This window comes from Aplidium turbinatum, chromosome 11 (genome assembly GCF_918807975.1).
Source record: "Aplidium turbinatum chromosome 11, kaAplTurb1.1, whole genome shotgun sequence".
Taxonomy (NCBI): domain Eukaryota; kingdom Metazoa; phylum Chordata; class Ascidiacea; order Aplousobranchia; family Polyclinidae; genus Aplidium; species Aplidium turbinatum.
The window spans coordinates 13,698,708-13,770,796 of record NC_137482.1 but is presented as its reverse complement, the minus strand read 5'-3'; the positions used below and the strand labels follow the sequence as shown (position 1 = coordinate 13,770,796).

The 72,089-nt window shown below is 37.2% G+C and overlaps 4 protein-coding genes across 4 annotated transcripts; 2 read left to right on the top strand and 2 right to left on the bottom strand.

The window, feature by feature from the left end:
• The first annotated feature begins 6,711 nt into the window (after nt 1-6,711).
• On the top strand, nt 6,712-9,265 carry LOC145780087 (uncharacterized). Its single transcript, XM_082591799.1, has 3 exons — nt 6,712-6,835; nt 8,316-8,471; nt 8,836-9,265. Exons 1-3 carry the CDS (start codon nt 6,771-6,773, stop codon nt 9,080-9,082), a joined length of 468 nt encoding a protein of 155 aa, XP_082447925.1. The 5' UTR covers nt 6,712-6,770; the 3' UTR covers nt 9,083-9,265.
• Nucleotides 9,266-28,331: 19,066 nt separating this feature from the next.
• On the top strand, nt 28,332-32,211 carry LOC145779915 (ubiquitin-like FUBI-ribosomal protein eS30 fusion protein). Its single transcript, XM_082591588.1, has 5 exons — nt 28,332-28,435; nt 30,427-30,560; nt 31,131-31,233; nt 31,848-31,903; nt 32,041-32,211. Exons 2-5 carry the CDS (start codon nt 30,444-30,446, stop codon nt 32,164-32,166), a joined length of 402 nt encoding a protein of 133 aa, XP_082447714.1. The 5' UTR covers nt 28,332-28,435; nt 30,427-30,443; the 3' UTR covers nt 32,167-32,211.
• Nucleotides 32,212-37,122: 4,911 nt separating this feature from the next.
• LOC145779284 (phosphatidylinositol 3,4,5-trisphosphate 3-phosphatase and dual-specificity protein phosphatase PTEN-like) lies at nt 37,123-49,824 on the bottom strand. Its single transcript, XM_082590826.1, has 12 exons — nt 49,639-49,824; nt 49,320-49,404; nt 45,415-45,459; nt 44,622-44,665; nt 44,293-44,423; nt 43,782-43,889; nt 42,871-43,006; nt 42,152-42,312; nt 41,760-41,838; nt 41,494-41,555; nt 38,754-38,864; nt 37,123-38,599 (listed from the first exon to the last, which is right to left on the bottom strand). The coding sequence occupies exons 1-12, from the start codon at nt 49,712-49,714 to the stop codon at nt 38,354-38,356; spliced, it is 1,284 nt and encodes a 427-aa protein (XP_082446952.1). The 5' UTR covers nt 49,715-49,824; the 3' UTR covers nt 37,123-38,353.
• A 5,999-nt stretch (nt 49,825-55,823) lies between these two features.
• LOC145779870 (uncharacterized) lies at nt 55,824-64,795 on the bottom strand. Its single transcript, XM_082591539.1, has 9 exons — nt 64,637-64,795; nt 64,296-64,452; nt 63,976-64,156; nt 63,483-63,655; nt 62,951-63,053; nt 59,162-59,252; nt 58,842-58,948; nt 58,548-58,718; nt 55,824-56,883 (listed from the first exon to the last, which is right to left on the bottom strand). Exons 1-9 carry the CDS (start codon nt 64,778-64,780, stop codon nt 56,403-56,405), a joined length of 1,608 nt encoding a protein of 535 aa, XP_082447665.1. The 5' UTR covers nt 64,781-64,795; the 3' UTR covers nt 55,824-56,402.
• Between the last annotated feature and the right edge of the window lie 7,294 nt (nt 64,796-72,089).

Below are 72,089 nucleotides of genomic sequence, written 5' to 3'. Positions count from 1 at the left end.
TTGAAACTGTTTATCAGTGACAGGTTTTTTGATAATGACGTATTTTTAAATTTTACGGTTATCAAGATAAAATTCTTTTCCTTCATCCGCGATTAGTTTTTTTTAAAAACTCTTTTATCTGTCCTTCTTACAATTGCAGATAAGCAAACTTTTGTAACAAATACTGGCGGACGATCCATGCTGTAATGAGGCTGTCAAAAAGGCTGCCAAAAAAACACAAATGATTGTTGTGTTTTTGTTGCCATCGGCCAAACAAGCAACGAAAAATGGTTGCCTTAAGGCAAAACGTTTTTTTTTTAAATTTTGATGAAATAGCTGACGTGTGATAAACAATGTCTTTCATATGCAGCTTTGCATACCATATAAAGCGGTGGCTCCCAACCTTTGTTACCCCTTTCAAAGCGTCATCAATCTGATGGATTCTTAAGCTTTCAATTGCAACTCTGAGCAAATTTTCAGCAAAATTGTGATAAAATTTATAGCCTAAGCTTGAATACTTCTTTCCGACAATCAATGTGTTTATGGACCCATTTAAATTTTACAGAACCATAAAGGGTCCAAGTAGCCCAGCATAGAAGGCATTAATTTAAAGGATTGCTTAAAAACCAGAAAACGAGATAAAAAGTAACTTTCTATTATTGGTATGTTGCTAATGTTGGTATTCAATTCTGAGTTACGGACATTTTTCGTTCTAAATTCTTGTTTCAAATAATTGTAAAATTTGGATAAATTGAAGCAGGGCTAAATGCTTGAAATATTTTATGTTTCTTCTACAAAATGTTAGCCTACATCACACTTTCAAGTAGAATTTATTTAACCTCCATAGAAGTAACAAAATTAAAGTTCGCTAACAAAGCTCATTTTTTTCTGATGTGACATTCAGTTCGGCTGATCACAAAAACTTAACGGGAACAAATTGCATTAATTTTAATTTATGCAACATCAAAATGAAAAGATAAATAAAACATAGTAACTTTAGCGGGTTTAACATACTTTATTTCACACAAAATATAACATAATTAAAATAAAATAAACTCAAACGTTTTCGACATGTACGTGTGTCCTCATCAGGAACTAAATCTGCAAGACATAAAATGAAAAATCGTAAGATAAATTTGACTATGCACTGTAACTGTAACGACACTCTGGACTGAAAGCACAAACTGAACAAATGATACGAGAATGATTGCGAGTAAATTATGCGGTGGGAAACAGATCACATGAGGTGTAGACTACAGGCATTGGACAAAACAATTAGAACACACACAAAAGGAACGATGAGCCACAGGCGAATAACTGCCGGTTGAGAGATGGATTGTTACGTTTAATTCTTAAGGATTCCATGATCATAGTCTGAAAATCAGATCTGCCTCGAGAAATCAAAATGAAAAGCTTTGTTACGTTGTGGTCATAGGCTATTATTATTGGTTGTTGCTGTATGTGTGTGATGGGTTTTGTTTTTATGAATGTACAGTGTACACTATATACAAACAAGTTTGCGCTTATACTAAAGCTTATGTTGGTTAGTTTGTTGGTTTGAATCTTTATCCTCGGACAGAGAAAGCCTTTGGAAGGTTTTCCTGACACTTTTGCAGCCTTGTAAGCTAAAAGCTTTGCATTACTGACGCAGGCCCGATTACCGAGATTAAAACAGTGAAGCTTCCGCTCCTTTAGGTACAGCTGGATGGAAAGCAGTCCATGCAATGCGTTGCTCAAGCACACACTCCGAGAGCAGAAACAGCGCGGCTTGATCTTAGCCCACCGTTTCTTTGTGCATATAATTCGGCGTTTAACCAAACTTGCTATCATGACGGACGAATTGTAAATATATTCAACAGATATCACGTATTTTATGACATATCAGATATTTTTACTATAAGAAAAATCATAGAAAAAAGATAATTGAACAGCTAGTATGGTAAATTTCACACATTACTCTATTACCCTGCATGAAACACATTATTGGCCGTATAAACTGAGTTTAGATGAAAAAATTTGCATTTGAGAAAAAAAATGTTTGTAAATATGTAATTAACTAGGCTACAATGAAAAGCAAACATGGTCTTACAAAATAAGCAGTTCATACATTTATTACTTCATGCTACTGCATAATAATTTTTTTTGATATGCAATGCCGTTTGTTCGCCACTTGTAGTTGATGGATGTAAAAATGTTGGATAGCTTGGCATAATAATAGAGCTGCCAACTTTAACTCGCAAAAAATCGACCGAGTGCGAATTCACCAACTCAGTAGGCCTATTATTATAAGTTACTTTCAAAAATGTCTTTAAACTGCTATGTTTATAACCAGTCTAAATTTTCCAGTACAAATATGAAAATGATTCATTGGCGGCATGTTTTTCTGAGTACTCTGCGTAACTTTCTTTGTTAAGCTTGATGTCATACCCCAACATGATGACGGCTATCCCTCGTCTTCTAGGATGATGGTCTTCGCAATTAAACGCTAACCATGCGTTCTTAAATAGCTAATGAGTCCAATCCTCGCTTTAAAAGTTCGGTTATATTTGGGACATTTAAGATCCTTTGGGAGAGTTGGTCGTGACAGTAATTGCCGTTCTTTTTTTTTGCATTATTTTTCTTTTAACCTTTAAGATTTGCTTTTTCAAATGTGGCAACACCAACATAGTATCCTACGAGACATCAGCTTTAAAATAGATTTTTTTCTTGGATTTGCGACAAATTTTGGAAAAACAGTCTATTTCTTGTGTGTGCGAGTGTGTATACTTTTTATGCCTAACGATTCATGCCAACAACCCCGTTAGCTTAGTGGTTAAGCGCCCGGCTCAATATCACGAGGCGTTGGTTCTGCTCTCGGGGTGTGCGTTTGAGCAACGCATTTCAGGACTGCTCTCCATTCAGCGGCACCTAGTGAATGGAATAATTTTCCGACAACAACGCTTCAACAATCGGAAAACTTCACTCTACCAATCTCGGTAACCGGCCCTGCGTCAAGAGCCTCTACAAGTCTACAAGTATGCAAAACTACCAGAAATAACCTATCAAGGCTTTGTCAGTCCGAGGATAAAGATTCAAAAACCAAACCATCCTGTGACTTTTGACGTTTGCTTTTGTTTCACGGTGTTATTAAGCTACAATATCATGGTGGCCGTTACGGTTTTATTCTTAATTTTAACAAAACGTCGACGATCACTGTATTCTAGTCCACAACTGTATAACTGTTTATTCTCAATTTCACTAGTTGTTTTATTAAAGCTGCGTGCCTGTCTCTGCACATCTGTGGCCTATGTATAAACATCTAACTAAATTTATAACTTAGGTATGTTGAGGTGACTGACAAGATGACAGCTTATCGTCTTTCGCAACCATCTTGATTGTGCCATAATCTAACCTACTGTTACACAACGTTTAGTTTTAAATAATTTTCCACTCTGTTTGTTGGATAGAGATCTTTATAAAGGTCTCCATGGTTTGCTACATGGCGCTATCAATACAAATAAACTGACTTGATTTACAATTGATGTGTGTAAACTCACATTTTGTGGGATGACATGCAGTAGTTGACATCGACAAAAAATTATCGAACTTGAACTTGCAAAAATAGAACAAGAAAAACAAGATCTTGTAACTACCTTTTGAACACAAACTAATTAAGTTCAATCCACGATACGATCTAAGTTAGTAATTCTAATAAAACTCAAACTAGTTAACAGGGCTTTTATATTATAATAATGTGCACGAGAGCTGAAATGATCTTTCACGTTACATCGCAGTCGTCTGCGGGAAAGATGAAAGCACAAAAACTTATGTAAAAATTCCTTGAAAGTATTCAGATAAATATTTGGTTGGTTCTCCAAACGTGCATTGTTTAGTGCAACCGTCGTTTACAATCAAAAAGTGGTACAAATAACTGTGAAGTGAAGCGTGAAATTGCAATTAAAAGTTCCGTGATGAAAAAAGATTAGCGATTTGTTTTGCTGATCCTTTGCAGATAAACAAAAATGACAAACTCTATCCTGTTGAACCGTGATATTAAACTACCTACTTCAATTGAGCATCACCAGTTTACCAAAAAGTAGGACATGAAAGTTTATTGTAGGCCTAACTTTTTTATGGAATGCTCACCTTACCATGCATAAGAGGAAGCAAAAATTACACATAATTGACAGTATTCTGTTTCGACCACACGCATGGTAAGTTACAGTTCTTCTTCGAAGTTGTTGTGTTTCCGAAGTAGCCCATATCAATACCGTGTGCTGCCTAACAAGGCAAGCACCCCATTCACAGATAAGGTATTTTGATCGACGATTGTGGTATAGCCCAGTCAAACAACAAAATTTGTAAAAGATTAAACAGCCCGCCAGAACATAAGCCCTTCTCCTTTTCAAGGAAAACTTTTGTTGTCATTACAAATTGGTGGTCGTTGAACAAGTCAAATGTTACATGATGTTGCAAAGATACCTTCAACCTGTAATCAGCACATCGTTCAAACAAAATCTGATTTTGAAACAAATAACAAAATTTTGGTCACGTTGCAAATATCTATTCAATTGCTTACTAATTTTTCTTGTAAAACGCAATATGTAAAATAAAATTATTTGCTTTTATTTTTAAACTGAAAAAACTTGTTTCCTTTGCATTGCTTCCGCATCTGGTGACGTTGGGTATTTAAGATGTAGTCACAATCTTTACTACAAAAAAATACATAAAAGTTAAAATTTTAACTGACTTCCAATACTTGGTGTTGTTAAGTTTTGTAACATTTTCAATAACACGCAAAATGGGTCGAAGTATGTTTTTGTGATTTTTATGAATCAGGAACACGCTCCACCAGTTTTTTTTTGATAGCATATGTTATTATCCCGCTAAACTCTGTTAACGCAATAAGCAATGCAATGAAGAATAAAAGATAGGTGTGCCGAATCAAACAATTTATCAACCAGACAACATATTTCACAACCTTGGCTCTGCGTTTAAATGATAATATTCTTTTTTGTTGTTGAGAGGCTGGAATTTCAATAAAATTTTTGATGAAACAATAATCAATCAAATCACTCATTTTGCGAATAACATTTCTCATTTTGATTCGGTAGCTTTCACAACTGTTGCGATTGTTCTAGGAATTTTAAGTCATGGCGGTCATTTAACTTCAATTTATTGTGTGCTTGAAGTAAATTGGTAAACCTGAGATAAAACAGACATAAATTTCGTAAGCTAGACAATTGACTAAAACTCTCAAAGTTGTGTAGGCCTACATTTAGAAATTAAGTACTAGCAAAGATATTGTAAAGTATTTTTGTGCCAATATTCTGTTGATCACGCATTGCTCAGCTTGTAGAAACAAAATGGCTCCTCAAAGAAATTAAAAATTTTACAAAATGACTTCTTAAAATTATGAATTCTCTTTATCAGCTATTTTACTTTCATTTAAGTTCTGCAAGTATAGGCTCAATGACGTTCTGCAAAATATGTTTTATCAACAACAATAAAACATTTCTTTTTATACGGTTCTTCGATGCTGCATTAAGATTAATTTTAAGACGTGTGATATTTTTTAGATTTTTATAAATGTTCTAAAAAATGAACCATAGAGAAATAAAACAAAGTAACTTCAGCGGGATTAACATGATGTGTTACATTTACAAATTTAACATAATTAAAATAAACTCAAAAGTTTTCGACACGTACATGTGTCCTCATCAGGAATTACATATTGCAATATAAATAAAATAAAAATTGTAAGGTAAATTTGACTTTGCATTATAACTGTAACTGTACACTAACGACACTCCAGACTGAAAAGCACAAACTGAACGAGTGACACAGGAATGATTACAAGTAAATTATACGGTGGAAACAGATCACATGAGGTGTAAACTACAGGCATTTGACAAACAATTAGAACACACACGAGAGGAACGATGAGCCACAGGCGAATAACTGCCGGTTGAGAGACGGATTATTACGTTTGATTCTTAAGGCTTCCATGATCTTAGTCTGAAATTCAGATCTGCCTCGAGAGATGATTTTAAATTGGTCGATCGAGACATTGTCAGTGCACGTTTCACAACAGGCGATGTTCTTTTTAATTGCACTTTTGGTTGGTTTGGGTTTAAGTGTTCCCCGACCCTTGTCAACAAATGTCTGGTTGACATACCAATGTATGTCTGGTTTGCGTCACGCAAACAACTAAATTTATACACAACATTCGAAGAAAGAGCAAAGGGGGTAGGCGACTTCAGTTGAAAATATTGGTGCACTTTAAACGTTTTATATACAGGATGAATGTCACATGAAAATTTCTTTTTTATAAGTTTAGCTAGGTTTTTGGCAGAAACCAAAACTCTCTACCAAAGCTTTATCATTCTAAAAAATGCATGAATACAATAAAAAATTTAAAAATTAAATAGTAAAGCTATTTTAAACACAGTTCAAAATCACCAAAATCGCATGTGATATAGAGTATTTCAATTTTTTCTGGCAAATCTCAACATTATTCATCTGTAGCCTACCATCGTAAACCCAACTTCGATCAAGTAATATTTGACAAATTTAGTGGCAATTGGTGTTTTTTAGTGTTTCATTTGTCTAACACAGTTCTCTCCGAGTTTTGTTTTTACCTTTTAGAAATAACTTTGTTGAAAAGTAATGCTAATACGGGAGCGATTTGCTCATGTTTAATCAATTTTGTCAGATTTCGAACAAGCAAATAGTTTATCTTTGTGTTGACAGAAGAATAGCCTTAGAAAAGAACTTTTTCTTACAATAGCAACAAAATTTGATTGAAACCAATGACGAATGCATGTGGCTGCTTGAATGGAGGAAAATGCAGGAATGCCATCCTACGGATATGCGAGTACGTAATTTGTACAAACATGAGATTTTGTACAGCTTGTAAATCAATTCTTTTTTCATTCTTTCGTAAAAAGTACTAGCTTCTTGAATGGGATAGCTAATTGAAGCTACAATGTAGGCATCATTTTGCGAACACCCGTGTTCATGCTTAAATGTTTGGAATTGGGCTGTGTCACGTACTGCATTAGGTTACTTTGTTATAGTAGCCTATGCTAGTAGTGTTACGTACTAGAACCGTTAGACGGAGCCTACGATCTGTCACAAAGGTTTGGCGGTCTTCATTTATTAGCACTTCTTCTGTTCTATGAAAAATATATTTCAAAGTTAAAATGGCCGTTAGGTTTCAAGGTCCAAACTTTGATCAGACATATTGGTAGGCTATGGGTGTGGTAACTAGACAAACCGCCAGTTTTAATGGCCCATGTTTAACTTTAAAAAAAATGAATTAATTACTACTTTTATAATTGAATCCTCTATCCGCCACGCAGAAAGAAAATGCGTAGGCTGTTTCCCCGATTTTCATAGCCTTTTTGCTTTTAGCTTTCGACTTCATTATGTATGGTAGTAAATATAAACTTATTGGTCTGGTGCAAATAATTAATAATAATAAAAAAGATATAATTTTATGGAAATTTTTCATTTAACCCTAAAAACTTTTTCTACTTAACAGTTTAAATATTTTCAGTGTAATTTCGAAATAAACGATTAAATCATAATAAACTCAAAGCTATCAAAATTAAAGAAAAGCCATTTCAATCTACAAATTTGCAAGCTGTTTGGTCATTTTTAATTAAATGGCTTTAAAAACATTTGCTTAGACTACGACATACCTAGTTAAACTGCCATTTAAAAAAAGTGTCGTGTTAACTTTCTGGTATTTAAACCACTTTTGGTTTGGTTCTAATCCAAGGTTTTTCTACCACGTAATGAATTTCGTTGTTATGGTATTGGCAGCCTGCTTACAATTTCTGATAATAAATGGCTCAATCATATAGCAGCTTACTGCTATATTTTTAATTTTAATTGCTCAAATGGCTCAATCATATTTCAGGTCTTCAAAAAAGTGATTGTTTTTTCATTGGCATTCAGTCTCAAAGCACAATAGCCAGGGCCGTTGAGAGAATAATTTGGGTCCTGCACCAATGAGAAGTCAAGACACATCAACGAAAATCTCACTGTAGGATACCTATACAAGGAATATGCGGTGTGGTTTCTTCAAACTCCTAGGCCCCTAGAAAAACGTTACGGGTCCTCAAAATCATACCGCGTTCGGGTCCAAAAGTAGGCCTACCCTCTGGAACCTCTGTCAACTCATAATCATAGCTCACAAATTGCCTTGAAAGAAAATAAGTGGAATTCTTTTGTAGTTAACATTATCAGCAAACCTAATACTATATTAAAAAAGAATTAAGTGATGATTAAGACTACAGCACTGTTGCAGATGCTGTACCACAATATTTAGCTTGTTTTTCGTTTCATAGATGCACTGGTGGCTTTGAAGGTGAGTTCTGCGAAGAGACGTACATAGACTTCGCATTTCGAAATAAATTTGGCGGCAAAGGAGAAGTTATCATCATTGTTGCAGTCGTGCTCTTTGTCTTGTTTGCCTCAGTTATCTGTTTCTTCCTCACTTGGAGGTAAGCATCAATGCTTTTTGTACAAATAGATGTGCATTCATATAAGTGTAAAAGGCTGCAAGTTTACAGAAGTGGCCTAATTAAACTATAGGCAATTTAGATATATCAGACTAAAAAAATTGCATTCCTGACTCCAGGGTATAGGCATTTAAAAATAGTGGTCTGTGGTTAAAAAAGTTTGGAAAACCTTGCCTTAGTCCATCAATTTTGTCAGTTAATATAGTGGTTGGTTGTCAGAATAAAAGCGATTGCTAAACAGAGACAATTTGCTGTATTTTGTTGTAATGATACGTGACCGCCTGACCGGGGTTCCAGAAACTTCACAATGTTAGCCACTTTTTACCATAAAAACGTGTCTTTACAGGAGAATGAAATCAATCAGAAAACGTCGCCTTGAAATGTGCAAGAACAGAACCAGACGACAGTCAAAAGCTACCATCGAAGGATCTTGTGTAATGCCCGGTTGGGAGTCATCCAGCCAGTGTAGCAGAAATAGTATTGATATTATGCCTCAAATCGTGGCATGTCAGGAAAATGAAGAAATCGAAATTCAACCGAAAAGTACTGATCTTCTTTTAAGCAGAGATGCTTCAGAAAAAGAAAAAGTTTAGAATTTTACCGCATTCAAAACAAAAATGTAAATTGTAAGTTGGTAAAATACAAACATATAGGATACACTGAAAAGTTTTGGAAAGTGTTCCGTCCTTCTAATCCCCTAAATTAAACAAATATATTTTCCAGTCAGTTTTATCTACTGTTTTGTACATTTTAAATAGGCTAAGTTGAGAAACCAATTGTCAACCCACATCAACACATGAAAACAAAACAAGTGATGGATGTCTATTGAACTTTTCACTTCAATGTTGAATGACAAAGTTGAATAGTTTTCTGATTTAGCAAAATAAAAACTAGGGTACTAGCCTACAACGTGTTGATCAAAGCTGTTATTTGTGCGCAAAGGTTGTAGCCTATAGCCACTATGCAGGCTATGCAAGTGATACTACCAGCAACTGTAAACAATATTGAAACTCATATCGGTTATTACCACATAAGTTACATTGGAAAAGTTACATATAACGGACAAGTCGGAGCAGGTGATTTGTATCAGTTGTATACAGAAGTGACCCTGGACACACCACACAGACTTGCTATAGGTTCCCATTTAGCCTATTACATTTCTGGTACCGTACCCAAAATTTAATTGCAAGGCATTTTAAAGCTCGAAACAGCATAGCGTAGTTTTTGTCTTCTGCCTAAATCGAATCAAGTTTGAAGAATAAATTACGTGTTTTTTGTGACAATAGCGAAACTTATCAGTTGTGTACGATCATAGATCTTTTGTAAGCGAGTTGAAATGCAATACAAAGAATAGAGAAAAATTCCCACTAGACTTTACATGTGATATAGGCTACACAATTATCCGTTACATGAGCATCTGCTATATACGTGTTCTATGGTACATGACCACAACGCTACGTGTTTACGATCATTTTTTTAAATGATTTTACTTACACCCAAACTCATAGGATAGCCTTAACAGATTTAGAGCAACCCGACTTTGTCATGAGTAGCTTAGTAAAACATCGAAATGATTCGAGTCGATGCTATCTGTGGGGAATGCTTATTTTTTTTCCATGAACAAATTGGTAAAGTTCTGCAGCAGTATCCAACATTTAGGCCTACCCAGTCAACACAGCAGTCGAATAACTTGTTTATCATTTTTGCCAATAATTCACTTCTCAATCTGTTATTGTGTTCCAGAATAGTGCAGATTTTAAAAATATTTTAATGTAAAGCAAACATGCTTACTTTTATATTATATTTATTGCTTTGGTTTTGTGTGCGTATGTTTACAATGCTTTTAAAAGCAATGGTTGCATTAATTGTTGTTTTCGGCAGAATTGTATAGGTCTAAACAACATTTATTACTTGCACGTTGCTTGAAAAATACAAAAGAAAAACAGTAGATTAGAAACATTTTCAAAATTCATGCATTGTTTCATGTGGCACACCGCTGGTTTTGTAGCACTTAAAATGTTTTCACTCTTTCGTGTTAATAAAGCATCGGTCTGCAAGAAGCCAACGTAAGTGTTGCTTGTAAGATCAGAAAAGTGGTTACAATGTAACTATTGTTAATACCAAAATAGATAAGGGCCGATCTTCCGTGTGCATAAACTGCTTGTGCAATGTAATTAAAAGTGTGATGCGAACAGTTTAAACAAGATGGTGGTACAAAGATACAGTATTGAGTCACGGGTGGCCTTTTATCAGCAAATCTAAATAGATAAATCGCTTTTCTCTTTGCAGCTGTGTTTATTGCTGGACATGTTTTCATTTATCTTTTCATCTTCAACTTGGTGTTCTCATGACCTAACATTTTTTGTACCGAACTAATACAGTACAAATAATTCTAACATGCTTGCATCGTCTCTTTACAAACAGCCTACAATGATTAAGGTTAACGTACTTAAAAAAATGTTGCTAGGATGATCACCAAAGCTTACAAAAAAAGTTGTCAGAACACTTTAAATAGCATAATAGTGGTATACAGATGGATAATATCTCTGGTCTTGCAACGGTCCAACGCGATGAGTTTCTTCATCGCGATGAAGCCACTTTGTCGTTTTCCTAAGTAGGCCTACGGTAACTAAATCAATTTGAGACCATGTGACATTACGCGAATATGCAATATGACAATGAAAACCAAAATTAAAGTCTTGAAATCACAAGTGATGTTAAGTCCAACTTACTGATACACATGCTGGCAATAAGCAACAAAATGAAGAAAAGACTCGAGGCTGGTGAAATGTGATTTCTTAGAAGAAAAAGCGGCACCTAGTGAATGGATTAATTCATAGACGACACAACAACACTTCGACAATCGAAAAGCTTCATTTAGCCAATCTGGGTGAACAGATCTGCTCAAAGGCCTTACAAGTAGCCTACAAGAAGTTTTCCAGGAATAACTTTTCAGAAGCTTTCTCAATCGGAAAATAAAATTTAAGCCGTGGCCTGCGATTCAAACGAAACCAAAAAAAGTCTTGAAGAATACCGGTAGTTGCATGTATTGAAAAGAAAAGTAACAACAAAGTTATGGAGTTGGCAAAAACAAAAATAAAGTTAATAACAGTTGGAAAGCAATAAATTCAATGTAGACACATCCAACACACTCCAAAGACATGGAAATCTAGATTCCAGAGTAGCACCAGGCCTATCTTATTCTTCTTCTTTGTGTACCATGCCTGTTCCAGGATTAGGCGTTCATGCATATTTCCAGTTACCCAGGTATTAAACTGTTAGCTATTAAAAATTGGTACGGTTGGAACGTGAAGATAATCCTTGAGGTTGCTGAGTAAAGTGAGGAATGACATAAGAAAAACAAGCATAGATCGACCAAGATAAAAAATATGTAAGCGAAACAGTTTTCTAGGATACAGTCACAACAGTCAAACCAATGATTTCACATGAATATCAGATGACAGAGGTTTAGAAGATGATTGCCAACGTCTGCGTCAGATCAAGCAGATTATCATTATGGTCGACACGCATCAACCAAAAACATAGGTTAATAGTAGCCTAGCATACATATAAAAATGGGGTTACTTTGATTGGACATATGATGCCCTCGGTTACAACACCGGTTGTGTGCACAATAAAGGCTATACCTCGTCAGATTCAAATTGTTCCCATGATTCAAATCTTTCCTAATGATTTATCTATCAAGCTTTAGTCTAAGTCAGGGGTCCGCAAATAGAGGGTCGCGACCCAAATTTGGGTCGCGAGACCATCCACAGGGGGGTCGCAAAACGGTTTAAACTTATTATAAATATAACTTGTACGGCAAAAATAAATATAATCATATAGTCATTGATGTGCTGAGTTTCGTACAATTTGGTACAAGAAAATATATACTTTCGATTGTAGTACAGTCGTTAAGCCCACGGTTATAAAGCCTGGAAGATACCTTGAGCCAGGGCATGAAAACTCTCTCAGCTTATCTCCAAAACTGGCGACTGAAAGTCAGCTAAACAAAAACTTTGGCAGCAGCTTTCCACCTCTACAATCGGGAATCTGATCGTGAGCTACATGTTCAGAACAATGAAAAACCTTTGTCCTTCTGCCCGAACTAAAATATCTTGTGGTGACACTGGACAGATCGCTCACATACCACCACCATTTGGTGTCAGTGCGCAAAAAACTGACATCCCGTTTAAGGCTCCAGCTATAGGGGGGAGAGGGCTGACGCTATAGCAGCCTTAGCCCTTGTCTACTCTTCAGCAGAGTACTGTGCACCTGTTTGGTGCTGCAGTGCTCACTGCCACAACACCGACACTGTCATAAAAAGCGCCCTTCGCACAGTGACCGAATCCCTGCGTCCCATACCATTGAACAATATCCCTATTCTCGCTGGCATCCAATCTTTTGAGCTTCGTTGCAAAAAATCCACTCTGTCTCTCGGCCGACGGGCACTAGAGCCTAACCATCTTCACCAGAAGATCACTGCTCTCCCAAACGAGCACCCCCATTGACTAAAATCATCAAGACACCCATTTGTGCCAGCCGCTCATCTTCTGATCAACGAAGCTGATGAACAAGTACCACCAGACTCCATGTGTTCATCCCCGACGCGACACATGCCCCATTGGCCTGACAGGCATGGGTTCGCCTCAACCGTCTTCATATGGGCGTCGGGCTTTTCCGCTCAACCATGCACCAATGGGGAATGGCCTCTTCCTGTGAATGTGATGCCGAGGAACAGACCGCAGACCACATCATGAATGACTGTACCATCTTAAAGCCACCTAATGAAGTGGAAGGTCTACGCGCCATGGATTATGAAATCAAAGACTGGCTGCCCTCTAGCAGCCTTCCAGTGTAGTCCGGGAACATTGTGAGTCTTGGGTAGTAAAAGGATAGAGTAGACCCTCGGCCCCAGAGGCCCGTACGTCGACGACGACGCCCACGGTTAATAGGTCCACCCGCTTATTAAGACCAATTTGGTCCGTTTCGGAATTACTGAAGGTGTAGGAGTGGTAGAAAATTGTCCCCCGCTTAATAAGCCAAAATCTTCCGGTCCCGATGTGGGCTTAATAAGCGCGGACGACCGTATTGAAATTGATATTAATCTGCAAAATTTTTTGCGCTAAATTACATACTTCCGAAACATTTGGGTCGGGAAGATTTCGAACGATTGTTTTTTGGGTCGCGCCAAAAAGTATTTGCGGACCCCTGGTTTAAGTAGGCATACAAAATTTCAGCTTCATCCCCGGCTTCATCGAATGAAAATCCATCGTTTTTCTTTGAGGGAGTTATGTTCGGATAAGTTGGCTAGTTTAAACCAACAGTTCATCAAATTTTATTGTGCTTTTGTTTTGTCATCTTCTCCGACAAACTATCTAAGAACAGCGATTCCCAAACTTCCCAAACAAACCCAAACAAACCCAAATAATTTGCAGCTCTTTATTATTATTATTAAGCGTTTATTTCAGACCTTGCTATCCATATGAAGCGAAGAGAACAATTCAACAAATTTACTTGCATGCAAGATACACTATAAGCAGTGGTGGATTTCCAGAAGATTAGCTTCCGGAACGTTAGTTTTTTACTTTCGAAGTGCGCTAGGTGCCGTAGAAGAGATTCAGAAATATGCCCTTATAAGACTTTGAAACAACACACTTGATGTACGTAAAACGTTGCTAAAGTAAGTATCATGGTCTATACCGTAGATGATATAGCGTTGTTCAATGCAAATATTCGTATTTTAGTGAAACAATAATACAAAAAAATACAAGTTATAGCCTACAATTTTTTAAGACATTCATCGTATTCAAAACCATAAAACCTCTGGCGACTTCGGGTCTCAATTGCCGGGTTACGTCCCTGGCGTGGAGGACCGATCATTCGTATAAAGAGTAAACTTGAAACAGTTACAGTGTGTAGAGAAGCACGGTCAGATGTCAGTATGAGGTTCATTTGTGAAAATCCGCGTTCACACTCGCTCGATGAAATTGGAAGGGATTTAGTGACGTTATCAAATTTTGAAGACTCTGGGATCTTCTTTTCGTATATATTGACGAAGTCCTCTCACAGCTTCGCGTTCATCTAACTAAGCGCAATCTCTTTGCCACTTCAATGATTTCGTTTTTTCCGTGTGTCATTACTGTGTCCTCTGGCCAAGTAGTTGCATCAAGTATTTTTCAGCTGTTAATAAATGACAAGTCTGTTGATTTCAACAAGCGATTTTGGATGGAATTTCCTAAGTGATGATAGAAGATGCGGGAATTGATTAGCGGGCTATTTCTGCAATGGTTTACATGCAATTCCACACCTTTGAACTCTAAGTTTTCTTCAGCATCCTTGGCAATGCGATAATGTCGTCCGTGTCCGCTCCTACGTATTTCAAATAATTTTGCAAGATTATTAATTTTGTTATATGCATCCCAAATAGTAGGCTACATGCTCTGTTTTGCAGTTCGAGGCTTAGGCTACTTTGGATAATTCTTGCAAGAATTCGTACATCAAAGCCAAGTCCAACAAGAAATCAGTGGATGTTACCTTCGACAAGAGTCCTTGATATTTCGCATGTTCCCGAGAATCTCTTGTGTCTCTACTAGCTCCCTTTTTGAAATGTTCGACAAGTGCTAGGAAATCATTCCAGACGGCACTGTGCGGAAACTCGAGGCTACCCAACGTGTGTCCAGTACCCTTCCGATTTTCAACAACTGCACTTCAACAGCAGCTGCACATTCACCCAATTCCCTGCTATTGTTAGCAGGCCCAGATTTAGGGGGGGGGGCAGAGGGTGCAGGTGCCCCGGGCCCCCAACTTTTGAAGGGCCCCCTATGTGGAAAAAATGTGATTTTGTGTTTTTTTTTCCTTTCAGCCTTTAAAGTTTCTGCAAAATGCTGTGCAGTGCTGGATTAATGCTACTGTTGACGTAGAGGTGGTTTTTGCACGGGGCCCCCTGATCTAAAAGTGCCCTGGGCCCCCCATCAGCTAAATCCGGCCCTGATTGTTAAGAGAAGCGTGGTAAAGGCTATAGTGCTTGTCCATAAAAGATCGAAATCGATTCACATTACTGACTGATTTTACAACATCACGAACCGATAGTTCCAATCTATGGTTTGCACAATACCACACCACAATGTCTGGAAATTCATCACGAAGCAATTTTGCCGCACCATTTTTGCGACCTAACATCACAGCCGCGCCATCACATACAATACCAATCAAACAAGAAGATAAAAATGTTATAGACATGCCATATGATTTTAGGCAGCTCTTCAGGGAATCAAAGATGCCATTCGCCGTAAGACTAGCGAGCTCAACAAGATCTTCAAATACATTCGCAGGTTCGCTTCCGTCAAGACTGGTACGAAAATATTATCAGAGGGGATAGGCTACCAGATTTAACATGGTCGACTCATCAAGAATTATAGATATACTTTTACTGAACAGGGCAAAGCATAATAAAAGTATAAAATATTTGAGCTTCCGGAACGCCGTTCCGGACAAGTTAACTTTTTGCTCGAGCTTCCGGAGCGGCGCTCCGGACCATTCCGGCTGAAATCCAGCCCTGACTATAAGACAAACGCTAGCAAAAACAAATAGACAAATTAGGCGTGTACTTTCAGAATAAGGTTAGTTTATACGAGATACAGTGTTTGTTTGTTGTGCCCGATATGCCCGATGTATGACATTTATCGGGCATGTCTATCGCAAGCGTAGAATTGAACAGCTACCTAGTCAGAGGCACCGGGGCGTTCCCGTCTGGAAATTTTTAAAAATCTTTTGACATGGACAAAGAAGGACTTTGTAAATTTAATAAGAACAATGAATGATCGATCGTTGTGGAGAATCACTGTGGCCGATGCCTTATTCAGGCAGGGCCGATGATGATAAATCATTACGAAGATTAAAAAATCACAATAGCCTACTGTAGCCCATATAAGAAAAAACACAATAGGAAAAAAACAAACGAGCAGTGAGATGGCGCAGCAGACAAAGCGCTCTGGTTCGACTCCAGGTTTAAGCCGCCTTTTAAAAAACACTGCTCACCTCTACCCAGGGGTGCAATCAGGGGCGGATTTACCTATGGCGCCGGGGCACCCCCTAAAATTCCAATTCATTTTTTTAAGTCTGCATGCAAATTTCCTTTTTATGCTATACTTTAACTTGTAAATTTCCATTTTACTGACGTAAAACAATGCGTGATGTTTAGTCTCGGCAAGTAGACCTACAAACCGCTAATAACTGCTGATAACGGTACAAGAGACAATGGACAATTGGACATTATATAAAATACTAATAACTAATAAAGAAACTTTTTTTAAGTCAAGTTTAAATAATATAATGCATGGTAGCAATCCAGATTTTATGGCAGTTTAGGCAGAGAGATAGGATGGAATGCCATACATCAACCTTTTGGACAGTAAAGCTGGATCTGGTCTTGAACACATCTCTGCTAAATTTATTACGTATTTTATTCAAAACATGTTTGTGATCGAATGACTTGTTTGAGGAAATCTAATGTCATTTTTATACATTGTTACAAATTGCAATTACGTATTGAGAACAACATTATCAGCATGAGTAGTTTAATCGTATTGTTCTTTTGCTCAATTGCATCATTGTCAGTTTACAATATTTTGTTTTGCTGATAGGGCATAGGCCCGATTTTGCTTATTCTACAAAATAGAAATAGTAGACTCTTATTGCTGCAAGCACTTTGTTCATATTTGAATTATTTTTTTATTTGCAATATCTTAACTTAGTAGGCTACCACTCACTTGTACTAAATACACCTAGGCCTCACCGTTTGAATGTTTTTTATAATGCATTTTTTTGGGCTATGCACCAGTGAGCTTCAGGCACTCTAGGTTGGTGATTTATTGAAATGAATTTTGGTGTTACCCCTTTTCATTCACTTGGAGCAATCACTGTTGTATAGCCTAAAGTTTTAGTGGAAAATACCTAAATTATCATTTCACGTTCGTTATTGCTTTTAATTGCCACGAGCGGCATTATGGCACTGCCTCAACTTTACAACTAATTGTCACTTGTGGTGTTGATTTGTGATGTGGAAATGACTGGTAGCCTACCTGACTTAGATAGGCAATTTTATTGATTAAAACGCAAAAATTTTCCCAAGCCATTTGCGCGAGGTTGTTCTATACTTCTTTGGCGCCCCCTAAAATTTTGCCCTAAATCCGCCACTGGGTGCAATAAATTGGGTGGGCATAGTTGCTAAAGAAAGACGGCCGAAAGAAAGAAACTAGCTACCTCTGGCCACCTCTCCTCTCGTTAGTGCAGATGGCTGAGTATAATGAGAAACCTTATCTTCTCATCCTTCAATGCTTGGATTTAAGTAGGCCATATAGAAATCCCCTTTCCCATAATAAGACAATTTCTTTGACAAGTTTTTTTTTTTTGAACTACCGTAGGTGGGCTATGTGAATAGCTGAGCTAATATCAATTTTGTTATCTCCTACCAATCTAGTAGATTCTTCGAAACTCCACTTTTTTACTATCAACGTTCTCTTACATTTTTTCCATTTTTTTTTTAAAACTCGATCTGATGATGCGGATGAATTGATTTCTAGATTTTCTACTGCTTAATATAAGCTAGCCTAGGTTAATTGAAGAGAAAATAGAGAGATCAAACGCAATTTTTTGCAACATCACATCATTGCGCGATTGGCTACAATAGGCCAATCATCCACCAGTTAGACGAATTTGTAGGCATTGGCTACAGTTGCCACAATTCCAAGGAATTTAATCAAAAGAAATTATTATGAAAATCTATAAGTTTTTCAAAAGAATTATGTAAGCTAGGCTATAATTCCTAGAAATAAAAAAAAAATACAAAAAGAGTTTACAATTCTCGACATCCTCACTGTTTAGTTCAGTTTGTTTTTATTTCTGACCATCACAACGAAAAACCATATATGCCAAGCAAAGCAGAGGTCTAAAAAAACGTAAAAGCGACAAAATGCAAACTGTTTCAATATGAGGCAGGCAAGACACAACATAACAGGATACACAACACCGCTCCGATAGCTCAGTTGGTTAGCACATGACTTCGCGAAAGAAGAAGCGTCATGACCAAGCAGCGTGGGTTTGACTCTCAGGGTGTGCGTTTGAGCTAGACATTCTAAAGACTGCTCTTCATTCTAAATAGAACTGCATTCCCCGGCAACAATTGAAAAACTTTACTCTGTCAGTCTCCGTAACCGGCCCTGCGTCAAAAGCCTCCACAAGTAGCCTAGCCTATGCGAAAGTAGGCTACCACTACCAGGCTTAACCTATCAAGGCTTTGTCAGTCCGAGGATAAAGGTTCAAACCCAAACTAAACCAACCAGGATTGAGCATTATAAGAATATTGCTTATGTTTATTGTTTCGGCGGCTCGATCGCTCTCTTCTGGGTTTGGAATTGCGCTAACGTTGATTTTAGGTTATTTCACATTAGCTTTCCATGACGTGGCCTGCGGACGACAGACGTTTTCACTTAATAAGCGCTTCTGCCGCATGCCAAGCAAATTGTGTGTTAATAAACGAGCTTCCTTGCTGTTGAAACTCTCGTGAGCTATTTTAAAAATATTCGCTAACAAGCAAGAAGATGACAGGACGCCTCTTCAGACATTTGTGATATTAGTTTGCATGATTTATAACTGTGTGTAAAGTCCTTATAAGTACCGTACCGTAGCCTACGGTATGCGAAAAAAGCTGGTTTTTATCCCCACTCGCAGTCTCAAATAACTCAGAAAAATAAAAGATTGTAAGTTATGTGCGTGGCAGAAGAGCGAGCAAAGGAGGGATTGTAGGTAGGGATCAAGCCCCTACTCTTTATAGCAACCATTTTCAAATAATGTGAACAATCGAACATTTTTGCCCTTACCTCACCCTTCACCATGCATTTGAACAATCTTCGTGACAAGTGTACGCCAATAAGTTTCAACTTTAAAGAAGGAGCGATACTCCTGGCATTAGCACTACCTTGTCTATCGCTGTCATTCTTGCTGCACTCGACTGCCAAGAAACACAAGTTTCAACTTCTCTAACGTGACTAGTTAATTCGAATACGGTACTGAAAAGTTTCGGTGTTCATCAGGACAATTATCGTTTCTAGCACTATTTGCAATGTTCATCTGATGAAAGTGAAAGTAAAAGCAACAACAAACAGGTTGATTTATTGCTTCACTAACGTTTCGCGCATCATGACAATGTGCATCCTCAGAGCGAATAACATACAAAATGAAATTTACAAAGTTATCACTGTAGTGCGGTTGAAGGCAAGAAAAAATGAAACAATCATTTTAACGGTTGGCCAAAGATGTTTGAGCTGTTACTTTTCCATGTTAAATTCCACACGTTTAATTTCTACGTTACTTTCCACATTGTTCCAGACAATTGTTCAACTAATCAAACGTCATATAAAAACCGTTCAGGTCTACTGAATCTTAGCGTATTACGTCATGGAATTTTTCCTAAAAATGAGCCAAAATTGCACCATCGTTCGTAAGACTTGTATCACACCTGTTGAGAATTACTTCACAATGTTTCACTATGACGTCACAGTAACTGCGTACGTGAGTTTGAGATATTGCAATGTATTCTGGTCATTCGTAAAATGATTGCTTGAAAGTTGGTAGCATATTTAACTGTTTGCTTAGTGCTTGTCACCTGGACAAAAATTTCCGTCTTTTATCCAAGTAATCTGTTCTGTAGTGACAAGTTTTTAGTGGTGTATCGCGTTGCACTCCATTTTCGACAGCTTTGAGGCTATTTTTACAGAAATACAATTCTCGAATAAACGTTTCCTGAAGAGTGTTTCTTTTCGGTCATTACATACAGACGAACGGATCTGGGAATCTTTATATGTTACAATTTTCCCACGAAGAGATTATGGTTTACCGCTGTGACCATAAAAAATAAAAGACGTGGCTTGTTAGCTGGTAGGCCAAGAAGCACTTGAAGCACATAAAGAATAAAAGACGTTGCTCTGTCTAGTGTTTGGTACTGAAGCAAAAAATAAAAAATAAAGACGTTACTCTAGCTGGTGTTTGTACGGAAGCACAGGCAGCATAAATAATAAAGACGAGGCTTGTTAGTTGGTAGGCCAAGAAGCACTTAGAAGCACATAAATAATAAAGACGTTGTTGTCAGTTAGAACTTAGAAGCACAAAGACTAATAAAGAAGATTGTTGTTGGTTGGTAGTCTACAGAAGAAAAAAGATTAAAGCCGTTTTCTTCTCAGTTGGTGCAGAAGCAAAAGAAAATTAAAGACATTTCTTCTCAGTTGGTACTGAAGAACTTCAAGCTAAAAATTAAAGGCGTTTCTTTGTCGGTTCTGAAGAAAAAACTACATTGACATTCATTGGCAAGATAAAAGATTAAAGACAATCGATCTGTGCTTGAAGATTCAAGTCGAAGAATCCAAGCAAGTTTTGTGGAACTTTAGGACTTCATATATCCGTACAACTACGGTATTGTGCATTTAAATTCCTTTTTATATTTTTACGGTCTTTGCAGTTAAGTTTTTTTTATAACTACTGTGATAATTTTGTGTGTTTGTGTAACTTAATTTTTTAATTGTTAAATTTAGCCCCAACATTTAATATGTCTACACTCGGTGGCGACAGGGACTCGACCGCCGTCGACTCGACTGAGTTTAAGCCTGATGATGTTCTTTGCGGTCGGGAAGGCCATTCTGGGGAGGGACCCAGTAACGATGAGGCTAAGTCAGTTCGAGAGGCCCGGCATCTTAGAAGGGATATAGGCTATTGACTCAAATTGGGGAACTTTCTGTAGCCCTAGGTTCTTTGAGTGATAAGAAGGAACTGTTAATTTTTAGATCTAACTTGTCTACTTTAGAAGAGGAATTACAGCATTTTCATGCTCTTTTGAGTAAAATTTTTAACTCTGCAATTTTGGCAGAACTTCGTGATAGGGTAGATCCCAAATTTAACTCGTTGAAAAATAACTTCGAACAAAAAGTAAGTGAGTTCTCAGATATGTTGGATGCTGACATACATCCTGAGGATAGCGCCTCAAATGTAAGCACTAGGATGTCTAAGAGTTCGTCTCGGATAGTGGCACAAATTAACCTACAGCTAAGACGAGAGGAGCTCCAGATCCAAGCTGAGGCCGAAGCAAGAGCTGCTGAGGCCATCGCGAGAGCTGCTGAGGCTGTACGAGCAGAGGCCGCCGTGAGAGCTGAGGCCGACGCGAGAGCTGCTGAGGCTGTACGAGCAGAGGCCGCCGCAAGAGCTGAGGCCGAAGCGAGAGCTGCTGAGGCCGTACGAGCAGAGGCCGCCGCGAGAGCTGAGGCCGAAGCGAGAGCTGCTGAGGCCGCCGCGAAAGCCGAAGCGAGAGCTGCTGAGTTCGCACTCAAAGACGCACAGTTGAGGGCTGAACAACGTAAAGAGGTAGTTTTAGCTGAATATCGATCAGAGTTGGGCTCCCGGCGTAGTTCTAAGAAGGGCTCTTCTAGCCATTCCAGAAATGAACATCAATCGCAGTTTAATTTACATAACCTTTTCCAGACGCCTGTTCAATCTGTAAGTGGACCAGTACAATCCACATGTTTTCAAACTGTTTCAGGAGGTCTTGGGGCCGTAGCTCAGGATCTTCCGAAGGATCTAAAGCCAAAGCCTGCGAATTTTAGCCGAACTCTTCCCCCAGAGCGTACAGGTCACGGGGCCGCTGATAGCAGTAATGCTTTGCTCCCTTCACAGTTTTCTGCGCCGCTAGTTTTTGATCGCCCAGCTACACGTAATTTGGGTGGTTGTGAGAGGCGTATTGCGTCTCCTGATTTTAACGTGTGTGAGGATCGTGATCGGGCTGTGCATGTGACTGAGCCCCCTCAGCCCCTTAAGGGATATAGCTTGTCTTCTCCCGCTAAATCGAGTTCTCAACGACAGGATAGCTTTTTTGAATACCAAAATAGTAGGACGTTTTTCGATAAGGCGGCCTTGATTGGTTACGATGGTAATAATATGCCATTTATCTTCTTTAAAAATCGTGTTACGGCCTTAATGGCAGCTTCGCCCTTTAAAGGAACTCGTTTGACTTTGTTACAAGCAGCTTGTGTTAGAACAGCTGCGCAAGCAATTGCTAATTTGGTTTCTGACACTCCTGGTTTGTCAGAGGAAGACAGGATAGAAATGTCGTTAGCTCGCTTGTCCCAGCGTTTTGGGGTTCGTGGAGGTCTTTTCGCCGAACCGGAAATTAGAAAGTATCGCTATGGTAGCAAATTGACTTCGATCTTTTCCATTGATTTGAAAGAGTTTAAAGATGAATTGTCGCAGTGTCTGCTTTACGCGCAAGCTTATGGTCAGCGTGACAAATTGGAAGGACGTTTTGTTTTGGATTTGGCTAAGCGACTCCGGTTTGACGCTAAGCAGCGTTATCTTGACTTTTTAGGTGATCAGTATGGTGGTACTGATGAGCCTGCTTTTCAGAGTTTGTTTGATTTTGTAGTACGGGAGGAAACGCGCAAGTCGACTGATTTTAGCATTATGCTAATGGGCGATTCTGGTGAGTTGCAGCATTTTAAAAAGTTTGGCAAAGGAAAATTGCCTTCTTGTCCGGTTAGGCAGACGTCGGCAAAACCCCATCATAATGTGATTTCAGAGAGTTCGCAGTACTCGACTGCTGTTGGCGCACCGCGCGGTGGTGTGGCCAGACGTAGTGACATACCGGCATGTTTTTATTGTTCGTCACGTGGTCAAGTTAAATATCATTTTTGTCTAATTGTAAAGAATTTTTGCGCTTGACACCTAAAGATCGGAGAGATGTCATTGTGAAAGCTGGCAAATGCTTGAATTGTTTGCGCCAGCATATGGTTAGGGATTGCGTTCATGCAAATAACTGTCGTAAGTGTGGGCCTAACAACGATAGGAAACACTATTTTCTTCTGCATGATTTTTATGTGACGTCACGTGATTCTCTGGATTCGATCGGCAAAGATGATGCTGGTGCCAGAGTTCCTGTGCGTAATGTTAAGATTGGAAATGTTAAAGCAGCTTTTAACCGCATTACTGCTGCTTGTGTTTTGAATCCAATGACGGGTAAATCGAAGTTGGTGTATTGTCAGCATGATCCTGGTTCGCAGTTGACGTTTGTTTCGAGTGATTTGGTGTGTGAACTTGGCCTTAAACCGTATGATAAAGCGTCGTTTAAAATGGATACTCTGGCTGGTCAGAAACTTACTTGTGCTAACCTTATTAAACTCAACATCCAGTCGTTAGAGACAGATGAACTGTTTTGTGATATAACTTCGGTGGTTAACCCAGCTTGGGCTGACAATGTTAAAACTTTACCGCATAAGCAGGATTTAAGTGGTTTCCGTCATTTTCATGACGTGAATATGTTTCATTTGAATGATTGTAGTACTGTAGATGTAATGATTGGCAACGACAACGCTTATTTGATGTGGGCCAAAAAAGAGCGTGTTGGTGAAAATCGTAGTGAACCGCATGCTTTGCTCACTCCTCTCGGTTGGTTGGCTTGTGGTGGTAACTCACTCTTAGATGAAAGCGTTGCTAATGTGTGCAGAGTGCAGACGTCTTCAGAGTCGGATGTCATCTCTGGCTTTCAGCGTAAAATTGAGTCTCGTGATATAGAAATAGCAGACCTGAATAAAGTCATTCAGGACTTGACTTTGCAAAATGAAACCTGTGAATTGTCTCGCAATGATATTTTGGCTAGAGAACTTGTCGAACCGAATATTGAGTTGAAAGATGGTCGATTTGAGATTCTTGTTCCGTTGAAGGAAGATATTGATCTACCTAACAATTTTGTGTTGGCGTCAGATAGAGCTGCTGCTTTAAGGAAGAAGGCTTTAAAACAACCTGAACTTCGTGATTTCCTTACTGACACCATGAAAAATCTTAAATCTAATGGCTATATTGAGCGTGCTAGTGAAGCAGGAAATGTCAAGGGATTTGAGTGGTATCTACCATATTTTGTGACGTCACAATTAAAAAAGCGTATTGTTTACGATGGCAAGTCTGAATTTCGAGGAACTTGTGTTAATGATGTAATGTTTTCGTGTCCTGATTTGTTGAACCCTCTGGCAGATCTCTTGGCTAGATTTCGGCTTAGTGGATTTGGTTTCGTGGCCGATATGACCAAGTACTTTTTTCACATTTTGGACTCTTCAATACGTAAGCCCCATTTCATTGAACTGCTTACGTACACAGGCAGTGCCGTTCGGATCGTGAACGAACGCCCTTTGGTACCTTTGAGTGACGACCCTAGGGATTTTACTGTCATCACCCCTGCCTCACTTTTGACCCCATACTTAGACCCATACTGTGCTGTTGGGCAACCACATGATCGTGACCAATTAAGAAGGGATTATCGGTTCAATTTGTCACTTTCTCATCAGTTTTGGAGTAAATGGATCGATTTTTACTTGCCAGGTCTTCAGGGCCGGAAAATATGGCTAAAAATGGCCGAGAATTTGGAGCCTGGTCAACTTGTAGTGGTGGGTTCTCTCCAAGACATTGGTAAACGTGGGAAGTATCAACTTGGGAGGGTGCATGAGGTAGTTCCACAAATTAGGAAAGGGAAGCCTATGGTTCGTAGAGCCAAAGTTGCCGTCTGCAACTATGATGAGAGTACGGGGAAAGTGAAAGTAGACTACGTGTTGAGAGATATTTTGTGCCTCGCCCCCGTAAAGAACACCTAAGTGTTAGGGTTTGAGCCTGGTTTTGTCTGCGGTGGCCGACACTTGTCTGAGCCCAGAACAGTCGGTTATTATCGCAACCATTGTAGGGGAGAGTGGGGCTAGTCGGAAAGATTTTTTTTTAAAGCAAAATTTAAAACAATTGGTGCATAACCTGACAACTTGAAGCGGCTTAAATTATCACCTATGCTGTCCTCTATCATACAACCAAAAATAAGTATTGAGTCAATTAAGCTTTTAATAAAAATTTAAAATAAACAAACATACAATTGATTGTTCAACTAACCCCATGCCTGGGGTTAGTTGAAAAACGTCAGTTTGATGCCCACCAATGAACTGGATACAATTTTTTCAACCAATAAACATTTACATGGGGTTGTAAGCAAATATGTTAACTTGCTTTAAAATCAAAATGCAATGAATTCTACATCAAATCATCGTAAAAACATTTTTTAATAAACGCATTGTTAAAACTTGTGATGCCGCTTATATAGCACTTTCCAAGTTATTCAAATTAAAATTTTACAATGTATGTCTGCTTAAAACAAGTACATTGGAGCTTATACTACTTATTATCATACCACGACGATATACTCGTATCATACTACATAGTCATACCGTTATCAAAACGTTTTCCAACTAACCCCACCCACTATTTTCCAACTAGCCCCATTAGCATATGACAAACTATTTTCTTAAAATATTGAAGCATGGTGCGTTGGACTAAAATTTGTTTATTTCTTAGTGTTGTAGAACACCTACAGCTGACACACACCAAAAAACTTCTGCCTATCTTTAACGATATCGACGCATAAGATGTTTTTCAATACGCCAAAAATTTTACTTCGAAAGTAAGAAAATACAAAATTGTCAGCCAAACAGGTATACCTTGACTCAACAAATCGAAACTAACATAGATTATGTGTTTTTATAAACTACTTCACATGTTGGCAGTAAATAATTAAAAAAGTTATCGAGAGTTAAAAAAATGACCACTTTTCAACTAACCCCGCCTTCCAACTAACCCCACTCTCCCCTACATAGCGTCATTTTAGCGTGTACCTATGGTGCCAATTTCATGTATTGTCGTGTTTATTCGTATTGCTGTTCATTCTTTGCATGCCCTTTGTATTTGCGTATTAACTTAAACGTGAGTGACTCAAACAATTTGTGTATCATGTGTTTTTATTCATTGGCTCACAATTGTCTTCAATTCTTTTTTAGTTATGCCATGTCAGACTGTCATAACTAGGGGCCGCCATGTTCCAGACAATTGTTCAACTAATCAAACGACATATAAAAACCGTTCAGGTCTACTGAATCTTAGCGTATTACGTCATGGAATTTTTCCTAAAAATGAGCCAAAATTGCACCATCGTTCGTAAGACTTGTATCACACCTGTTGAGAATAACTTCACAATGTTTCACTATGACGTCACAGTAACTGCGTACGTGAGTTTGAGATATTGCAATGTATTCTGGTCATTCGTAAAATGATTGCTTGAAAGTTGGTAGCATATTTAACTGTTTGCTTAGTGCTTATCAGCTGGACGAAAATTTCCGTCTTTTATCCAAGTAATCTGTTCTGTAGTGACAAGTTTTTAGTGGTGTATCGCGTTGCACTCCATTTTCGACAGCTTTGAGGCTATTTTTACAGAAATACAATTCTCGAATAAACGTTTCCTGAAGAGTGTTTCTTTTCGGTCATTACATACAAACGAACGGATCTGGGAATCTTATGTTACAATTTTCCCACGAAGAGATTATGGTTTACCGCTGTGACCACACATATAGAAAGAAGGTAGACAACTGGAGGATCATAGTGTTTCGACCAAATTTTGTGCAACTACAGCGTGAAGTCTACCGCAACATGTTGTCTACTCAAATGCAGCGTACTAGCCTATGTGACTTGTCCACGTGGGTACAAACTGTATCGCCAAACTAAATGTATGAAAGTATGTGACAACCTATCATGTTTAGCCTACTTGATAGGCTACTATTCAAGTCATGATAATCTCAAGCAAAATACAGCATTTCATTTAATGATTGTGACGCAGCAGTTTATATTGGCCAAACTGAAAGTAGCGTAAATTCTCGGATCAAAGAAGTAAGAACATGGCAGAGCTGTCAAATATATGGAAGATAAAAAGTCAGCGCTTTGTTCACACATGCTAAAAGAAGATCACAGAATTAACTGGTCTGAAACAAAAATTTTGAAAAATGAAACAAATTATGGCAGAAAGTTGATAGCTTCATATTACGTCAAAATAATGCAATGTACTCAACCGGAACGACGGAAATCTATTAGGGCTATCAGATATATGCTAGTGGACTATAGGCCTAGTAGTGGTTCTGCTATAACTGAAAGCTTTTATAAATCTTTAGGCTGTCTTGACACACAAACTTCATGCCTATATAGCCTATTTGAACACAGTTGGAAACGTTATTGTAATTTAATTTCATCTCGAATTTCTGTTGGTCTTCACTGCTTCAAATTTATGTTTAATGTTGGAAGTTTGTACGTAATTTAACGTGGAAAGTAACAGCTCACACATCTTTGGCCAACCTTTAAATTAATGTTGTCTCATTTTTTCTCGCTTCTATGCTTCAACCGCACTGCAATATATCACTTTGTAAATTTAATTTGTATGTTATTTGCTCTGAGGATGCGCATTTTCATGGTGTGCGAAACGTCAGTGAGGCAATAAATCAACCTGTTTGTTGTTGCTTTCACTTCCATCAGATGAACATTGCAACTAGTGCTAGAAACTAGTTAACAAGAAATGCCCTGAGATCGAATAACACTGTAGTAGGCCTACAAAAAAAAAACACAGTTATTCTGATAATGCCTAATCCCGTTGTATTGTTGTACAAGAAAAATTCTCTTCCGAAGGTAGAGTTTCATTATGAAGTTTTGTGGGGACCATTGTAAGATATATTAATTAAGTAAACTATAAAGCAAGGTGTCAGTAGAGCGCGATTCAAAGTTGCCAGTTTCGCAGTTTTTCCTGCTGAGTAGTTTTTTTCGTTTTTTGTTTGGTTTCGTTCCATTTTCACTATTCTTTTTTCAGTTTTGACTATACTTTGCGTGAATCTTTTATATTTTAGGCTAATTTTTGGCTTGTTTCATCACTTGTGACGATTGACAATTGGACTACTTTTTAGTAGCAATTTAGCTTGAAATTTTAGACACGTCTGGCAACTTTAGTGCGATTGTTTCTTTTTGCTGATGGGATCCTGTTGGTGAGACATCTGTGTTTAACAGCCTAAGTGAGTTCAAGTTTTGTAAAGTTAATTAGAGAGTTAATTCACGCAATATACAAGATTTCAAACCAAAACCTAGCTTTCTATGAATATGATACCGCCTTTTGTTCAAATTAATTTTTAGCATAGGTATAGGCTAGCTTTTTTATGGAAGAATTGCTCAACAGTGGAAAAAGTACCTACAGTATCATCCATTTGCTCCTTCTTTAGAAGATGAGACTTGGTGATTGTCTCCACTAGCAGGGGCACTGATTGTCTCCACTAGCATCAAGTCAGCACTGAACTGAGCAACTGTAAACTATGTAGACTACAATGCTGCTACAGCAAATTTGGAAAAAGCACAAGATTTAAGAAAAAAAAGCACAAGATTTGGATATAAAAGCACAAGATTGCAAAATTGAACCTTTGCGACCCATTTTGTGCCAATTTGAACTGCATGACTCTGAAATCAACAGTTTAGAGAAGATCTACATGCTTACTAATCACTGTTCTCTTTCGATTCGTGGCCTTTAATTTAATATCGCAAATCTTACAAAAGGCTACATATCGATCAATTTTGTCTTCTTGTAGCCTATCGAACTTTTAAAATCAGGATCATTCAACCATTGACGATTAAAAAGCTGTTTATACAACTTCTTCATTTTGGGACTTGGTAAAAGATTGTCATTATTTGATGCTGATCTACTCTTTTCGCTGCTCTTGTTATCTAGTATCGAGCAACACCACATCTGAGTCTGACGACGAGCACATACCGTACTCTCTTCAGATCAAGTTTTCAGCTCATCTTGTCAGGCTTGATAATTCAATGAGTAAAATTGATCAATATGCCTAAGCACGGTACATAAACCAAGTTACCAAAACCTTTTAGCAGTGCCGGTCTTTGGGGTGTGCAAACCGTGCGATCGCACAGGGCCCGCAAATTAGGGGGCCCGGAATTTACTCAGAAAATGCAGTAATTTTTGTCATTTCCCATGGAAAAATTCAACAAGTGAATTCAACAAAGGAATTAACAACAAGAAAACATAGAGACTCAACGGGTGCAACCCTTTTCGTCCCCTGAACATTTCGTACCCTGAAAGGATCGAGAAAAAACAACAGAGCCGAAGTCGCTGATCGGAGTTGCCGCAAACATTTCAAAATTTTTCTCGATCTTTTCAGGGGACGAAATAGGTTGAAATTCGATTTTGTTGACAGCGGACAAACCTGTCCAGTCTGAGCAGCTATATCGACGGACAAATTAAGTCTCACGGCGAACACACCAGATTTAACTTATCTGACTGAAATAGGTTGCATCCAGACTCAACATAGCGACATAGCTATATTTCCGAAAAATGCTAAAGAAAACATGATCTTATCGTGTTGCTATGCCACCGGACAGCACCATTTTGATTTTACAGTAATAATCATGCCCAAATTTTTGTTGAACATGCTCTCAAAATGCACCAAATTCAAAGTAATTTTTTGAAAATTTTCTGCGGGAGCCCCCCCAGATCTCTCGCCGCTGGGTGTCGCTTTCGGCAAGCACGCCGTCAGGCTTCGCCCGCCGACCATCAAATCAACCCCCTCCCATTTCAAAATACCTAGCTACGCTACTGAAATGGATCATTGTCATTGGAGCCCGCAAAGCACATTCCGCACAGGGCCCGAAATACCCTAAGACCGGCACTGCTTTTAGTTCCAGAACTTCCTTAATTCTCTACCAAACTCAAACCATGGTAGCAACGATTAATTTGACTTTGATCAAAAAAACACAAGATTTAGCAAAAAGTCGATCGGAAAGCACAAGAGCACAAGATCAAAAGTGAAAACACAAGATCTTGTGCTAAAACACAAGCCGTTGCACCACTGGTAGACTAGTGTACAACAGCTGTTAGGTTATCAGGGAGGTTAATTATAGATTTGCATGATTTTGCACGAATGTGATTGATAATAATTATGATGCAAGCACTGATGTTTTGAGTTAATTGAAATTCTGACAACCTGTTTTTTTTTGTCAGATTATTACCGTATCATAATGCAAATCTTCTTGAAAACTAGTCAATTGCACTGCATTGATGTTGAAGAAACTCAGGTGGTTTCTTCTCTGAAGAAGATTATCAATGAAAGGGAAGGAATTCAAGTTGAAGACCAGGTTAGCATGTTATGTCATAATTTAGTCCAGTTCCTTATACAAGAAGCATTTTCAGTGGACAAATTCATTACACTCGTTGCTGGCGGAACGCCTTTGACTCACCTGCTAGCCTAGTTTCTTTATGTTACTAAATGCAAATCTTGAGAGTCGAACCATCGTCGCTTGATCTTATTGTTTCTTTGTTTACAAAATTGCATTTTTTTCAAAACAAAATACAAGCTATCATTCAATAGGTTGTCTGAAAGTAAGATAAACAATTCTACACTTGACGACTGTGATGAATTTGTCACTGTTGGCCCACTGTTTCCCAGAAAGAAATAATTTGACTAAAACAACTAAAAATCAATTTCTACATAAGAAAAATGTAACTGCGATTATTTTTTTGCAAGCAAATTATAATGTCGACTTTTTCTTCTGTGAAGGTGAATTTAAAGTTTATGGCAGACCTTTCAATTGCTTTTATGTTAACTTCAAACAAATAGATACTCCATCAAAAGGACTGATAAATTTTAATGTTTTTTGCTGTGGTCGTAGGTAATATGGTCAAACTTTCATTATTGCTTTTATTAGGTTCTCACTTGTTATGGACAAACATTGGAAGATGATGAGTCCTTGACAAAGGCTGGCATCAGACACCTGACAACTGTAAATGTGCTTGCCAGAGTGCTTGGAGGTAGTTTAATAGTGTAGCTGCAATGCTGCATTGTTTTGGTTGAAGTAGACTAGTGACCAGGATTAGAGAGTGTTTTGCATGAAATCGACAGTGTGAGGAAACATTTGACATTTAAATTTTCTGCTACCTGTATTCTACATTCCAATTTACAGACTGATGAAGTGTCTTATGACGCAGCGGGTGTCAGAAACTGTCATATACTCGTGTGCAAAAAGGCTGTTGTTCAAGTGGGAGATTTGTCAGAGAACAAATATTTTACGTTGTACACTATTGGTTGACAAGACTTGCCACATTTTGCGTCGTGTGAAACTGAAGAATAGCGGTTTTGAACATTATGTATTTAACAGCCCTTATGTAATTCGCAGGGAATTAGCTATATATTAGGCTATAGTTGTTTGTAAAGGATGATTAAATTTTCTAATACAGTGCCAAACTCCTTTTCCCGTTTCAAGCTAATGTTACGTTGTCATCTCTAGAAGGGTTTCTCTTGTTTTTCCCCATCTAAACTGTAAGGTGGAGATCAGATGCTTTCATAATCACATCCTGCTCAGTAAAGTACCATATGCGTGCTAATGTTTACCTTATCTGCCATGATGTTGTCACTTTCTTTTTAGGCAAAGTCCACGGATCATTAGCGCGTGCTGGGAAAGTTAAAGGACAAACTCCCAAGGTATACGATGCATTGTTTTCCTTCATTATGCATGCTTTTGCTCAGTTCAGGAACTGCACATTTTGTTGGATATAGCTTAGTTGTAGTGAGTTTTTTTGTTAACAATACGGTATTCATTCATACGCTTGTGTTAATAGGTCGAGGCTCAAGAAAAGAAGAAAAAGAAAACTGGGCGTGCAAAGCGACGAATGCAATATAACCGAAGATTTGTTAACACAGTTCAACAATTTGGGCGACGTCGTGGTCCCAACTCAAATTCTTAACAACATTTTTTTGCGTTTGAACGAATAAACGATTATATCGTGAAACCGCTCTTGTGTAGTCAATGTACAATTGTACAATGTACATGCTCGATCATCAGGCATGCCTTCGAACACTGAAGTTGTTACTGTTAGCCTTTCTGAATTGAAAATAGTAATCATTATCCTCAATTGAAAATAGCCCCTCTTTAAAACTTAAATCTCGGCAGTTTCACACTGCGAAGAATTTTCACTATTGACGCAGGTCCAGCCACGAGGTTTTCGCTTGTTATTGATGCTGTAGTCTATAACAGCTTTCCATTCGGTGACGCAGTTTTGGTTGGTTTTGAATCTTTATTTTAATTCTCTCCCTTTCATTCGCGCGCCTGTCAGTCCAACTCACCTTCAGCACTTCTCCATAAACACATTTCAAAGACATTGGTCGTATTCACCTGATGTTCTTAATGTCCACGTTTTGCATCCGTAGAGCGCAACACTCCACACCAAAGTCTTTGCTAGCTGTACTTTGAAGTTGATGGTAATGTTTGTTGACTTCCAAATATCGGTGAGACGATTTGTGATGTCCGGTGTAGGCCTACGGTATCCATCTGGTGTGATATACGATCGAAGTACTTGAATTTTTCCACTTTTTTAATTTCATGACCATCAACTTTTACTTCTCCGCTTCCATGCACTGTCATTATCGCTGTCTCAATGGACTAAAGTGAGTAGCCTACGGTAGACAGAATGAGTATTTTTTAATTTCCCGAGTAGGTCTTAGAGCTTGTAACTTTGATTATTGTAAAATACATTAACGTCGATATAACGGACTTGTTTAAATTGTAGGCGATCATGCCCTAAACCAGTGGTTCCCAACCTTTTTGTTGTCACGGACCCCTTTAGACAAATTATTAATTCTGCGGACCCCTACCTAAATTTTGCCTGAAACTCAATTAACATACTACTGACTATAGCAAAGAAATTTATTTTCACACGAGTCAGTTCAATCACAGTACTATTGACTATTGTAACTAATAATTATGCTACTCAACTACTGTACGGACAGTAGGCTACGGTGTCATATTGCATTGCCACCAGAGGTGGGCAGTAACTAGTTACTTTTTGAGTAACTGTAACGGTAACTTCGTTACTATTTTCCAAAAGTAACGAAACGCGGTAACTAGTTCCTATTTTAGCACTTTTTCAACAGTTACAAGTTACTTTTGTATTGAAATTTCAGTTTTTAATTGCCGTTTATTTCTCTGCACGTGTTTGCTGCGTTTTGCGCAATAATGCATTTTTCTCGCAGATACATCGCCGCAGCACTGCGCATGCGCGGTTCTACTTTTGTTCTGTGGTCTTGTGGAGAAGGGTTGCCATATTGGCGAATTTATCGCCAAAGTCCAGAAATCTGGCGATATTTTAAGACGTTTAGCTTCATATTTATGATTTGGCGATTTTTGATAACTGATTTGGCTAAATTAATTGTTTTTGGCGATTAATCAATATGTAGCCTACATAGCAATAAACACTTTTGTTTTTGAAAATTGATCTTGGGGGTAGCCTAAGGGAACGTTCAAATATTACGTAACGCCTTCGAGGGGGAGGGGGGGTTTATGCAAAGCGTTACGTTAGCGTCACATCGGGGGGGAGGGGGTTCAAGCAAAACGTTACGTAACGCTTTCGAGTACGGAATGGTAGTTTTTTGTGCTGAATTCGTAGTGAAAAAGCGTTACATGGGGGAGGGGGGGATTGAAAAAAGCGTTACGTTGGCGTTACATGGGGGAGTGGGGGGTTAAAAATTCGGAAAAAAAGCGTTACGTAATATTTGAACGTTCCCTAATTGGCTCACTTCAGGGCTGAGATTAGGGTAACAGCCAAAAAAGGTTGAGAACCACTGAATTTAGCTGCTCATTCTTTAACTTGGATCTAATTTAAACAAAAATTAAGTCTTAAAAATTGCCCACCTAATTTCAAACTAGGGGGGCAAAGAAAGGGCTAGGGGGGCAAGCAAAGGGACTAGGTGGGCAAGTGCCCACCTAGTTTATATGTGAAAAGATGCTATGCTTAAAGTAACTCGTAAGAAATTTCTTTTTGTTATCTACTCCACAGGAAAATCTTTCACTGTACAATCTTGCAGGTCTAATCATGAATATAATTAGGGGAGACTCAGGTAAGTTGGCTCACTTTAAATATTTTTTTAAGTGGGCTTATAGTTATTGTGACGTATCACCGCATAGGCTACCGAGAAAATACTTCTGAAACTACCTTATCACCAGGTTGGGAGGCTCCAGCAAGCAATATAAACATGTGAGCACGATTTTTACATGAAAAAATGTGATTTTTAATTTTTTTTTGGATTTTAGAATTTTTTAGATGTCGAGTGAGTTTTTTCTTACTGTATAAGAAAGGTTTTTATTTAGTGAGTGCAGCGCTAGGGTAGCCTACTCATTAAGGCGTCGTTGGTCACCATGGCCAACTTGGCTTCATGAGGTATTATATAGAATGATAATGGACTATTAATACGATGACTTATTTTTGCAAGATTGAAGTATCAAGTAGCCTATCCGAAGTAGGCTACCGGTAAGTAAATCATGGCTTTACATCAGCATTAAGCGATCAATAATATAACAATAATTCACTTCCCAACATCGTTTTTATGCCACAGATTGCGACAATTTATTCCTAACCCATATTGTATTAATAGAATTAATGATACGGTAGGCTAAGTAATTAAATAAAAAAAAAACAATCGTGGAAATGTGTCTCAGCAGGTGTATGAAGAGGGCTAAAGATGTTGAGGAATGGTACGTGTAAGACGTAAGTCAAAGAAAAATATGCAACCACTTCTCAAGCGACGGTCTAAAACGTACCTTGCTTCGAAGATACATTAAAAAATGTTTCGATATTGGTAGCCTACCTACCCATGCAAAACGGGGCTTGTACAGTAGGCTACTGCAAACAAGGTCCTACTACCTATCAGTATCATTAGGAATATAAAGGCATGCCGTTTCAACTACATGACATTTGATAGCCTTCATTATTTTCGAAAGTTTATTTGGTGTACTCATGTAAAAAAAAGTTCACTGAGGTAAAATAGGCTAGGTACTGCATTATAATAGTAGGCCTACTGTAAATTATATTATAAACCATGCCGATACATGAATGCATACAATGTAGGCTTTGTATGCCTGTATAAAACCAAGCAATATCTAGAAAGAAAGTAAAGTTGAGAAGACAGTTTTTTCACTGTTTAGTATACCGAGAGATGGACGCGTTGGCCACGTGGCCAAATTACCTGCACAAGCTGGTAAGATAGTCCTTTTTATTTTTTTCGGAAAACTTGAAAAATTACATACCTAACAATGTTGGTTTGATGCAAGAATATGTCCACTTGTAAAGTGATAAATTCTCTACTCTTCAATAGCATTCGCTTTAACATAAGCTTTGTTATTAGCTCACAAATTCAATTTTAAATTTTGCTAGGCCAACTTACCCGAGTCTCCCCTACAAGCCTACATTTTCTAACATTTCATAAGTTGATTGATTGAATCTTTATCCTCGGACTGGGAAAGCTTCTTGCAGAGCTTAATCCTGGCAGTTTTGCATACTTGTAGAGGCTTTGAATCACTGACGCAGGCCCGGTCACCGAGATTGACAGAGTGAAGTTTCCGATTGTTGAAGTGTTGTTGCCGGGAAACTATTCCATCCATTAGACCCAGCTTTGTTTTTGCTTTGGAGTAAAAGTAGGTTTGCCTACCATGGTTCTGTTTGGCGTAACTTCATGTAATTTGTGTTCAGGCCCCTTTCCCCCATAAAAAGTTTCTGCGTAGACCTACGCCACTGGTTTGACTTTTTTTTCTAAGGTTTATGGCGCAGCTTTAATAAGGTTAGCCTACTGGTGAGTTCAGTAGCCTATTTCATCTTTGTGACAATAGGCCTACAACAAGAAGCTGTAGGCTAAGTAGCTTTCAAACCCGTTTGCTAATTCAGAAAAATCAAGAATCTTTTGCGAATTGCACATATGTCCTCATTTGTGTTATGAATCTTTTTCATGTTGTTTATATTGTATATCAGCGCTGATGCGCCATAGAAGGTTGACAGTTGCGCCGTAGGAAAATTGAAAATGTATTTTTAAAAAATCTGTACCGTAACCGATTATATATAGAAATAGGGATATAAAGTAGGCCCTAAGTATTCCCTGAACCTGAAAACGGTACCGTAGTTCAGTTTATCAAATGGTGTGATATTTTGCCAAAATATTTTATAAAAGTCTTTTTTTCAGCCAAAGGTTGGCCTGTGTGTTTTTGAAATTATTACGATAAAGGCTTTATTTCTCATAACTTTTTTGCTTTCTTTTTCGGCTTATTAGACTATCTTATTGATGTTCGTCAAGACTCATCAAGAGCAATGGCCATTAACACTTAATTACACAACCAGTCAATATAATTGGTGCCGCAGCAAACACTAAGGGAAAGAATTTTCTTAGCCTATGATCCGCAACCACGTCGTAGATGTTGACTTTAAGGTTTAACTTAACATAGAAAAAGGTTTAACTGCTAATACTTGGAAATACAATACTGTAGGTTCATCATTGCCAACGTAACGCGAAGACAACGATAAGGGACTGTTCAGACATCATTTTCTGTCTCATCTCCGCATCAAGTTTGCCTTCACCGCATATAAAGGTCTAAACACAATGTCTGATCTGAATGTTAGGACAACTGTGTTGCATTCGAGAATACTTCAATAAAACAACTTTCAATGAACAACGGCTTCCTTCCACCATGACGGTACATTTAATTTTCGTGAGCTGTGTGAAAAATAAAGTTTTCTTGCGTGGCCTTCATTAAATTCACAAAAGGTAGCCTATGTTTGGTCGTTTTACAATTTGAACATCCACTTGAAGACGAACTTGCTCAAAATGGAATATTCTCAGAGTATTGGCTACAGCCAAATTCAGCAGACGAAACCAAGAGGCAAAGCAGGGGTATTGTATATTGAACATTTGCGCCCCCCAAGTGACCGTAGCAAGGCACGCTAATCAATACGCGGGTTTAAATTATTCAACAGAAAAGCAATCTGAAAGCACATTGTACAATGTACAGTTGTACACTCTGCAATCTGTTAAACCTTGGAACAAACAAAAGACCTATAAAATAAAGTAGCCTATTCCAGCAAGGAGAATTAAGAGTTCTAAGGCATCAATTGCTTGTATGCAAAGTTTGCAAACTCGTGAGCAAAAAGGTTGACGTTTTAAGTCACGCAAGTCATCAATGAACTACTATGGTTGGATTAAACTTTTAAAACTCACGTAAACTTCATTAACTTCGAGAACATAATCCTTAAAATTGTTATTTTTCACAGGGTTTCACTGTTTGGCGACGTTGAAACGATGTAAAAAAATCGCGATTTTTCGCCAATGTTGGGATGATTAGCATTGGATTTTACGGGGTATGTTGTATCACTCTACATTTCGGTGGAAGTCCACGAGGCGCAATGAGCATGTGGTTTGTTGTCAATGAAGCTAACTGCTATTAAAATTAACAATATCATCCGTTTTACATTGATTCAACGTCTGAATTGCACGTGTGGAAGTGGGCGAATGTAATGCAACATTCTTAATTCACATTCAATCAGACGAATATCCACGTGAACTAGGATTACCCTTTGCAGTCTTTTAAATCCTTTTCCGTACAATTTTTTAACGAAGACAAGTAAAACAACGAAATGTACACCTAGATAGCAATGTTAACCCCTTTTGCATTGATTCAACGTGTGCAGAAGTTCAATTAATGCAAAAAAATCACATGAATTCCTATGGGCAGGAAACAAATCCATTGGTAACAATTTTCAAATACACACGTGATGATAATAATTATTACATAAAATAACACAAAATTATTGCAAATAACGAAGTTAGAATGAAGACGCTTTGAAACAACAACTACATCAAGCACAATGGAGAAATAAAAATAAAAACATCGAATGAAACTTTTTTTTATAAAAGCGCCGACACGCAAAGGGCTTGACTAAAACTTTCCTTTCCAGGATCAGTCTGGCATGCGACGATAACTTAGCAGTCGAAGTAAACGTATGTGTCTTCCCTTGCCGGTCTGACAGGGAATAAGTGCAGTCGCCATGATCAGCAGAGAATTACCCTACGTAGAAACACATCAAACGTAATACCTTGGTGAGGACCAGCACATTGTTATCGCAACGATTTAGAATCGTCTTCGGCCAGATCGTCGCTATCGACACCCGACCAGTCGTCGTCGTCGTCATCTGTGTCGCTCAAGCTCGCGTCGTCGGTATCGGTGGTCTGACTGCTGGGTTCCGCGCGAACGCTAGGAGGAAGTGAAACGCCAGCACTCCTGACGTGGGACATCGCCTGCAGCAATGGAGACTTTTCTGATGATGCACAGGAAGAGTTCATCTGACTGAAGACCAGAATTACCTACGTGGGAACAATAGAAAAAGTTATTGCCAAATAATTACAGTGTCATCTTTTCAAAAAGAGGGGAATAAACCTTGAAAATTCTTTACCGCAAACAGCTCACCAACGCCATCGGTGTGTCGCCAGTGCAATAATCATTACTGTCGGCACTTACTTTAAAATTAGGTGAAAACAGTTTGTTGGCTTCATCTTTGTTTGCTCGGTCCAATTCACTCTTCTTAAAAGTGAGCACGATCATGTCCTTCTGCTGGGGCATGTGGGCGCTCTATAAAACACATGGATCGGTTTAAATTTTCAAAACAAAATCCATTTCGTTCAGAATTTAACAATGTTTTGTATTTTGGAAATGAGGTAAGAAAAGCGACAGAATTTCTTTCAAAAGTCTATTCCTTGCAATCGATTTATGCTTGTTTGTTCTTTATCTAGTCGGGCTGGAATAATTCCAACAATTTGTTGAATTGATGGGGTCGGTCTTTGGGGTTAAAATACGCCAAATAATAATAAGTATTCACCAATGTAACGCAAACGTTACAAAAACTAGAGAAGCAAATTTATTTGAATATTAGTACAATATAGAGAATTTTCTGCGATATAGAGAGATTTCTCTATGGTTCAACAAAGCAAACTCTCTACCAAAGCTTTATCATTGTACAATATAAATGCAGAAAACAAACCAAAATGCAGCGTAGAAATAGCATTTTGAGTACTGGAGTATGCTAGAACACAGTCGAATAAGACTGTGCAGTGTGCAGCGTGCATTTGCGAAACGATTTGGAATAAAAGGGCCAGATCCTTTCACTCTGTACAAGCAACCTTCTTGTTCGAACTTTTTATGCCATGTCCAAATCTGCATTCCATCTGGCCCTTTTCTTCCGGCCCTATATATTTGAAGTCATTGTTGTGTAATTTAACGACCACTGTTGAATATTTTCGCAGCACTGAAGTATTGAAGAAATATCGGTATCGGCCTAACAATAGTGTCGGTAGGCTACACTGATAATTCTCCGACTTGTAAAATGTATGTCACGGCGTGACCATATGCCGACGTCAACCTTGAGTCAGAAGTTAACAAGTGTCAAATGCTGATGCTTGATAAGGTTTTTTAGATGTACCACATCATAGACCTGAACTGTAGATTGCATGAAAACAAGTACAGCCCAGAGAAGAAAAAAAAAAAAAAAAACAGACAGCGAATCAGTAGGTTTTTACATTGATTTAACGTCTGCAGACGACTGATTTGCTGTCTGTAAAATGATGGCAAAATTGAAAGCAGCATTCGATGATTGTAAAATCAGTTAAAAACTCGTTTGCAACTAAAATGAGAAGCGATTTATTGGCCAGTGCTATTGTAAAATTAAGACATTGCGTTGCCGGGGAATAGAAGTTTTACATTTGGAATAAACGGCAACCACTTTTGCCTTCCAACTGCAGTGTTGCGTATAGCCATTGCAGTGTTAAGTATTGACGTAATTTGAAGTAATTGACGGCGAAAAACACGAAAAAGGTACGTAATATGAAAACTTCAATTTCACACTATAGCACCTGTTCTATGTTAGTTTGTGAATTCATACAAGAAAGTAATGTGGTAATAATCTGATGAACACTTCTCATGTGCTTATATAGACAAGTCTCGTCTATTTAACAAAACAGCCTTATTGTTATATTTGCATGGTCATCAATTATTGAGTATTACAGAAGAGTTAGCAGGCCCAAAGACAGACATCACAAAAGAAATTACACAGCTTCCGGTACAGTGGTCTAATTTCACGATTTGCCAAAGAGCATGCTCCCAGTTGCATGCAGTAGAAATTGTGGTAATATTCGGAATGGTGATAGCTCAAGCTAACATGAACAGTACAATCTTTATTACGATTCAGAAATTAAATGTGTTTTTTTAATCTTGTGATAAAAATCAAACATTTCTTAGAAATTCTTTAAGTACAAACTACACCTAAACTTGAAACATCCTCAAAAAACAAAAAAATACAGGCAAAACAACTAAGGAAATTTAAAGCACGTTTCAACTTGCTTAAATTCATTCTTAGTTGCTACAAACGAAATCACATGCTATCAACTTTATTGTGGTTCTACAATAAATCCACAACTTTATCTCTTGAGAGGTTGCCACAACCATGCGGCCAGGGCAGTCTTACGTGTTACAAACTAAGTATATACTGTACTATATGGTCGTTGTTTCACTGCGTGTTTTAAACGTACGCACAGCGGCTGGCAAGAGCGAGGCAATCATGCAGCAGTCAGATTCTTTTTTTAAACGTGACCAAAATGCGTGATGTTGCAAATACCAAACAAAGCATGTAGTAAGGATAGATAGAATTGTGCAAAGCGGGTTTCTATATTACGCTATGGCGTGATATTAGTATTTAGAGCTGAAAACTTACACAAAACCAACACGCTAATGCTTATCAGCTTGGAAGGATTTGATTTTATTCGCAGGTTTAGTCCGAGCTTGCACGCGAACAAACCCATTCTTTAGAGTTTTACCCAAATCACCCATGCCAAGCAATACACATATGTACTCTCATGTTGTATCAATGACCCAGCTCTTCTACAAAACAAAATGACTTCGAGAAATTTTTTTTAGTTCCTTAACTACGATCGCAATATTTTATGAGCAATTAACCATCCAGCAAAACTAATTTAGATGTATCTATTATTAAATAAAAAACCTTGGGGGCGTTTTGGCATTTTAATGTTAAACAGTCGAATGCGTAGTATTTAACATTGGATGGCTAGGCAAAGACAACCGGAATTCAAAGGTGGGCTGAAATGCTACGTCACTTCCCCAAGGCGCAGAAGTGACGCGAGTTATTGCATAGAATTCATGACTGGCTGAGTTAGGAGCCTGATGTACAAGATAACTAAATAGTATTCACCCGATAGTATTGCTGGCCATTGGCATTCGCGTTTTGACTTTTATTTCGATCCTTTTCGTCACCTGAATAATGAATAGAAAACAGTCAATGGAGAGTACACAAGATTGAAGCTTGTCTATGCAAATCCACACATTTGGCACAACTTACGCGTATGATGCTCAGTGATGAACTATAGTTTGCAACACGTTTCGTGTTTGCCTCGTCAATGGTAACATCAAAGTTTGTAAACCAGCTCTACTACAGTAAGAACCCAACTAAAAACTTACCGTCAAATAAGGTTTTTGAACCAAAATTAGTCCCGTGCTGAACGAAGAAAGTGTTGAACCAAAAGTGGAAGACCTTTTCCTAAGAAAAACATTGAATAAATTAACTCACTCACGTAACCCGATCAATGGTTTTCTTGTGTACTAAAGTGCACACTGCACATTACAAAGCCTATTAAATATAGCAACAAGGCATATTTGAAAGTCTATAAAAAAGTTCAATGCCATTGTGCATTGCAATGCGGGAAGCCACAAAATGTTCCATCACACTAAGACGGCAAAACGACAAAAACAATTGGCAGTCTCAACAATCATAAAATCAATACGTTAGCGACCTATTGATATTGATACACGCAAAAACAATTTAACTTAAAAAATGAGGCAATAAGTTATACCTTCCGCATCACTGGTCGGTGAAAGACTTCAATCTTTATGTCGCCACACAAGGGCAGAGGCTGCGTCAGGTCGAATATGAGGAAGTTTTGTCCTTTGACAACCAAGTCGGGATTTGAAGTAAAAAGCTTCACTTTCAATTGATTGACGACAAAAAATATACCTGGCAAATGACAAACAGTTCTGTATGGGCACTGATGCAATGAATTCAGCAGTAGTTTGATGCAATAGACAAGAACGGAAGTTGCAGACTTTACGCGCGTTCAGCATCATATTCATCAAGAAATTGAAGTTGATATAAAACAACTGAGGCAGCGAAATCATCAATTAAAATTTTAATGCATTATGAGATTAAACTGAGCAAGCGGTCCTGCAGTTCATTGGAAAGCATTTTTATGTCAATAATATTGCCATTTTCGACAATATCAGCAACAATACATATTCCTTAACCAAATCAGGCTACTACTGTATAGCTGTTGTGACTGGGTACCGTTGCCATGGTTTGTTCTTCCGTTCGGCACGACATGTTGATCTCTTTTCAAATATCTTAAGTTTTAAAATATAACTTGCAAAAATAGTATGCTAAGAAACTGAATGGGCATTAACGTGTAATTGCTCACAGGAGATTATAAGAGATCTACCTGATGCGTAGAAGTAAAAATAGAATAGTTTCTGAAGGTAAACCATGATAGCTGTTGTACTGCCGAAGCTATTCACTCACTGGCGTTATGCTGAAGAGGCAAAGTTTCGAATTGTATACTGTGCAGGAGCAGCGTGTTTGGTTTGTAGGTGAGGTTGGAATTAATCAAGTCGGCATAGTACATCACGTATCGGATTTGAGACGGGATGGTGACACCCTGCAAAAAGGTCCTTTGTTGATATTTGAAAGCGTGAACTGCCCACCAACAAATCAGTCATTAGCACAATGATTTAACGTCTGCAAACCTTAAATCATTAAAAAACACCAGCTTTAACCTTAGTGAAATAAAACGACTGTGAGCTTCACATGGCTACCCACCCCTACCCACTCCGAAACGTCTGCAAACCTTAAATCAATAAGAAAAAAATATTGATTTAATGAATGAACGACAAATAGATTAACTGCAATGATAGCTACACTCCACCGTACAAACAAATCAATAGCTATGTGGACTAAGTGTTAGTTAAAAATCTTTAAAAAACACCTGCTTTAACCTTAGTGAAATGAAACGACCGTGAGCTTCACATAGCTACCCACTCCTTGCTTAAACGAATTAAACGTTGCATAAATAACTAATGACATAATGTTGTAGAGCTGTTAAGTGAAAATACTGTGCACCACAAGTTGACTGGACCAAAAGTTGCGAACACCGTTTCTAACAACGACGTAAAATTTCAAGCGTACTTGGGAGGAACCCTGACCACTAAAGATGTGTTATTGTGTTACACTTGTGTTCAAAACATTTCTTGTGAAATTAGCTTTAAGAGTTTACAGCAGTTACGCTTCAAAGTAAGAATGTTTGAGGGTCGTTGGTTTATAATAGGTTTACTCAATATCAAAAACTAGAGGTTGCTATTTGCAAGCATCTAAAACACACAAGCTTTCTTGCAAGAGAGCATTTGTTTCATGAACATGAGCTTGAAACCACTGACTTTTTTGTTGTTTGTCCTGACAAGACTGTAAAAGTCCAAGACTTCTGAGGGAACAGCGAATCTTCTACGATGCAGAAGATAGCAGCAAATCATAACCCCGGTCCGTCCCTGAAAGAAAGGTACATTCTTACAAGTTTACCAATGAAAAGTAGTTTCTAAACTGTTAAAAAATCTTGCTTTTTACAAGTAACCACCAAAAATAAATTCAGAATTGAAATAACGGAAAGATACAATGCACAGCAGTGTCTTCGTTATATTGTATCAACAAAACAGCACTTACCGGTACTTATTTTGTTTGTTATTCAATCATGTCATTAGTTAAACTTGCTTTTTAACTGAATTTGTGCAATGAACACCAAAAGTTAACGACTCCCTTAGCTGCTTCTAGCCGCCTGTGGTTTCATATGTAATCGCTGACATATCGTGTATATACCATGTTTTGTCGCAATGGGCGCATAATAAAGCATGATTATTATTAAAACCTGGATTTAGTTTCGGTCATTCGACTTGCCTTTCCAGCCTTGCAGTGAATAGCTGCAATGTTGTCCTTATGCTGACCCAACCACTGGTCCACATCTTCACAAAAGGGCTTGATCAGCTCAAAACGAGGTGGGTTATGATCATCAAACGGATATGAGGCAACTGGAAAATATAATTTTATGATTGCCCTGTCAATGCGGAGTAACAAGCTAGTCCACACCAATACTGCAGCGGAAAAATACTACTAATACAGAAAAACGTATATAAAACATATTACGTATGCTTGGTTTGAAATGAGAAAATGGAAATGATTGATTAGTAACAAGTTTTTAATGCATATATTCAAAAAACAACACTCACCACGATCATGAAACTTCCTTGTATCATACACCCTTTCAGAGCATCTGAAATAACGTTGGAGAGTAACTAGTTAGGCTACCGGTACCCAAAATGTAAAATAGTTTCGTCAAGATACAAAAAAAACACATTCCAAAGTCTTTTTATGGTTATTTGGTAGATACAGCAAAAATCACATACTGTATTACACTTCAGTGAACAATCAAAGGAAGTAATGTCACCTCATAAATATTAATAACGTGGTTTTATTGCAGTGTATAAACTGTACATATTGTAAATATGGATTGTACCTCGTGCTTTACATACAATACACAAATAAAAGATATATAATACAAAAATATAATCAAGCATATCTTATAATATAACGTTAAATTTATGATCTCAATGTCAACATTCATGAAATTTAGTATCACATCATGTTAAAAGGTCTTTGACGATCCAAAAGGGCATCAACCAAATAACTGTGCTAACTATTGCCATTGACTGAACCAAGAAACCAAGGATTTGTGAGTCCAAACTCCAAATGAGTTGAAGAGACAAGTTTGTCATAGATTTTTTTTCCAGTAAAGCAGCCAAAACGATAAGATAAATACAAAAAATAAATTTTTTATAACAATTTATTTGTGAAACAAACTTAGATTGAATCTTGCAATCGAAATGGCCTTGCGAAACTGTTTGAAATCAATTCGATTGTGTTGAAAAGTCCTGACTCACAAATCCATGCCAAATGGTACACAACTGCACATGTGATGTACATGCATGCATATGGGAAGAAGTACAGTACTGTAGCACTCACAAATTGTAAACTTTGTAATTGTTTCCATGCTTCTGCTCTAGAAACCTGTAAACATTAATATGTTTGATAAAAGGCAATCATGTACCAGCATTCACTAGTAATACGTAACCACAGACCACAGTCAACATGATACTGTATAAAATAGTATATATATACTGGCAGTTTTAGCAATTTTCCAAAATCAAGTCAGACTTTTGAAAAAAATAATTTGATTCATAACACCAATCAACATACAATCATTTTTAAAAAGTTTACACTGTATTTGTAGTTTCAACATTTCCAACAACATAAGATACGCAGATGACACGGTACTAATCGCCACATCAAACTCCAGTTTACAAAAATTACTTGACAGTCATTAAGCTAAGCTTTGCTCAACACTCAACAATAAACAAGAGAATCTCAAGTCACTGGATTAAACAGTGTTACACAGATCACATAATGTGGTATGTAGAGATAGACAAGATACAAAAACTAATTTAAAATACAGAGCAAAAAGACGAACCACAAGCATACAATTGTCTGTTTAAAGGTGGATTATAATATTGCAATTTATTTGAAGGGGTTCCAAAATCTGGGAGCAAGTCTCAACTGAAATTTATTTTGTATACAATTTAAATTCAGGTGTTCCCTGGCTCTAGGAATGGGCAATTCATAATAAATCACTATTCCAGAATACTAAATCGAATCCAGAATACCGAATTCTATTAACTTCCAGGCTACAGCAAAGCAAAAAATTCATGCAATGTATATTTGCAATTTTAAAAACAAAAGCAACATAATCAAAGTAGATGTTTGTTGCAGTGCAACACATTAAGGTATTCCAATTGACTGCCAGTCAAACAGGAGCGCCGCTTAGTTGCCGTCAAACTGTACTAGAAAAGCATCGCTCGGAAGATGTAAATGTGGAGATATTTCAGGGGAGCAAGTCTTTTAGGCGCTAACAGTTAGGCGCTGGTCTAATAGGCGCGCACACTGTGGCGTCTGGATATTTAGGCGCGGAGCACTGTGGCGCCCGGTCATTTAGGTGCTATTCCTAGTAAAGTCTGCAGATTGTATCAGGTTTGTATTCGTAGGCTATACACACGTCTTGAGATTTTTGCAATGATGACCAAGGAAGTATCCCTACGTCCAAGGTTAAAAGGTAGCCTAATTCAAGCAAAAAAAATGTAAATGATGGCAGATCCATAGTCTTTGCCTGACCTTTTTTGGCTAATCAAAAAAAAAATTATTTTAGCGGTGCAGTTATCAGATGAGATTCAATATTAATACAAAGATTCAAAGATCAGATGAGATTCAGATTCAATACAACATTTTATGTGAAAACAAGATTCTAAACGAAAACAAGATTCTAATACAACATTTTATGTGAAAATCATTGCCGGTTTCAACAGCTTCACTCACGGAAGCCATGACATATTTTTCTGTTCAATATAACATTTTGTGTGAAAACTGAAAAGCATTGCCGGTTTAAGCAGCTTCACCCATATATTTTTTCTGTTGAACATAACATTTTGTGTGAAAAAGCATTGCTGGTTTAAGCAACTTCACTCACTGAAGCCATGACCAACAACGCACACGCATTAACAAAACAATATATTTTGTGTGAAAAGCATTGCCCTTACGCCCCTACCTGCCAAGCTGATACAATCTGCAGACTTTACTAGGAATAGCACCTAAATGACCGGCGCCACAGTGCTTCGCGCCTAAATATCCAGACGCCACAGTGTGCGCGCCTATTAGACCAGCGCCTAACTGTCAGCGCCTAAAAGACGTGGACCCTATTTCAGAGCCAACTCAAGCCTTAAAGCAGCCGGCGGCCATCGCGGCCATGGCCGCTAAGTAGTGCTTGAATGACCGCCGGTGCTACCTACTCAGTCGGCCAAGTTTGGCCGCCGGTTTCTTCTAGCCAATTATTTAATTTCGCATTAGAATGATCGTGGATTAAATGTCGAAAATATGTAGTATCAAAGAGTGACGCAGAATTAGGTCAGCGCGTCATAATCACCACTGTTGTATTGCGCGGGAACATTTGTTATTGTATATATATAAATGGAATATATCCAGCTGCGATCACCAGCGCTGTAAGTCTTGTTTGCAATTCCCGACGTTTATTTTAACAAAGTGTTAATCCGAAGTGCTAATTTACATCGGCTGGCAATATTATCGTTTTTATATCGATTAAATGTTGTCGGACATTGAATCGTTGTTAAAAAGGAGAACTAGGTTAGTTGAAATCGGAGGGGAAAACACGTGTCTTCATAGTTGATAAATGTTCCAGCTGTGGGTTAGTGACTTCACACCCCCAATGGTGACATAATAACTGGGTATTTTGTTCGGTCATTTATCGGTCATTGACCGATTTTTTAGCAAATTGTCGGAAAAAAATATATAGTCAATTCGGTGCAATAAAAGATGTCTGCGGCCGGGTGTTGCAAGGTTGAGTTTCGCTGATGAACGTTTGTCTGTTCTAACTTTTCTCTGATAAAACACGACAACGTTTCTCAGCGAAACTTAATGTTGTAGCTAGTCAGGAAGTGCAAATTTTGGTTTGTATCAGCTACTTGAAAGGAAATATTTTCATCAGAAAAAATGACCGAAATAAATCAAAAATAACCGAATTTTTTCAAGTCATTTCGGACAAATGACCGAAAAGTCTCAGCGAAAAACAAAACCCAGCATCATAACGGAATAAATGGTGAGGGTTTATGAAAGGCGGTATGCAGTTGAAACAATCTACTGAGCTGCGAGAAGTTGCAACAATTTAGTGTCGTTAGATGGTTCCGCAATAGCATGTGACAGTGACAATCCCGATAAAGCAGTTATTGCGTGGTACAACGATTCTATTGCAGGACGCCTCCCAGACTTCAACAACGCTAAGTGGTCATTTTAACACTGTTGCAAGTTTAATTCTATTTACTTGTGCTATCGTTATTTGTGTTTTGGCCTCCAAGCACGCAGATTTGGCCGCCGAGAAGGAGCTTTTGGTAGGCCACGATGGCTGCCGGAAAAAAATACGAGCTTTAAGGCCTGCAACTCCTTGAGCAGGAGCATCTGCTCAATGTTGTTACGACACCAGTTAAACTATCGCAAAGTCGCATACGCACATGGATTGAAAAAAAGCATGCATGATTGTGCATGTGAAGAAAATTGCGTGCTTAGTTTCTTTGATTGCTCATACGAGCGAGTGACGTAGGGATGCATGCGTCATACGTGCACAACTGGTGTAAAAGGTTTTTGAAAGTGCGGACGGTGTCAGTGCAAGTGAGTAACCATACTTTTTTCGGGTCTGCTATTATTTTCGGTGAGTCCGATTCGGTGAGTTTCTAACCTCTAACCCTAACCCTAAAACAGCAATGATAATTAGGCTACGGTACAGTCTGATAATTAAAAAAAAAAAAAAATTCTACGTTAAGGGATCGGACTCACCGAAACAGGCCATTCCAACTTTTTTCAGTTCACTGTCTCAAGCAGACAGCTTGTAAAGTTGCAAGACTTATGCATATCTTTAAAACAGAATCTTATTACCCGGTTTTATTGCCATTTTGGATTAAGATAGTTTAGGATCCGAATCCTTCAGTTTTGGATTCGGTATTCTGAATTGCCCATCTTTACCTGGCTCTAGTCGATAAATGTGTTGTTGACATACCGACGTAAGTAATTAGAGTATTACAAATATCAAGTATGAACTGATATATTTTGCATTTAATATTGCCCAGACAGGTTGAGGTGAAATCAATAAATAGAGTGCAATATTGAGACAGAAAAATGTATATATTACACCATTAATCACATAAGAAATTATACAAACTGCATCATTTTAGTTATTTACAGTCAGCTTGTTTTCATTTCATAATCTAAATGAATAAAGTTAAATATTTAAAAGAAAACAAACAATTACATACTTAACTACATCATCAATGTTGTTTCGATAAAACCCTTCAACCTTGTCAGCGGGGAATCCCATTGCCAAAACATTGGGATATATATCTGTCAGCAACATGAAAGCTCAGAAAATATAATTTAAACATTAAGATGTATATGATATACCAATACCGGTATAGGCTATAGTCTACTTTATTTAATAATTTAGTATATATACAAGCCATAACTTATCAAAACAAATAAAAGCTTGTATATATATACTTAAATACCACAAGTAGTTACCACTGATATGAAGTTAACAAACTTTATCTTTATAAACTAAATATACAGTAAGGATACATGTCAAGTCCAAATCAAAGCTATCATCAATGTAGCGACGCTTGTTTTTGCTGACAAGTCTTTTGATTTTTGCCATGATCACAAAATGTACAACTTTTCAACACAGCTTTGTTGGTTGATACAGACTGTACTAAATTATAACACTGCTCCAAAATTATACAAAGCATATGATATATTTTTGTGTGATACTTGGCTACAAAAAAATCAATTTCTGTAAATCAACAGAAAACTACAAAAACTAGAAATTATAGTACTATTATTACTGTACCAACACTAGTGTTCAATTACACAGCTAGCATTGCCCATACCAACAGCCACTGCCCAATTGATGCATAGGTTTACCAATATTGCTTTAATCTGATAACATAACTTTTAGTATTGTTTTTGTGTGTCTTTTTTCTACCCTCACTCATATTACATAGCTGTTTACTTTTGAATGTGTATTACTGTTGATACCAACTGTTAACTTTAATATAGTTATTGTCTTTATTAGTTTGTTTATTGTATGTAATTGAAAGATGCATAAGCACTCAGCAACATCTCATATGCTATTATTACTATTATTATACATATTACATAGCCTATGAAATCAATGTGCAATGTGCATTGCATGTGTAGGCAGGCCTTTGGCGAATGTGTGAGTCAGTTGTTGAGATGCTTGACATGGGCTAACATACTGCATAGCCAAAAATTGTCATAGCACATGACTAAGGAACTATGTTCCGAAAACTAGTGCAAACCGCTACCACCACAGCAAACCTGCAGCATAAGGCTAAAATAGGTCAGCTGGTCAGGTGTATCTACATTTGTGAAGTAACCAACGATCATGCTACTAAAAGCGAAACTCAATCTATTGCATAGTTAGAAATACCGGTATTTGCATTTTCTACTTTACCGCATTTCTTTCTATTATTATGTTCAATACCATGTCGTTGCTTGGTTTTACCAACTTTCTCATGATACAACAAACTTGTTTTTTGAGTGGAAAGTATAACCAAGCATAAGAGTAACCTACAGTATGATACATTATAAAATTTCTTCTGGTGACTGTCATATCGAGGCTAAAATAGCATAAGTTGATATAAATCAATAAAAGCAACTGAAATACTGATTTCCTTTCAGACTGTCAAGCCTGGTGCCTCTCAGTGCTTATTACTTTTTGACTGGCAGTGTATAAAAATACCTGACACTGCTTCACAATGGGGAAAAAAGAAGCCTTTGATCTCTAGGTTAAATGTGTCCATTGACTAAGCAGTCACCGGCAGGATAAAGAACAAAGTGCCCATCAACAGATATACTCAACTAACTTTTCTTGCCACAGCCTGAGCTACAACAGACAATAACCAGCAACTCAGGCAAAGTTAGGTAGCAAAGTTTTTCGCTCTCCAGGTCCAAATCTAAAAACTGGATTTATGATAAATTGAGACCTGGAGATAAACTAAGTTTAATAGAATGAAGATAATTTGATTACGAGCTTTGGAGCTGGTATACAAGTCCCCCCCCCTTGGTACCGTAACTCATGACAAAAACAGGACTCAACCATTAGGGTGAAACTACTTTACCTTTGCTTTACTGTTCACACACTTCAATCCACATGTTTTGGTCAATTCCTCTTTGTCATGACTTGTATACCAGCTCCCAAACTATTTAATACCAAGATTTTTGAAATCGAACAAGCACTTGAAGAGAAATTAAATCAAATATATATATATAGTTATTACTATCTGAATCCTTTTTCTCCTTTAACAGCCTGTTTCACCTTCAATAGATCCAGAAGGTCTTATTCAAATAGAATCAAATGAAGAAGAGAAATTATATATAATATCAAGAACCCAAGCCCACGCTTGCCATATGTATAGCAAACAAGCAATTGACTCGCCAGCCTCAGCTTTGAAAGAATCGGAATGAGGAAATTAAAGCCATTATCCAGTGAAGCAATTGAAGTAGGCTACAGTACAAAATTTATCAAACAACCATTAGTAAGTCATAAGGCTTCATTGTATTACAGGCTGTGTTGTTTAACATCTTGTTTGCTGCCCATTATCAAATCGATTCAAAGTTTGTCCTAAAATTTTTTGTTTTTTTAAATTTTCTGGGTTAGTGTGTGTTGTTTCGATATAAATCAATTGAAGTAAACGAGCTCAAGAGTTTTCAATAATAAATTACTTAGTTTTTTACTTGAAAATCGAACATTGGCCAGCACTCAGCAGTGGAGCCTTGAGTCGAGCCCAGCTAACTTTTCAAGCAGGGCTGCCAGACAAGTTTGGATCATTCGCTTTTAAATCGACAAAACTGCTTTTCTTTTCTTGCTTTTATTTCAATGCGAAGTCTTTGATTGTTATTTAACTGAAATTAATTTTTTGCTTTATGTCAGTGGAAGAGTGACAGGTGCATTTAAATTGTCATAAATTGTTTTTTGGGCTCAAAGTTTGTAGTGATACGTTACCTGGATTTGATTTGTTTAATTTCATCTGAAGAAAACATTGTTGACCTATTGTGTTATTCGCGTATATTCAATTATTTCTCGTTTCTCTCGGCAGTCGAGTGTAGCAGGAACTCAGCGATAGACACGTGTTTCGCCCATGAGGCTGGGCTCATCAGTACCGCACCACTAGTTCCTGCCACATAGTTCTCAACCGCTGCTTTTGTCAGTCAATTGAATTCTTTACCAACATTCTATTTAATTTTTTTCTCAATTTATACGGTCATATCGAGCTAGTTTCGTGCAGCCAAACAGATCACACTGAGAGTCACTCAGCCATTTCTTTTATGACCGACCAATAGGCCTGTGCCTTTTTTTAAATTATGATTGCTTTTGCAGTGGCGTAGCAACGCAGTATGCCGCCCTTGGATTTTTGCACGAAACGCCGCCCCTACTCCCCCTGACACCGTCGTAAAAGCTAATTAAAATTCCACACAACAGAAGAATAAAAGCAGTTTTGTTTAATTTTATTGAAAGTTCACAATAAAACCACTTCTTACTCAGACAGCTGAAGGATTCTTTGTCTCCTTTAATTACTCTAATCGCTGCCTTTCGGGTCCTAGTTTGATCATCTCAACTCTCATGTTATGAGTTAATGTTTCTAGCCAAGTAGTCACATCGTTATAAGAATAATAGATAGCATCTGTTTCAGGGCTGGATTTAGCTGATGGAGGCCCGGGCACTTTTAGATCGGGGGCCCCGTGCAAAAACCACTTCTACGTCTACAGCAGCATTAATGCAGCACTGCACAGCATTTTGCAGAAACTTCAATGGCTGTAAAAAAAACAACAGAAAATCACATTTTTTCCACGTAGGGGGGCCCTTCAAAAGTCGAGGGGCCCGGGGCACCTGCACCCTCTGCCCCCCCTAAATCCGGACCTGATCTGTTTTATCTTTATCTGACAGTGTTTCATTCACAGGCTTTCAATGACCACTTTGTTATTGTTTTGCTCGAGGTAGTCTACACTTCTTCTTCCGTCTCAACTTGAGGTAGAGATTTAATGTGCTAATCTCTTCTTTATCTTTTTAGCAGAGGCAATTTTTACGAACTTCAAAATGACTCCTTTATTCTTTTTAGTTCCTCTTCTCTAGCTTTCTTTTTCTTTCTAAAAAAATCTTTACTTTCTTTTACTCTTGTCATAGGCAAAAATTAACTTTAAAAAATTGCAACTTAAATCTTGTTCTGGAATCTGCAGCGCATTAGTTAAAAACAATAACCATAATTGCAAATTTGCTGAGTTAAGCTAAGTGATCTATTTAAGACCTGGAACTTTAAACCTTTCACTAACCTAACCCATTTTCACAGATGAAGATGGAGGAATCCCCTCTATCTACCACAGACAGATGGTAAAGGTGACAGTTGACTCGATGACCTCACGGTCCATTCCTGTCTCCTCCCGAAAGTGAAATAAACATTTAATTTGACCCCAATGAAATGTAGTCCAGAAAACCAACCTCTCATACGAAAGAAGAAGAAGTGAAATAAACTTAAAACTAATCTGACCTTAACTACCGTACCAAAGCTAAATTAACTGAGCAATGCTATAGCTTACAAGTACAACCGACATTCTACCATTACTTCAACAGCATGAATATTAATAAACCGTCACAAATACCGCATGGTGAAGCACAATCTAAAAAAGTTGCAAATTAGTTTATAGGCATAGCCTAACTTGTTTAATTTTTTGGCTTCACTTAGATCAGTGTTAACTTAGGTCGTCTAAGTCTGAGTCTCTCCGAGAATAAATTAACGTGACTGTCTTTGTTCGTTTAAACTTTAAAACGTTATCCCATTTTGCCGCCCTCTAGCAACGTGCCGCCCCTGGATTTATCCACAAAATCCAACGGGTAGTTACGCCACTGTGCTTTTGTAGTAGGCTAGACCTTTTCCGCAGCTCTGTGCAATGTAGTAAATTCCAATTTTTTCTGAAAATAAATAACTTAATTGTAATAAGCTACTCATTCAAAAAAGTACTTTTAGTACAAAATGTACGACTAAAATGAGCGATTGTTCGATCAAAATGTTCAAAAACTGTGCTTCACTACTACGATTTCAGTTCTTGATGTGGTTTGTTTTCAACGTCAGGCTTCATTGGTTGGCTGAGGGAAAGGTCATAGCCTACTGCACTGAAAATGTTTTTACTTGTATTATTTGTTGGCTTGAACTCTTATTGGTTGTAGGCTACTGATGTTTAAACGCCCTTGTTACAAGAGTATATTTTCTTTGTTCTTTAATACTTTTTAACACCCTGCGGGGGAGTGTCGCTAATCCTCATCCGTTGGTCGACGTTGCCTTACATGCGAGAGTGGGAGCTCCCGATGTTGGGTTGCTCAGCGAAGGCAAGTCGACCCTTGTGTTCTATCAGAAACAACTTAGGTTTGTGGTACGTAACGAAGTACAACAAAATCCCGAAAACGGATTTAGCTGTTTCGTGCCACATAACACCCCACCAGTGTCTGAGGGCTGGGTTGGCCCGAGACACGCAAAGGTAGAGTGCCCTGCGTTGTTCTGAACGTCAGGGGTCACCAGTGCGGGGGAGGGTCGCTACTCCTCACACCGTTGGTCGACGTTGCCTTACATGCGAGAGTGGGAGCTCCCGATGTTGGGTTGCTCAGCGAATGCAAGTCGACCGTTGTGTTCTATCAGATGCAAGTTGAAACATAATCAAGCAAGCTTGAAAAAGATTCGTATATGAAATTAAGTCACCAACGTCACAACAGGCAACAAAAGAAAATTTTGAAGATTAATAAAGGTGTTACTATTTATTAATGAAGGTATCACTCAGGCGCGGATTTATGGGGGGCCCCCCCCGAAATTTTGTGAAAAATTGTATGTTTCCGCATCAAATGGTTTGATATGCTTCTAAACAGCTGATATTAGTCCCTCGGCATCACAATTGATGAAAATGGTTGTTTTAATGTCTATTTTCTAGCATATCGTATATGTCGTAGTATCATTGTTCATATCTGTTTAGCTTTTTCTTTCTTTTTAATTGATTTTCAAATTTTCTGGCTCCCCCCGAAAAAAACTCTTAGATTCGCGCCTGGTATCACTATTCTTTTTGATCAGTAAGTCAAAGGATGCAGCTATCTACCTTTGAGCAAGATGTAAATAAACCCATATTTGCTATCAGATTTCACCATCTGCTCAAATCGTTCTTCAGGTTTTGTAATTCCTTGATCAATAAATAGCCTACATAAAAATAATCAACTTTGATTTTTTTATCTGAAGCCACTGGCTCATCATCTCCCTCACAATCAAAATATCGTCTTTTCCTTCTTGTTCTCATCTCATTTTCTTCAACAAAACTATCTTCAACATCATCATCAAATTGCAATGCTATCTCAACTGTTGCTTCAACACCTGTGGTACTTTTTCAAATCCTGTGGTACGATATACTCTCAAGTTTATATCACTTTTCTATCTCATTTCCAGGTTTTGTGGCTGTGCAAATTAAAGATAGTGACATCCCAACACTGTTTTTGCATATTTTAAACCTTTTGGTTTTGCCATCTTTCCCTTTTGTTGGTGCTAAATTCGTGAGTTTACTTTGCCGTTTTCTTCATGTTCGCGCCAGCAATGAAAAATAAATTGAAGTGAAGTCTTAAAGTTTCTTAAAAACTTTCCGATTCGCTTTCCTTACAGTAAAATAGCTTTGATCGCTTAGCCTAGCACACCATTCTTCATTTTACACAATTTAATTTACTCACATAATTACACAATAATAAATTTGCACAAAATATTGTGTTGAGAGTAGCCTGTAGTGTAGGCTAGGCTATAGTGTTGTAGATGGTATGCAACATTGTGTGGTGGTACAACTGTCACAATAAAAATAAAAAAGTAATGTTTGAAATGTACGTTACATAAACTTTTCCAATAGCCACGCGATATAGCTTACTTTATTGAAGAAAAACTGTAAGCACGGTATTTTAAATACGCTCAAGATGACCTCTGTGGACCACATTTCGATATGAGTTGCCACTGAGAATTCGAAGAGAAGTGAGTTACTTTGTCGTTGACAGCCTATTAGAGATATAATTTAAGAATAAGGTGACAATATTAACAAATGAAATACGTGTGGAATTAGCCTGATTTTGCTTTAATTGTTTATAGCTTAAAAAAACTGCTGCTATTTTACTACCCAATTTTGTTTTGCTTTTTTAACGAAGTTTTTTTGTCAAAAAAGTGGTTTTAGGTCATAAGAAAAACTCCAATCTGAGTCTTTTAGCCTCATTATTTTGAACGATAGCGCTGGTGAGAAATGTGACGTGAAACTTGAATTTATTCAATTGTTGTGAGTGATGCGGAAGTGGCGTCATCGCAACATCCATTTGTTTGTTGCTCAATCCAAGCCCGATGATACGCCACGTCTGTATAAACGCCAGGTTTATAAGGAGATCGAGTGTTGCAGTAGTAACTTCCATAACTAGTTATTCCATAGAACACAAAACGATTGTTGTTTGTATCGTTTGTTGCTTTCTTCATCACAAGTGATCCTCCAGAATCTCCTGTACAGGCATCTCTGTTCCTTCCACCTCCGGCACACAGTGTGCCTTTTTTACTCAGGTTCCAGACTCTTTGTTGGCACTTCTGGTAGTCCAAATAGGGAAGTCGAATATCTTTTAAATAATGTGCAGATGGACCATGACCCATGGTAGATCCCCATCCGTATGTATTTAACGTATCTCCATGAACAACATTGTTCTTGTAGGGGAGGCATATTGGTTGAACAAAGCGATTGAAGTGTATTGGTGAAGTGGATCTAAAATACAGTAAAGGTTCAAAAAATTGATTAATTAAGTAATGACCAATATATAGTAAGTCGGCCTAGGCAGAGGCGCCGGAACGATTTTTGACTGGGGGAGCAGGATTACGAAAAAAGGGCACTTTTGTTTACTAAAAGGCCAATTTTTTTTCAAGTTTTAAGATATGATATAGCGATAATGCTAATCTATCAGCTCACTATGTATTGAGTAATAATAGCCTACAATAGTGTCCGGTATACAAAGAAGGGCATCATGCTATGTTATAATGATGTAACCTTCTGTCAAGCCTTAAAGCAGCCGGCGGCCATGGCCGCTAAGTAGTGCTTGAATGACCGCCGGTGCTACCTCCTCAATCGGCCAAGTTTGGCCGCCAGTCTCTTCTAACCAATTGTTTAATTTCGCAATAGAATGATCGTGCATTTAACTGTCAAAAATATGTAGTATCAAAGAGTGACGCAAAATTAGGTCAGCGCGTCATAATCGCCATTGTTGTATTGTGCCAGAATATTTGCTATTGTATGGAATATATCCAGCTGTAAGTCTTGTTTGTAATTTTCGACGTTCATTTTATCAAAGTGTTATTCCGAAGTGCTAATTTACATCGGCTGGCAACATTGTCGTTTTTATGTCGATTCGATGTTGTGGGACATTGAATCGTTGTTAAAAGGGAGAACTAGGTTAGTTGACATCCGAGTGGAAAACATTTTTTGATCATATTTTGCAAAAATTATGCTTCTTTTAGTAATCTCCTTCGCATCATTGAAAAACTTATTACCTTGCCGTCATCGTCAACACATGTCGAACATTGTTTTTCGTTGCTAAAAAGAATTCTAGGGGAGTGGCGAACTTCTTTAAAATCAGCCACATTGGAGACACTCGTGCGAGTGTCGTTAGATAGTCCCGCAGTCCTGGATTACAATTCCGATAAAGCAGTTATTGCGTGGTGCAACGATTCTATTGTAGGACGTCGCCTAGGCCCAGACTTCAACAACGCTAAGTGATCATTTTTGTATTGTTTCAAGTTTAATTCTATTTACTTGTGCTATCGTTACTTTTATTTTGTATTTTGGTCTCCAAGCACGCAGATTTGGCCGCCGAGAAGGAGCTCCCGGTAGGCCACGATGGCTGCCAAAAAAAAAACGAGTTTTAAGGCCTGTACTGTGTTGCAAAATTTTGTGCCGTAAGCCGTAATATTACTTTGAGGCAAAAATGAAAGATTATAATTAGGCTAAAAGCGAATAGCAAAATTGTTATATTGCAAAATGTGCAGTAGCTTACATGACTTTAAAAGGGCACCATTGCCCCCTTTTCCCCTCCATCTGCAGAAAAATTGAGGGCAGGGGGAGCGGCCGCCCCCCCCTGCCCCCCCGCTTCCGGCGCCCCTGGGCCTAAGCTGACCTTTAAAGCTTTCATAAGCGTCTGGTTTATAAAGATTTTTGCAACTGGTCCACTATTTGATAGCGTTGCGATGTCAATATTGATTTATTAGTAGGCTATCTCTATTACTAGATGACCATAACTGATATTTCCATTCAACTATAAACCTATTACCTAATGTAGAGCTGTAGCAGGGGAGTCGGCTAATATAGCATAGCCTACTAGAAAGTGCGCTTTTTATAAAAGCACAAAATAACAATTTGTTTAGTGGTCAGCACAATACCTTAACTTGATGAGAGCTATATCGTTGGAAAAACTCGGAGAGAGTTGAAAACCCGTATGAATTAGAAATCGTTCTATTTCGTTGTTTCCGAACACTTGCGTTGAATCTTCCAAGGGATTCAATAATCGAAGATGGCGTCCAACGTATAAAGTGAAGGTCTCCATAATTTTTCTGAAAAGAAGAGACTGCGTGAAGTCTCACAAATAAAATAAACTGTTTGCATGAGAAATACGTAGGCTGTTAAAACAACCATGAAAAAATTTAGCATTCACAAACAAAATAAATTTTCGTCACCTCGTAAGAGTCAAGCCTTGCTCCCGAGAAACTATGCAATGTGCAGCTGTTACAAGCCAACGTTTGCATATTATTGTTACTCCACAAAAGCGAACATGTTCATCAATCTGTTAAAGAAAAGCAGACTATATAACAATTATTAGACATAACGGTATAGCTACTTTGCATCTAAACATATTTGTTGATTGATTATTATTAAAAAAAGATAATATGTTGACTGCTGAAGATATATTTATCATCGGACTGAAAAAATCGGACGTATGATCGATGTAACATGCTAAGGCAAAATTGTGTTCAAAAAATAAAAATTTTGAGATTACCTGCTGAATCAGCAAGCCATGCCATGGCCATTCACCCTTTCTAGCACGAGCTCCACCAACGATCTTCAAAGATGGTCGTGGAAATGAATTTCTACAATATAAAAAATCAAATTGTTTCTAAGTTTTCTTCAGGAAGATAAAACAACTTATTACGTAGTTTTGCAACCTTTAATACCTATATTTCTGCACTTCGAAGCTACTGTTTGAAAAAGAAAAATAGAGATGATGGCAACTGGCCATCAGGTTAACTGATAGTTCGAAATGGTTGGTTGGTTGGTTTTGAATCTTTATCCTCGGACTGACGAAGCCTTGATTGGTTATTCCTGGTAGTTTCGCATACTTTTAGAGGTTTTTGACGCAGGACCGGTTACCGAGATTGGCAGAGTGAAGTTTTCCGATTCTTGAAGTGTTGTTGCAGAGGAACTATTCCATTCACTAGGTGCCGTTGAATGGAGAGCAGTCCTGAAATGCGTTGCTCAAGCGCACACCCCATCAAGAGTCGAAGTTGCGCCGCGTGATCTTGGGCCGGGCGCGTAACCACTGAGCTAAGGGAGCGGACGAAATAAATTAGATCAAGAAGAAATGAAACATATTCAACATGATATTTATACTAACTTTGACGTTGGTTTTACCAACAATCCAATAATTTAGAAAAGGCAATTCAAAACAAACAGCAATGAAAGGCATTGACTTTGAAGATGGATGGGAAAAGAAAACAAGGCGTCCAAAAAACATTTGGTTGGTTTGGTTTTTAAGTCTTTATCCTCAGACTGACAAAGCTTTTGATTTGTTATTCCTGGTAGTTTTGCATACTTGTAGAGGCTCTTGACACAAGGCCGATTATCGAGATTGGCAAAGTGAAGTTTTCTCAGTTGTTGCCTGGGAATTATTCCATCCACTAGGTGCCACTGAATGGAGAGCAGTCCTTAAAATGCGTTGCTCAAGCGCACACCCCGAGAGTCGAACCAGTGCTGCTTGATCTTGAGTAGAGCTCTTAATTATGGAGCTAACGAACGGAAAGAACATTTCAAGTAAGAGGCAGACAATAGCGGATGAAGGAAGAAGATGTGATGGACAAAATGAGATTAAGCAAAGAGGTGAAAACTACTACGCAAGGAAAGAATAGACCAGTCCACTATTAGGGACAAAACCGAATTTGGTTGATGATAATGAAATAGACAAATATTGCAACAAAATAAACAACATTTTGAAAGCGATCAATATTATTCATCCTAGAATTTTTATTAATTTTACTTCTAACTCAAACAGAGTTGTTTCGATCACACGTGACCAAAGCGTCAAGCTCATGATGGGTGGCAACTGCTCAGCAACTGTGTGAGGGAGCGTCTATTTTAAAAAAAGACCTAAGATTCCATCAAGTAGCTGTCTTATGGCTTTGGATAATTTTGTGTAATAAGATAACTACGGAAGCTGTGACATGTCTGGAAGTCCACAGCCAAATCACTGGGATATCAAAAAATAATGAAATTAAAAGCATAATGGGAAAATATAGATTTGAAAATTAATTATTATAATCAAAGATGAGTGGTGGAATAAAACTATTGTCACAATTAAATTCGCTTTCGATTGTTTCTTATCCAAGTTTATTCTCATAAATTAAACCTAGTTCGTGAATCGTAAATGAACTTTTGAAAAGTACCGCTGCTCTAATAACGTTACCATTTCAACGATTATACATTAGAATTCACACCTGTGAAGATACTATTAAATTCTGAAATAACCATAAACTGTTATGTGTCATTGAGTCACAAAAATAGTCAAGGGGCATGGTCATCTTCAAAATTTCTTATAAACTTATTTATAAGTTTAAATTTTTGAGTCAGAGTTCAAAAAATGTGGGCATATAATATATTGATATTTGTGTAAAGAAGAAAACTGATGTAAGCAATAAAGTGGATTTAATGTTAAATATATGCATGCAAGCCGACGTACTCATGTAGCCTACATTATAAACGGATTAAAGAAAACGGAAATTACTTGAACCCTTTCGAAAGTTAAATGTAAAAATTGCTCTCTTTTTAAGTAACTTATTTTGTCAAAAATACAAAATTTGAATTAAAATATGCCCACAATGAAGTATTACAATATTGGCTCAAATCAGCCATGCTTTGTCTCGATGTTACATTTAGTTACGCCACTACTCATCGAATGGTTAGCTTGCAGCTAATTCTATTGGCATTTTTCTTTTTATTCTTTCAAAATAGCTCATAAAATATTTGGACTAAAAATTTTGGATTGACCGCTCTCTTGTAGTTTATATACTGGTTAACGGCTAACAGTGACCGATTAAGACTTTGGCTAAATTTAGGAAAATAAATTTAATTATGAAATTAAAGCTACGATACGATAATTACAGTCTCTTTGTTCTATCTTTGTTCCAGACCCACAATTCTTTTTGATTACAAGTCGTGTGATGACAGCTACATCCGGTTTGTGGCTTTACAACCGAATCAGTTATGACATTGAGTGAAACCCAATTTTCCTTAGAAACGATGTCAATTTTGGGCTACAACTTGAGGGCTAACGACAATTAAAAATTCTGAATTGTGAAGCAATTGTAAAGTGGAAGGAAACCTCGGTTAGATATTTCTTGGTTAGATTAAAAAGATTGAAAAAATACATTACAAACAAGAACCTTTTAGGCTACCAAGGTGCATAAATAATTTAAAAAAAATTGCTACATTTTCTTATAATTAAAGTGCAAACTTAACATAATCCTGTGACTGTCAAAGGTCATGTTCCTAAAATGGTAAATGTCATCGTTTCGCAACACTAATCTTTTTTCTTAATCCAAGTGCTCTTTGGCTTGACGAAAGTTTATTAAAAAGTAACTGGAAAGTTTCCACAGGATAAATTTTATAATAATTTTGTTTTCGTCATAACAAAGTAACAAGACCACATGAAGGTGTAGGCTATTCTATTTTCTTACATCTTGATCAACCTTTTTACAGCTTGTTTAGCCTGTGATGAAATGATATATTTTGTCTTTCCAACGTTAATTATTATTTGTGATGTGAGTGTGACGCAGATAACATTATTTTTTCAATCTTGTTTTTCAAATTTATAATGAAAACAGAAGCACTCACTAAAAATTGTCCAATGTAGTTTTTAAAAGTCATTTTAAACAATTATAACGTGGCAACCACACAGTATGTAGGTTACTGGCTATTATAAACTTGTAAAAAGAAAATTTACAAATCATTTTGTGCTTTGAAATATTTATTTTGTAAAACAACTGTAATAGGCTAAATGCTATTTTTAAAAACACAAATAACAATTTTTCTTCAAGTGGAAGATATACAGGTAGTTAAATGAAGATGTAGTCTACATTTGCAATTATTTTATATTTGGTAGGCCTAGATTGCCGTTCAAATAGATCTACTAACTTCGGCTTAGTTTAATAAATTCTCGACTATTGTATGTGAAACTACTAAAGTATGTATTCCCTATCTTACAACTTATCGCAGGTCTGCTATAGAGTCACATTAACAAATTGACAAATATAATAACAAAGTTTTAACTCGGAAAAAGTACCGTGTTCCACTTTTAAAACCATGATATGAAATTGAAAAACCTACAGCGGCTAAAAATAATCTTTAGCCGTTGCATTTGTATAGCGACAATAAATGAGCTGAAGCAGTAGTTTACCATTTTTATTACTTTAACCAGTTAAAGGGATTATTAGAATGCGATAAAATATGAAACGCTATTTGTAAAAGGATTGATTTTAAAAAGTTATTTGAAGCAATCCATTGTGCTTACACTTACATTACGTTTTCCAAGGAAATGTTTCTTTTGAATCTTGTTGATCTTTCTATTGAAGGAGCGATTCCACAGGCTGAAGGAAAGCAGGTCTTGATGCGTTGAGTTTCTGATTTTCCATGACAAAGACGAAATGCAGTTATGCCTTTTAATCTCTTTTATTCGCACATAGGCTAAACATTTTTTGTTTCTGCAAACCTTTTTCACGCTGTTTAATTAGGATTGTTTTTATGGAACAGAGAACAGATATACAGTATAGTTTATACACAGATCAGTCAGATCATTGATAGATTATAGTTTATACAAATATATAGACATACAGTAGATACAGAATACTGTATATATCAAAAACACACACAATTGCTTTGTTTACAAGTAAAACTTTTAGAAATATTTTGTGGTAGGTTATAATAATATGAAACAGATATTGCCACATTTTTGCTGCTAAGGTTACTGCAAATAATGATGCAAATATAATTGTTTTGAAACATACAAAGTCTATCTTTCAAAAATGTTTTACAAGAAATCATGCTGTTACCATTTGACAAGATAGCCGCAGTTGTAGCCACAAAATCAGGAGTTGTAACTGGTTGAGTGTTCGTTGTGGGTTTGACAGGTGACGAGCACAGTCCACATGTTTCAGGACACCATTTTCTCATGTAGTTTTGAAAGGGTCCGACGCAGTACCGAAACAAAACGTCGCAGGTGTTTCTGTGAGTTAAAGTTAAATTTCTGAGAATTAAAGTTGAAGCCAAATATTCAAGCTTTTTACAATCACAAAAAGCAACAACAGTTATAAAAATTTAAATAATAGACGAGGCTACTGCGTTTAAAAGCTTCAAACTTTTACAGTACGACTTAAGTGAGAAAAGGATAAAAAAAAAACTTATTTTATGGCATAGCCATGGCCAAATCAGACTATCTATTAAAAATATAATAGGCTAAGCCGCTGCCTGATCAATTACTAAATATACAATAGGCCTGTATGAAGACTGAACAAGAAAATCCAAATAAACCATTGGAAAAGTTACCTTCTATTTTGACAAGTGTTATTTTCAGAAGCTGATGAAGTCGGTTTTGTACAAATTTGACAACTTTCAGGACAATTCTCAAACATCCATGATCTGTAGCGAGATTTGATGTGGGTGCAATAACCCATATTTGCCCAATCATTGCAACTGTTTTGGTTTTTATCTTCGCAGGTTAGCTCATCTTAACAGAAAATGATTTGTATGTTAATAACAAGAAAATTTTCGAAAGAAATCTTGCTGTTTATAAATTTTGCGTATAGAAGCATTTTGTACGGGAACAAAGACAAGGTAATTTTATCCTTATTGTTTTTATTTTTTACCTCTTCTGTATGTCAAGTGCAGTATGGAAAGAAAGCGATATTCATCAGAACTGTTGTTTGGTATGTAGTCAATGTCGGTATCATTGATATGGGTGACTCCAATGTTTATCCAGTTTGACCATCCTTCATGCCAAACTTCAGGCCAAGTTTTCTCGGTCTGAATTTAAAATTTAAACCTTCTGATTAAAGGTAGGCCATAGAGTAGGTTGTTGTTATTTTTCAAAGTTATATTTAACTTTTTAAATGATAAATAATTTTGATACTTTATTGTTATAGAAACTTTGCAAAATTGATAACCTACTGGTAAAAAGCATAAAGTAAAGCAGTTATGTTAAACTCACCACATTATTTTGACCAACGGAAGACAACAGAAGATTTTCTCCTTCGATATTGTTACGCGGCAGCACAAGAGGATTTGTTTGTCCGAAATTGGAGGAGTAGAGATTTAAAAGAACTACAGCAAAAAGTTTCATGATCTTTATCATAATTCAGATTTTGTATGAAGCGGTCTTAAAACAGAAATGTTTAATTTAGTAATTTCTTCGAATATTGAAAGCTAGTTACGTTAACATTTGGGATTGTTCATAAAACTAATTGAAAAAAACAACACAATCTGCAAGACCGTGCCGTACTTTTCGTTTTAGGCCTGATGTCAGTTTTATATACACGTCTTATTAGCTGCTATAAGGCTGCTCTTTTTTAATTCGTCTACAGCAAACTACTTTCTTTTTTAGGCTTCTTATTACACAATTGCGACAACACGTTATGCTTACAGAGCAGTAAGATAAAAAGGCTTGCTTAAAACGCTACAGATCTTTTATTTATTTAAAAATATCCCTCCCGTGGAAAGAAGTTCTGAGCTGATGCTAACATTACCACAACTGAGTTAGCAATGGTCACAGTCGTCACTCCAACGCCCTTTATTCCACAGACCTGCAACTTGCGGCTTTGTGGTATTTTTAGATGACACGTACAATTAGCAAATAATTTTGCTTTTTTCTGAAAACTAAGGTAAGGAAATGACAAAAAAAAACAATGGTATTTTTTGAAGTAGGTTATGACGCAGAAATTACGGATTAACTTTTGTTTGACGAGCTGTCCTGCTTACGTTAATAAAAGTTTGCGACATATTTGTTGTAGATTTTTGAAAAAAAGTTCAAGAAATAAATTTAAAACAGAATCAAACCGTCCTAAATTATACAACTTGTTCTTGTGTGTGCACTATTTCCTTTGTACGATATCATCAGTACAATCTTCAGGTTAAATCTAACAACAGTAAAACGGGTTTCAATCTTGACTGCTCATATTAGTTCTCTGAGTAAGTTATTCGAAAGTAGTAGGCTATTCGAAAGTAGAAGTAAAAAAAATTAAACGCTGGGAAAACGCATTCAAAGTTTTTATAAGTAATGAAATATGAGCTGATGTCTCTCCACCTTTGTTCTCGTTTCTCGATGTTATTGAAGATGAAAAGTTATGCAAGGATCCTTCATTTAGGATACAACCGAATGATTGAACGTAATAAGTAAATTGCTTTTATATCCTGCAAAAGTTTTAGCCTATCGTAAATTTACAAACAGGGTGTAGAAGAAGCAGATGATTGACAATGCCTGGGATTTCACAAAGTTGTATCTTACTATTTGGAAGCATTTATTTGTTTCATTTTTTTATTTGTTTAAAGATTTAAGTTTGAAGTTAAAAATCTAACAAAATGGCGCCTGTTTTCATCATCAGTATAGCCTATCTATTACAGAAGGACAGCATAAGCTTTTACCCAGTCACATTGACCAGTGGCTGTTTTAAAAAAATATATCTTAGGAATCATGACATGATATAAAATTAAACTTTTTCATTTTCAGTTACTAAATCAAAATTTCAGATTTCCTTAGAGAAAAAGCAGCGATCAAGAAATTAGCCTACATTGATTTTACGAATAAGTAGCCTAGGTACTTGCCGTACAAAACATCTAAAATTCTTTTGCGGCTTAAATAAAGAATATTTAACGCTTCCTGGAACGTTGAATTGTGACAGAAAAAATTCCGTCGGGTGTAATTTTTTGATCTTTCTTAAATCTGTTCTGAAACATTTTGGAACAGCCTCCTACAAAAGCCTGTATCATGATGGCGCTTTTCTTATTATCCTGATTGATTAAAGCGTTGTAAACATGTATCGAAAATGCGATTGACCTTAATTTATTTGCCTGGAAAGTTAATTAGTCTACACTTTGCTTTTTTCATAAATTAAATTAACTTTATTTTTCACACGAAAAAATAATTTGGTTGTTTTGATAATAATTATGACATCATTGTGGTGATATTTGATTTGATTATGCTAAGAATTAAATAAAGATTACTTTGCGGCATATAAAATTTTCTTAGTTTCTGAATTGAAACAGATATTTTTAGCTAATGAATTAAAAAAATGTTGTTTTCTATCGTCACTTGGTTTGTAGTAAAGCCTAATTCAAGACAACTAAGTTTATCAACCACTTGCAATGACATCACCACTGAGGGTATTGTTCCAACTTGTTGGGTATTGTTTTGATTTTGAAATTATGCCAATTTTTTATGGCGAGGAAAAAACGTCAAAAGGGCGTGTCGAACCTACAGTAGAGTTTGTGTAATAACATATCCAAAATGTTCTTTTAATAATTTAATTGTTCAGTTGAGTAGCCTAAGAATTCTCAATATTTTTTTTACATAAAGTTGATTTACTATAATTTTGAAATGAGTTTCGTAATGAAATATTTTGTTGAGCTTCGTTAAACGAAAATTAAAAAAAAACAACCTTAGAATCCTAAAAGTTTCGTGGAATTGACCTTGAACAACATTCACCAAGAATGATTTTATAAATGTTAAAACCAAAAACATTCCACATTTTTTGGAAACTTTATTATAAGCTTCTTTAATTTCTAATAACCTTTATGTTGTAAAATCTCGACGAAATGAGTCATATAAAAATTATGTTTCAGCCTTTAGTCTAAATATTTTTGTGTTGGCAGGATAATAACTCAACGTACCGGTATAAAGAAAGTAGTAATTTATTGTTTGAACGAGATAAGCTTTCCAATCGTTTGTGTCTTTCATTGTCCTGGAAAGTAATACCATCTTGAAAACAATTTTAAAACATTGTTGTAGTTTTTACTCGTTCTACACTTTTTGCCATCTACTGTATATTTGTATAAAATAAACAAGTAAAATAAGAAGTGGCAATGACCTAATCTAAAGTCTTTGACTTGGAAGATTACACGTGAAAAAGGCATAGTTATTATTTTCTGGAAACAATGAGAATCGCTTCGGCCGTGGAAGTAAAACGTTGTCAAACATTTCGCTGGTTCTGCCCGAAGCACAGAAGATTTCTTTTAATTGTTATAATGTTAATGCTAACAATAACAAAAGCGGTGAAAACGTAAAACTTGACTTGGTCAGCCACAACCCGGTAGTTTATGAACAATTCCATCGTTTAATAATGACTTTTACAATTTTAAGACAATGCTTAATTTGTTCACTTAACCTTGACTTTATCTTTATGACACTGTGTCATTACAGACAGTGCAAAAAATAACTAGTCCTTATTTGCAGCATTGCACATAGTGGAAAATGTGAATTAATCGAAAAATACAATCCCATCAAGCGTTTCATTGAGATCTCAAAAAATTTACGTTGAGAACTCCAAAATAACCGACTGAAAATGCAACAAGTTTATATTGGGCAATGCGTCAATCGTTCTTGTACAACTTTGTTTACTGTTGTAAGCTAATTGGATCGACGTGGTTTTACCATGTACATTTGAATTGTCGACCATTCAAAATATTTCAGGTGCGTGAAATTAGATCAAGCCCATGAGTCACAAACAAAGCCCTTGCAAAAACATATTGCATTTGTAGAAGTCTTTTATGATACCGCGGTATCTGAAAAAGTAAGGATCTCAAATTTTAACATCTTGAGCTCGGACGACTAAGTCTGGTTAGCGTAATACTATCTACAGATTCCTTTTTTGTAATCGTCATGCATTGTGCTGTAGCATACAGTGGAAGCACATCTTCATGTTGGCTTATTCTTTTGACTTTTGCAAGTTTCCACCTTAGATAAGGTCGCCGTTGCAGGTTTCTTTCTTCTGTTCTATTGCATTCTGTTCATGAGATAAATCCTCTTCTTATCTTGTGATGTTCAGTTGTCCAAGTCTTTCACCGTAAATTGACAAAGAAGTTGAATAGAAGACTAATGATCTAGAAATTGATTATAGGCTATAAGTTTACAAAAAGTTCTTTTATTAACTTATAGGCTAAGTTGCATTTGGCATTGTCATATGCCTTGAATACAGGAATAGCATCGCATTGACCAAAAATACAGTAGTCACATTGTGTCGATGCAAAGGCTCCGCTATAGACACAACACAATATACTTAAACCTCCGTCCCGATAGAGATCTTTCGTTTAATTAATATTCTGATTAATGACATTTATTTTGTTCAATCAGAAATTATGTGCTTGCGTAAGAATGAGAGAGAGAGAGAAAACTTTTATTTTGTCTGTTGCAACAATAGCACGGTACAATTATACACAACATGAATAGAATAGCACCATAGCCATCTAGGTACCACAACAGACAGGAAGCAGCGAAAGACTATATCAGTCATCGAGTCACAGTTATAGTTATTTGATTGGACATGTGGTGTTGCAATCTTTCATTCAGAAAATTACAAAAGCAATTAAAAACTTCAACTGCAATGATAGTTTTAACATTACGTTGGCCTGTAATTAATCAGTACTGGAAACTAGCCTATAACATTTTTTGCTTAACTTTACAACTTTAATGAAATGGCTTTTAAATAACCCTGTCTGGCAAGTTATGGGTTAGGGTTATGCCCAGCCTTTCGTAGATTCTTGATGATTAAATCAATCAGTGCTTAATCTACTTATTTTTCAATGCAAAATGTTCTGTGCACTGGTCAAACGATAATCCGGCTTATGTTAGCCAAGATTAAATTTATCTGCCGGATTAATAGGTTGTGTTCTTTTTAGTCAAACAAACGTTTTATTATCGTCATAGCACATGACTATAGGGAACTGTGTTTCGAAAGTTAGTACAATTTGCTATTACCACAGCAAACTCACTGCATCAAGCTAAAACAGGTCGCTAATATCTACATTGGGAAGTAGGCTAAGCAACGATCACGCTGCTAAAAGCGAAACTCAATCTATTGCAAAAGTTTTATTTTCAGTAGTATTCCTTGGCTTAAAAGTTCCAGAACATTCACAGTATTTTGAAAAGTTATATTTTATAGACTCATTAGAGACTTAGCTTACAGTAGGCCTGTTAGGCTACCAAAAGAAAGAATAGTTATCGACAAAGTCTGACACGAAACCGCAACCAAAGCAAAATGTTGGGACGACATTGTTCAGCAGCACGATCAAAGACGTAGGCCACTCCTGTTCAACGTTGTAAATCTTCACACTCCAAAGGTTCCCATTGGTTATTTGATGTTGAAATTGCCAAATATTTGAAATCTAAATTAATTGTACAATGCGCTATATGTTAATCGAAAAAACGGTATCAGACATTTGGATACAGTCCCGTAGCACAAAAGCAAACAAGGACAAACTGCAGGTTAACGTTTCTTTATAACTAAAAATTTAGTAGCTTAGTTGGATTAGTTCCGCCCACACAAAACTATTATTACTTAAAGCGTGTCCAGACAAAATAAAATTGATGCAAACAGGAAGGTGATAGGCCTATAATGCTTTTAATAAAAGTTTTCATTTTCGGTAACAGAGACTAATTATAGCCTAAACGAACAAAGTAGGATACTTGCATAATTTGAGATAAAAGCATAGCCGTTGGAGATGGGGGGCAGGAGCCAGGAGGGGCGGTCGCTCCTCCGCTGTGAAAAAAAAAACGTTGCGGATTTGGGCAAAAATGTCCAGTTATTTTGGCAAATCAATCTTACCGTCCACGATGTTTCGACATCTCATCAATTTACAAACTGTACACAATTGTTATAATTTATGTGATAGGCTACATTGGTATTTTCCAATGAATGTAAAATATATTATCATCGATTTTGAAAACGATTGCATGTGGTATTGCAATTTAGGCAGAACGATAAATTTCGATTTGTGTTTACAAAAAAGAACAGTTGGCCAACAGACGTAGCTTATTCACTAACATGTAGGCTACATTTTTTCACGGGTAGGAGTCAAAGTGTCTCTGTATCCTACTAATTGCAGTTGTTAATTAAATCATCTGGGCAAAAATATCTAATCATTTTGACAATTAAACCGTGAGTATTAAACTTTTCTCAAGTTTACTCATTGTTCTTGACTATAGAATAGGCTATAGGCTACGTTCATGAACAATAGATAGATTGTAGCTTGTAGGCATCATTATTCTAGGACTGAGAAAGCTTTCTTCAGAATTAAGCTTGATTCTGGAGGTTTTGCATACTTCCAGAGGCTTTGAACTTCTAACGCAGGTCTGGTCATTAAAATCGAGTGATATTTTTTCCATCCAACAAGTGCCGCTAAAATGAGAGCTGTTCTTGAAGTAATCAAGGCACCTTGCTCAAGCGCACAGCCGGAGATTGGAATCAGCGTTGCTTGATCTTGCCATTTCCAAAGCAGGTGGCTCAACTGATCGATTTATCGAAGCTGGCAAGGAACTAGAAAAATATTGCTTATCGGCTACTGTAATCGATGCTTGAACTATTTGGTGAAATAGCAAGGCTTTAGATGAATTCGTACCAAAAGTGATGCTAATGTTGTTCAACATGATTTCGCTTTTCTGCTTAGAACCTTTAATGCACTAGCCTACCCACTTTTTAAATTTGTTTTAGGCACCTTTGTAAGCGGTGTTAATCGAATATAGGCTACTGTTCAAACGCAAGTGCACATATTTTTTTGTAAAAGTGAGAAAAACGATCCATGTAAGGTTTTTGTGTGTAGGTAGCCTTCTGCAACTTTCAGTGCACAAGTCCTTTCTGAGCTCCGCGATTTTGCAAGGTCATTCCTTTCCCTAGAGTGCTGGACATGGAAGCACTCGCTTTCTCCTTAAAAACTTAGTTTCTGATTTATAAAAGCAATGTATCAATCGTGAAACAGCAAAATCAAAAATATTACGCGCTGACAGCACGTAAAACCGTCAGCCTTATCATCATTCTAAAAAACGTAAATACGGGTAGCTATCATCCATACGCAAGGTTATGTAGATAACGTCAAAAAATATAACCCTTTAGTGAAAGCTTGCAATAAGCTAAATGAAACCAAGTTAGAATCTGAAACAATCGTTATCAAAACTAGAGCTATAAATAAACAATACGACAGCGCAGTCACTATAAATAGGCTACATTCAATTAATGATAAATGTGACATTCGTGGACTTGAGTTTTAAAAACATTTTTAATTTAATAATTTTGAGTCTCTGCTCGCCCCGAAAAGTCGTAGCTTGATTTGGCTCTACGTCAACGCAGTGAATATAAGTGTATAAATAGATATTTCGAAGGCTGAGCTAACATAAAATTAAAAAAAGTATTGTCAAGTGCCAAAAGCTGTTTTTAAAGTATAGACGAGAATTGGCCCGCCAAGAGAGTATTTTTTAAAACACGCAACGTATGGCGCTTGGCATCACCGCACAGACAAGTTGGACGTCACGCAAACAACTGGATCACGCACAGAGGTGGGCAGTAGGCTAACTAGTTACAAAAGTAACTAGTTACTGTAACTAGTTACTTTTTGAGTAACTGTAACGGTAACTTCGTTACTATTTTCCAAAAGTAACGAAACGCGGTAACTAGTTCCTA

Bases quoted from the DNA above. Each gene is read 5' to 3' on its own strand.
- LOC145780087 (XM_082591799.1), top strand. From the start codon at position 6,771: ATGACGAATGCATGTGGCTGCTTGAATGGAGGAAAATGCAGGAATGCC. The intron at 6,836-8,315 runs GTACGTAATTTG...TTCGTTTCATAG, and splicing joins GCCATCCTACGGATATGCGA to ATGCACTGGTGGCTTTGAAG. The intron at 8,472-8,835 runs GTAAGCATCAAT...GTGTCTTTACAG, and splicing joins TGTTTCTTCCTCACTTGGAG to GAGAATGAAATCAATCAGAA.
- LOC145779915 (XM_082591588.1), top strand. From the start codon at position 30,444: ATGCAAATCTTCTTGAAAACTAGTCAATTGCACTGCATTGATGTTGAA. The intron at 31,234-31,847 runs GTAGTTTAATAG...CTTTCTTTTTAG, and splicing joins GCTTGCCAGAGTGCTTGGAG to GCAAAGTCCACGGATCATTA. The intron at 31,904-32,040 runs GTATACGATGCA...TTGTGTTAATAG, and splicing joins TTAAAGGACAAACTCCCAAG to GTCGAGGCTCAAGAAAAGAA.
- LOC145779284 (XM_082590826.1), bottom strand. From the start codon at position 49,714: ATGGCAAAAATCAAAAGACTTGTCAGCAAAAACAAGCGTCGCTACATT. The intron at 43,890-44,292 runs GCAAGTCGAATG...CCTTTCTTTCAG, and splicing joins TTCACTGCAAGGCTGGAAAG to GGACGGACCGGGGTTATGAT. The intron at 43,007-43,781 runs GTCAGTGGTTTC...ACCTTTTTGCAG, and splicing joins TCAGGACAAACAACAAAAAA to GGTGTCACCATCCCGTCTCA.
- LOC145779870 (XM_082591539.1), bottom strand. From the start codon at position 64,780: ATGATAAAGATCATGAAACTTTTTGCTGTAGTTCTTTTAAATCTCTAC. The intron at 63,656-63,975 runs GTAACTTTTCCA...TTTAACTCACAG, and splicing joins AACACTTGTCAAAATAGAAG to AAACACCTGCGACGTTTTGT. The intron at 63,054-63,482 runs GTAACAGCATGA...ATGGAAAATCAG, and splicing joins TGCGGCTATCTTGTCAAATG to AAACTCAACGCATCAAGACC.